Below are 72,089 nucleotides of genomic sequence, written 5' to 3'. Positions count from 1 at the left end.
AAGGTATTTATATATTAATATATTGGCAGTGCCTGAGCTGAATGTTTATTTATTCATCGTATTTTTATGATTACCTTCATTATACGTTACGTTAAGCTCTCGTATATTTTCCATTTAAGTTCCAATGTTCGCCATATTGAGTATTTATTTCAATTATGGCGTCTTTCATTGCGAATTGCGAAGTACACTTTCGTACAATTAGAATAAATTAGAATTCTCGTTTGACCGGCATTGACTTCAGATGCTCAATGGATAACGATGGGCTTAGGCGAGGATAAAGTGATGGAACGTTAACTGACTTTCACATGTTAGATAACATTCAGTTATGGCAGACAAGTTGCAATAACTTTGCGAAGAATATACATTCTAGATTAAAGTTTGTTAAAATAGATCTAATTATGCATAACAATATACACAGTTCTATTATACATGGCTTTGTCTGTAAACATCATGGTACTAAAAGCAACTTAGAACTTGTTCACAGGTTTTCTTCGTTTTGAAAAAAAACAAACATTTAATATATTTATATTTAACACTAATATGAAAGGTTTTGAAAGGTCTTAAATAATTATTATAACAAGAAAAAAATGGATACAATTTTTTTCTTTACTGGGGTTTTAACCGGGGATTTTATACTGTCCGTAGACTGAATAAACGACGATGGGACTTTTTCATATCGTCGATGTCCTGACTTCTCTTCCCCTCCAACGACGTTTAAACCTGAACATAACACCGAATTTTTTTAATCAAATGACATCTTAACAAAATCAGCGTATATAGCTTTTCATTAAATCTACATGTTTTAACACTCAACGCGGACGCTGTTTGATTGTGGTGCAGTCGCAGCCGAACCTTCTTAACGTGCAAGAAACTACAAATATTTAATGAGTATCCTATGCTGAAATTTCATATATGTTTTATTCTATATATAAATAATCAATTTTTTGATTTATCAATTACAGAATCAAAGTATTTATTCATAATTTATAAACAGTATTAGTGGTATATATAGAAACATAAAAAATGTTTTTATCAGACATGTACTGATCTATTTATTAACCAATTAACCAATTAATCAATTAATTAACGTTCAATGAGCATATACAATTAAAGATATCGTTTTATTTTATAATAGGCAATATCTTAAATAATATCAGCTTGTGTAAAGATTTATAGTTGCATTAAGCGTCGTCACGTGTTTTAATATTGACGTATTACGCCTTTGTGACCGAAAATCAACTGCAACAAATCAATCACTCGCTGTCATATAAACCTTGCCTGTTGGATACAGCTAATGTTTATTCACAAGGCGTAGTTATCTTGTTAAGATTATTCTTTATGTAATATAAGCAATTTTACTAGTTGTTCTACTGTAAAGAAACAACAAGAGCAAGCGAGTGATTACGCTTAAAATTCGACCTATATATACCTCGATTCGACCTATTTCTACCAAGATTCGATCAATTTCTTCAAAGGTTCGGGAAATACCTACAAATATTTATTGTACGTTCGAGTTCACTTTAGGTCATTAAAATGTGGTATTTCTCAATATAAATATGCTTTAAAAGATCACGGTATGTCTTGATTCACAAAGCGGTTCAACTTTTAAATATCATAATAATGTATGTGTTATATCTGTTTTGCTGTGGGCTGATTTTTCTGGCTGTGACTCTTAGTGAATATTATGGTTACAAAGTGGTATTTAAAAGTATGTCAATTTCACGCAAGTTGGCTGCAAAGATGTGTTAGTTCTGTTGGAACTGATGAATAATAAATGGTTGAGTTCATTTGAAATGTGTTAAGAGTGTGTGTTTTTTTACTTATTGGGTTATACAAGTAATAAGTCTTTCTAATATAAACTGTCCTCTTGAGTATCATCATTTGTTTAGTGATATCCATACGAATGAAACTAATGATATCGTTTCCGAACATGTGCCTTTTTGAAAAACATTAGTTAACTATTTAAGTGATTCAGTCAATAATTGGGTTATATACAAGTTTCATTCGAGAACGAAACAATGTTTATGTTCAATTGGGTAACAAACCCCCCAACAAATTGAAATATTCTGTAGAAGCAATTATCATATTTAATGAACTGACACAATTCGAAGCTAATGAATCATCAGGAAAGAATGATTCAATAAGAAATATATGTCCGTAAACGACATCTACATGTTATACTACGATCAACAAGAGAATTTATTTTAATTTCTTCTGTAACAGAAATCATCATAGTGAATGATCCTACATAACCGACGGACATAATTAACAAGGCGATCAGTTTAACGTTTGTGAAAAAATATTGAAGAAGTAAACGTTTTGAACAGGTACAATAGTGGTGGAAAATCGTTCAATGTTTGCAAAACGAGAATTCGTCACTAGGATTTTACCAAGAAAATACTATTGGACAAATTGACGTTTGAATGAAACGTTTATTATTGGAAGTGTCAAATTAACTATATGGAAAAAGAAAAGCACTGTACATTGCACATGCAATATTTCATAAAGAAATCTGTCTTGATTCTTTTTATTTAGTTGGTGAAAATACTTTACATCTACAGGCTAGTCAATGAAGTTGTCAAATTAATTAATACGAGCTATTAATATATATTTTCCAAAAAACGTGCCGACTGTTTCCAAAATGGCAAATGCACTGATTATTAAGTTGGTGGTATTGGTTACGATTTGTACAAAGGCAGTGCCTTCGATGGCGGCAAAACGAACATTCACATTTACGAAAGGAGACCTGCCTGCCCGTCTATATGAGAAAGACATCGGGTCGACCATTGACGAGCTACACACGAAAAACAACTTTGAGTGTGCCATAATGTGCGCACAAAGAGGTTGTAGTGGATTTCTTTTCAAACATTCTAGTAAGTGTGATCAAACTATGCACGTCAACGTTCATTTTAAAATTTTTTATGAAGAACAAGATTCAATTATTTTGTCTGTTTTATTAATGTTTGTTTAAGTCATATTAGTCAGGTGGTATTAAACACAACAAGTTGCGATTCTACAATGATTTTTACAAAGACAGTTTGCTTACAGTTTTTGATATGTCTCCTTCGTGGTAACATTAGTATCGTTTAAGTTAAAATTAAAAAGAATTTCGTTTTAAGTTGAGATAAAACCAGCGAGGTACTTTGAACCTCTTAATTTATTATGTCCTTACCATTAACATATCTTTAAAGTAAGTATTTCAGTTTGAGATACAATACGACATGTGGCGTCTGGTGTATTTGTCACTCCTGTGACGACTATAGAGTTTAATTCTTGCATTTATATTTTATGTTTAGAATTACCGATGCAGTACTGCTACAACACTTCGGAAATCTGGCAATACACGGGAAACGTTTCGGTGACGGAAACAGAGTATGCTATCGCTGGAATAGCCAGGATCCCCACCCACATACATGGATTCGCTACTGGATTTAGGACAGCAACTTGTCTGTGGCAAACAACTACTGCCGGGATGTGTCCAAAAAAGGATACCCTTGATGTTATACGGCCGATCCGGCTAGTCGATTTCAGAAGTATAACCTCTTCAAGTGCTTTGGCTCTAACAGTAGGTACTCATTGACATTACACTGTGTTTTATATTGTTTGAAAAGAATTGCATGCCAAAAATCTGCTTGCAGCGGTAACCTCACCACGACTACTGGCGGTAAACACTGCCATCACAATAAAATCCTTAGTTTAAACATTTTTATTTCTTTTGTCAAGTACAATGTATCAAAATACACAATACAATATATATCAAAAAAGGATTGAAACGAAAGAAATAATTCTTATATGGTTTCTTTTCTTGGGATTATGTTTACACATTATTGGCAGTGTATTAGAAACAATATATACAAAGGAAATGTGAGTGATACATATATAAAGGCCTTGGAAAACAGAAAAAAAAAGAAATAAACAAAAACGAGAGCTAAATAAGAGAAAAGATAAGGAAAACAATAAGCAAATAGGCAAATAAGAATGAAGGATTGTAGATGTGAAGACTATGATTATAAACAGCAACGACAAATCATAACCAGATTGTTAAGCGAATCGCCGAGATTCTTTTATAGATTGTTGAACATGTAGGAAAATTTCAGAGTTTTCAGTATCGAGTAGCACAGCTGTAAGGATTGTTTGTTGTTGAAGTATTATATTATTAAAGGTATTATCTTTTTCTTTTATATTTTGAAAATGGTGTCAATGGTGTGCGCAGAGGTTTGTTAAAATATCCCACAAGTTCAAATAATAAGTGTTAAAGTATGTAACATTAAAACTATTTAGTGATGTTTGAAAACATTTTGATTACAATAAAATGTTACTTCGTAAAAAAATTGTATCGCTAACCGTAAGTATTTTGTTAAAATACATGCATTCTAATTAATGTATGAACACAACGTATTACAGCATGTGTTGTTGTAACATGCAACGTGAAAAGTTCTTAAAATAAAGCATGTCAAATATCTCCTAACTGACCATTGGTAATGCAAAATATTTCAACACGTTTGTGGCGTAAACCTTGACAATTTTCAATTGCAAAAACATCCTCTCATTAACTGCTGGTTCTAACTATTTGTATTGCTATAGTCTGCAACAGTGTATAAAGTGAGGTATATAACGATGCAATAATTAAATAAGAAGAATGGGTTTTCCGTGGTTCAGCTTTGCATTGACCGTTAAGGTCTTTTATGGTTTATCATGCGTAAAACCATATAAATAAATTATTTTTAAGCACTAGAATAAGTCTTTTCGATTTATATAAAGCAATACAAATCGGGCAAAACACTCGATCATATAATATTAAAGAAAACTAAATATAACGACAATCACAATATTACGTTCTAGAATAGAAATATTTCAGTCTAGTTTGAGTAACCGGAAAAAGGTTTTTTGCGAGTAACTATCAGCGTGTGCAATAAAATGCTTCCATATCGTTGTTACATATATGTTTCATAAACAAAGTGACCCTACTGCTGTTTCAGCAGGAGATACATGTTTTTATTGATTTATGGCAAGGAACTATTTTCTAAACAATCTGATCTTAACCAATGTTACTAGATAATATTCAACAATAATTCATTGCTGTCTGTCGAATGTTTTTCAGACAACTGCAGACTATACAATACGGCTGGAAACCCGAGGCAATATGTGGAAGGATACAACTATTATAAAACTTGAAGAACTACGGACACAGTTGTAAAACTTTTATGCCGTGTAACAAACATTTCGAGCAGTTGTATTTACTTATTTGACTCAAACGAAATTATATGAGGAAACTTGGTTTAAGATTACTTCACAATCGAACATAAAAAGTACAACATGAAAAATCGTGTTTTCTAAGAGAAGTTATATCAGAAATAGCAGCAATTATGTTATATAATACCTAAATAGAAGCATAGCTTTTGTAATATTTAAAGGAATCTTTTCACGGTTTGGTAAAATGACAAAATTGAAAAAAGTTATTTCAGATTCGCAAATGTTCGATTAAGTTATGATAATTGTGAGGAAACAGTATTACTGAATATTGCCATGGTCTAATATATCCATTATATGCATCTTTTGACGATTTTAAAACCTAAAAATTATAAAGCGTTGCAATGCGAAACGATTTAATAATGTGGAGACTTCTGTTGTCGTTTAAATGTGTGAAACTACGAAGATTGCTTAAATAAGGTATAAAATACGCATCTTAGAAATGCTGGGCAGGATAGCTCAGTTGGCTAATGCGTTTTTACTTCAGGATTCCGGGGGTCACTGGTTCGAGCCCTGCTGCCGGCTACTTTTTTTTCCTTTTTTTAAATTTTATTTTTGATTTTTTACTGGAGCTTTTAAAATTTAATGTTTACATTTATCAAAATAAAGCATTTAATAACAAACTTCAAAACGTGCCAAAACCTGTGAAAAGGCCCCTTTAAAGGGGCCTTTTCATGTTTTGCTTAAGTGAAAAATAAATAAAGAATATTCTTTCAGAATCGCAAATTTTCGCTGTAGTTATGATATTTTTAGGCAACCGTTATACTAAACATGGACCACGCTCTAAAATATCCATTATATGCATCTTTTGACGATTAAAAACCTGAAACTTATAAAGCGTTGCAACGCGAAACGATTGAAAATTTTTTAGAGTTCTGTGGTTTTCGTTATATTTTGTGATACTACGGGGATTGTTTATATATAGTATAAAATACATTACTCATTGTATGAGCACGGATGGCCGAGTGGTTTACGCGAAATACATTACTCATTGTATGAGCACGGGTGGCCGAGTGGTCTACGCGATATACTTTTACTCCAGTGGTCAGTGGTTCAAGCCCTGTCTTTAATTCGATTCTTGTGTTTTTACTGGAGCTTTTTAAATCAAATGCTTACATTTATTAATATAAAACATTAAATCACAAACTTCAATACATGCCAAAATCTGAAAAGGCCCCGTTAATGTAGGATGCAAATAATTGTATGGACCAATCGTTGCAATGTTTTAAATGGAACAAGTTAAGAACAACGGCAATTGACAACTCTTTTCCTCGGACAGACGGACTCACGGACATACATATGGACCGACAGACAGACGGAAAATGTCTGTGTTAGTTATAATACAAATTTTAATTCGTGCCGGGGGTTTATATTATGCATTCCTATTTTTTAGGAATACTTCAAAATGTATGTTTATGTTTGTTTTAAAGTATGTTGCATGTGCTTATATAAGAATATTTATTGAATAGCAGTTAGAATGTATACTCATACATTGATTAATTCATGTAACACGATTATTTTTATCAGTGCGTACTCTATTATGAATATGTTTTCTTTTGAGAAGTACAAACTATCTTTTCTTTATATTTGTATATGTGTGTGAGTTTGTGTTCTTGTACATTATATGTAGTAACTAATATTTTTATATGCGTGGTAGTTATACGACTTTATATTAATTCATAATACATCATACAATACGTAAGATGATGTTTTATTGTAACTTCATAATATTGCCATTACTAAACATTATTGAATTGTTCTTGCGTTTTAGCCTCGATACAATAACCGAATTGTTTATGAATCATATAATGCATGTACGCGAATCTATTGTAACTGCTTAAACTGCATTGCTAAAGATTAATCAAAATGATTGAAAAAAACATACGTATGTGACTTAATAAAAATCAGGACGACTTTCCTTTTTAAATATCAATGTTGTGTCTTTGTGCTCAGTTAAAATATAAATTAATTGTGAATTTCAATAAATTTCCTGGAAATACCCTACATGATTGTTTATGTACTTAAATACTTTCGGTTTTAATGGATAGATAAAATTAGTTTTAATAAAAATAAATAACATCTAGACTGAATTTTAAGTTGTTTTCCTAACATCATCGGGTTGATTTTAATTTACACTTTCGAGATAGGTTTTCATATTTAAAACTATTGCTTCGTTTAGATGAAGCTTTTAAGTTGGCGAGTGAAATAGAAATGTGACAAAGAAATCTTATATAACAGTATTCCCGGAGAATTATTATTCAGATGCGACTAGATAAAACATATCAGAAATAGTAACATTCTTGTCGAATAATTGCTTTTTCAAAATGTGCTTATATTTCATATGTATTAAACAAAAATAAAACTGTTTAGCTTTTGTGCATCTTTTAAAATTATCTTTATGCAAAACTAAAACAATATTACTGAACAGTAGCTGTCATTTATGTATTTGTATAATTATAAGCTTTTTTTAAGTTCATCATTGACCCATCAGTTTTTTGCTTGATTGCAATTTGTGGTAATTATAATGTCACGACATTTTCTAAGTCCTGTGCGAGTACACAGCTGTGTAAAGAATGGACCTGGTTTATAAGCGTTTATGTAATGTTTCTGTGTATACTTTAATCTTAGAACAGAAGAAATAAATTTTCCTAAAAGAAAATTTCGCTATTTATGAATATGCATGCCGCGTAAGTTGTATTGTGCCTATATATTTTCATGTATCTTATTATTTTCGACTGTCCCTTAGGAGAATTCCAGGCTTTTCATTCGTGATTCCTCGTGCAATCATGATTAGTATTGCAGTTTTAAAAGCAAATAAACCGCCGTTTTACAAATCAAAGGATAAAATTAGACAGTTTTTATTTTTTTCTTTATTATGGTGAATAAAAAAACTTCATTGTTGAAAAGTTCGAAATTATTTTTTAATTGCGTTTATATTTTTTCTTTATAAACGAAAATGACTGCATCGGATAGAAAAGTGGAGTAGATTTTTAACAGCAAGTATGTGTTCTAGTTTAAAGCTTTATAACTATAATTATAGAATGATGGGTTTTTGTATCTTTATTTTCCTTTGAACAGCAAGACTTTTCTTTATTTACTTCTTTTGGTGTGTTCTTTTATACTTATGCTTTATTTAAATAAACATGTTCGCATAATGAGGAGATTTACATGTATACTATTCCTTGTTCGGGTTCTAAAATGATTGTATACTGTAAATATTTTACTTTGTTTTTTTTTGTAGACAGAGGCACTTAAGAAAATTATACAATTGCACAGAAGATCGGAACTTGCTGTTACATTTTAAGACATACCTCAATCATAACCTGTTCACGACAATTTAATATTCAACGTCGTTACTAAACTAAATTTTAGCATATTGTAAGGTCTTTCACATTGCAAATCGTTACAAATGATACATTATAACAAATCATCGCATGTGTTGCAATACGAAAGTGAAAAATGATAACTAGTTTAGTTGTTTATGTCCGGCCGATGCGAAGTATATATATTTGCATTAAAAGCATGGCTTATTATTGTTAATCTTGTCTTCTTTTAAAAATATTTTAACAAACATATCAACCGATTTTAGTATTCGCCTTTGTCAATACAATATAACTATATATTCTTGTATGTGCCTATATTCATTCTTTTTTTTTTAAATATTCACTATTTATTTAAGCAGATAGAACACACCTCTCCAAATTTTCGTTATATCGTTCGTTCGGTTTCGAGGGTTATGTTTACGCCTAGGATATTACACATAAACATATGAGATCAAAGTCACATCATTGATAAATAAATTAGATTTATTTTGTGCTTAAAGCGCCTCGATATGATTAATAGGGTATTTGTTGCCATATTGTTAAGACATGTCGAAGCATTGCGCTTAACATGCGCCTGTACAAAAGAACAACACAACGCTTGCTTGTTTTACCGGCGCGCTAATTCAAGAATGTATTTCATTTTATCACTTTTTTCGAACTCACTAGTATACCGTGTAAAAATATATCTCTTAAGTACATTTTATATAATATTTGTATCTCTAGCTAGTATTTGCCGATGTTGACATGGTTATTACGGTGATGATGGTCGCTAACCTGAAACAAACAAAGCTACTTTTTCAAAATAGCCTAAACAGTCTAGTTGCCATGCGCATCGTACCTGAATTGTACAAAAACTCAATTATAAAATCGCTATTATTTAAACACTCAAAGTGGTGCTCATTTGCACAACGATTTCTTAACTTCTCTATGGCCATTTGGCATTGGTTGTTATAAAAGGGTGGTATGCAGCCTAAAAATACCGGTAGATTATTTTACTTAGCCATGATTCGACGTTCCGCTTAAATGAACGGTGCGAGTACACTGTAAATACACAGTAAAAAGTCCTATGTAAACAATAGAGAATTGACGTTCTGTAGTTTTCGGTTAGTGTTATATGCAGACGCGCATAACAGTTTGAATTCAGAAAACAGATTTTTTGTGCAGATTGTGTATCACGTGATGAACAGTGGGAGGTGTATATTTTGCGGCACTATTAGAATTTGTAATGCAGATTTTTAGTGCAGATTATGATGAAACCCTATTCGTCTGCGTCAATAATTTGTCGTAGAATTGTGGTTTATAATAGCGTTAGAAAAAAAGATTGAGTTCTGAATACAGATTTATAATGCAGATTGTGTAACTTCTATTTGCATGTAAGCGTTAGATGTAGACGTGCACAACAGATTGAGTTCTGAATACAGATTTATAGTACATTGTGTAACTTCTATTTACATGCTTCTATGCGATCTTCGCAAGTTTTATACGCGTGGTATAGCGTTGGGGAACAAATGAGCACCTATAAATCTGTATCCAGATAACTTTCACATCGTGCTTATACGATTTAATTCTGGATTATACGAGATTGTTGCCTATTGATCTGTGTACATTGAAATGCGCGTATATACGGTCTTAAGGCCCACTCTCACTATGATGCCGGTGGAGCCCCGGTGCGTGATCCGGGATCTACCGGGATGAACCGGGGCTCTACCGGGATGAACCGGGGACGACAGGGATGAACCGGGGACAACTGGGGCTCCACGCTCCACCGGGTAAGTATTAAAATGTTTTAATACCTGCGGGATGAACCGGTTGTTACCGTGAAGGACCGGCATCGGCCGGCGCGGCACCGGGAACAACCGGGACGGCACCGGGAACAACCCGGACGGCACCGTTGCTCCATCGGGGCCCATACAGACCCCGGCAGAGCTACAGCAAGGCCCCGGTTGTCGCCGGTGGTGCCCAGGTGGAGCCCTGGTGAATGCCGGTATAGCCAGGTTCATTGGTAAACCGGCGCTCTGCCGGGACGCCACCGGCATTCACCAGGGCTCCACCTGGCCATTACCGGCGACGACCGCGATTAAACCGGGGCGTTGCCGTAGCTCTGCCGGGGTCTGTTGCCAGAATAGCCCCGGTGATTCTCGGCGGAGTTACGGTAGACCGGGGCTTCGCCGGAACGCTGCCGGCTTTTACCGGGTCTCCACCTGGGCATTACCGGCGACAACCTGGGCTCTGCCGGGGCTTCACCGGGATAAACCATAGCTTGTTCGGGGTTGACCGGGACTCTGCCACATTCAGGTTTAATAATGATGAGTATCTGTTGATCTGCACCCAGTTAACTTTCACATGCGCATATATACGGTCTTACTTGCATTACAGAGCTAAAGGAACCCTATCAATGTGCATCGAGTCGATATATGAAGGTGGCTTATTCGCTAGTACTTGTATTAAATAACTAATGACATTATATTTATCTGCGTCCATACACTTTTCGCATGGCTTGAGACGTATTAAAAAGCGTTGTGGAACTTATGAACGTCTATTAATCTGCGTATAGACAACTATTACATCGTGCGTATACCATCAAACTAAGGTTGTTCACGGACCGTTTTACGTCACAACTGAATACATTTTACACTTGCTCTTGCATGTTTAATTTCCATTACATGGATCGCGATTTTAATTAAAATAAAAATACTTTAGTCGCAATTAAAGCAGTATAAGAACGCACATGGATAAGGATTGCATTACTTATTAAATGCCATAAATTAAGATGTTCGTGTCGACTGAGCGCAAATGTATATGGAAAAATCCCATACAATCCCCGATTGTAACCGTATACGCGCCCTGTGAGTGCTGTCGTAACGCATGCAGATTAATAGGACTTATTAGTTTTCCGTCGAATTTAAAATCCAAATAAAAACCTGTGAAATACACTGTGAAGGTTGTTGGCATGCATAAGGATTAATAGGTTATCACAAATTCCCCGTTGAAATTAGATCCATATAAGAATCTGATAGGATGCGTTGAAACGAATGCAGATTTATAGGGTTGTCCGTCGCAAGTAAACTTTATAAGAATCTTAAAAATGCCATGTTAATGTTGTCGAAACGCCAGTAGATTTATAGGGCTTTATTATTTTTCTTTCGCAAATCAATCACATATAAAAACCTGAGATATGCCTTGTAAAGTTTATCGGACGCATGCAGATTGTTCGGGCTTCAGTAGTTATCCGTCGCATGAAACCAAATTCGGAACCTGCTCAGACTTTGGACCTGGACGCAGATGATAAGGGACTCACTACGTTTTAAATGCAATTAAAAGATTATAGCACACGGGATAAAACACTTATAAATCTTCAATGCTGTCGGAACACATGCAGATTGATAGGGCTGCAATAGTTTTCCGTCGAAATCAACCACATATATTTCAAAGAATCTTCTTAGATTGTTTAGACGTAAATAATGTGTTCATATCGCATTAAATGGAATAAAGCCCGTATAAGCATTAGTTTTATAATATCTTTTAATACAGCATAGATACCGTATAAGAATACGGGAATGTCAACTGGGTGCAGATTATAGGGCTTCATTTGTTATCAATTGCAATTTAAAAACATATTGAAACATCTGAAGATTGAACGGATGTATATAAATGTAGTTTATTAAATAAACATCATACCATAAGCAGACAAATAATGTTTATTAAATGTTAATAAAATAAAATTCATACAATTAATAGTTGTAGTCGGGATCTGTTCCGGAGAATACACTTGCATAAAAACTGACAATACTCAATTTCTATTGACGCATACACACTGGGATATACACTCAATGACAGTCTGCTCTATACGATCTGTTATGCACGTCTGCACATAACATCAACCGTAGTTTTCTGCTTGCAATAGGTAAATCTGTGTTGAAACTTTCTTTTTTTGTAATTATTTGCATCACACCCACAAAAGGATCTTTATGAAAAAAATATTTCTGTTGTATTTTTCAGACGGAATGGGCGTGGCCCTACTTTTTTGAGATCATTTCGTTTATAAATTTTGTGCTTTTTTCAAATATTTAACGTCTGTAAACATCAACATAAACGATTGTGTTGATAGTGTCGAACCGCCATCTTGAAAGTAAGGTCTTTCTTGAGGCATGGGTTGATTGGCTGTTCCAACTTCAAGATGTTCACGCTTTAAATAGCCTTTAATTAATAGCATGTCTTTCCGTAGTATCAGTCCTCTTAATGAAAACATTCGAATTTTGTAAGTGAACGAATACAAAACAGGCATGTGTTGTATGTCAATATATAACTTAATGTGTATTCTTAAACATATTAATAAAAACTACATTCAAATCGGCAATGATTTGACACAATACTGGCTAGACTTAGCTTACTTTAGTAATCTGTTTCATGTACACCTTGTCTCATAGTATCGGCCTGTCTGATTGGTTGTTAAGATTTGTTACTATGCGCACGTGCTTGTTCTAAAAATATTATCTTAATGGAAAAACAAAACTCTTGCTAATTTTGTTTTTAAACGATTTTTATATTTTAATGAAAAATAAGCGGCATATGACACATTTGATAAAGCGACTATTAATCCATTAACAAACTACGTGTGTGTTACGTAATTAAAAAATCATAGCATCACCCTTGAATAAACACGACCTACTTTCCAATGAACACCGGAAATCATGAGAATGCTCATCGTAATAGTCATGGATAACCATATCAAATAAATTTCAACTGCTAAAAATTGAAAAAAAAAACATTTATTTTCCCGCATTTCTTGAAGGTTTTTCGTTAAAAGCAAGATAATATGAGAAGGGTCGATACTATGAAAGTAAGGGATAATGCGATATTATTACAGCGATATTTGAACAGTACAAATATCGCGTGTCGCTTCCTGTATCGTGCAAAATATCGAGTATTGCTTTGTGAGTCGTGTGTCAAGGTCTGATATTAGACTACGATACACGAGATTCGGATAATATGGGCGATATTTGAATAATAAAATATTGTGTATCGATTGTGTGTCGCGCAAAATATTGTGTTCCCCTTCGTGTTTCGTGTGTCGCCCTTTGTACGCGAGACACGATATTTTGCGCAATGCTCAAATCGACACACGATATTTTGCGCGATACACGAACCGACACACAATATTTGGCGCGACTCGTGATATTTACCACGATATATCACCTTTTGGGCTACCTACGCAAGGGCGATATTTCGTGGTACATTCTCGCGCGTCGCTTCGTGTATCGCGCAAAATATCGTGTGTCGCTTCATGTGTCGCGCAAAAAAGCATGTCTCGTTTCGTGTGTCGTGTGTCGCCCTTGATGAAAGAAGGGTGAAATTATAGATGGCACAATCCGGATTCCGTAGAAGACTGATATTCTATGAGGTAAAATTTTTGCATGGTTAAATCAGTCAGAAGGATTTACATGAAATTCACCAGGACTGTTTATTTGTTGCAAAATTGTATCATCTTTCGTTAAGATTAAAACTAGGAAATTCTTTTTGAATATTGCAAAACTATTGCAAAAAACACAATTTAGTACACGTATTTCTGCAATTCAAAATTGATCCCAGCATTTTCAAATTGACTCCTCAAATTTCAATCAAGGGTTCATTGACTCCTGTTTTTTGTAAATGACCTGAACCATTTTATCGACTGTCGGATATATCGCGATCGCGATCTGCAGAGCCGGCGAACCGCGATATAACAGTAGTAGCAGTTGTATATATCCCTTCCAAGGCTAATTGCATCTCTTCGTTACATTGCTTTCTTCATGACACCATTATAATCCTGCTCTTATATTAGGCCAATTAAGTGATACTTCATTATTTTATTAAATTTAATAGACCTTATTTGATATTATTTGAATGCCTATCTTGTTTTGATTCTCTATGCTCCTGATTCAAATGGCAGTTTTTAATGACTGCTTACAGGCATTTAAGGGCTTTCAGATTATGGATCGTTTTGGATCACAAACATAAATTACACATACCATATTTGTTGAGTTCTAAAATTAAAATGCCTTCTTCGTCTTTAATTATTCCTTTATAAGTGTTATTATGAAATTTCAAGCTAACATGTTACCTCTTTGTGTCATTTTACAGTTTTCTAAGTGCTAAGTGCACTTTTTTTTTATTCTGAGATATTTTAGGAAACCAGACTCGAGATAATTGGTCAATTTGCAACAAAATGCGAATGGTACTGTGAATTGGTGTTTGTTTAATTGATGATGATGCGTACTTTCTTTCCGCAAAATATGGTTTTGGGTTGTGAAATAGCAAAATTGTTACATAAATATATATAAACTCCTAATATTGATTGGATAATTTCACATCACCTGCATGCTCTATGGTTATTTGATTTCTGATTGTCATATTTGTTATATTTATATTTGCTTTTATTGTTTTTATTTCTCAATTCAACCAAAAAGTTGTTATGTTTATGATCATAATTCAGTATTGCTGTAATTCAACAATTGAAAAAACAAAACAAAAATGCTTTAAAATATGTCCCTACGGTATGAATGGTGTATATTTTCATGTGATCTAGTAAACCTTGAACTGATCCGAAACACCGCTCTTGATGAGTCATGTTTTCCGGTATTTCTATTTCTCTGGGTTTGTCTGCAACTGAGAAATAACATTGCGGTTGCATCCAATCGCTAACGTATCCAACCTCTACAGGGTCCTCGGATGTTTCGCCCTCAAGACGTTTCCGCCCTGGTCGTTTCGCACCTGTTCGTTTCGCCCCCATATTAGCGGAACACTAGGTGTTGAGAAGTTTAATTGGTGACCATTATATAATCATCAAAGAAAGTACCCTGAATCAATAATGTTAGTATATCACGCACCTGGTCGTTTCGCCCCCATATTAGCGGAACACTAGGTGTTGAGTAGTTTAATTGGTGACCATTATATAATCATCAAAGAAAGTACCCTGAATCAATAATGTAAGTATATCACGCATGGTGAGTCAGTTGAATAATAGTTAGTTACTCATACAAAATCAAAGATATTTTTTAATTGACTTGATAATCACAATCCAATCAATTTGATACGAGTATCTTTTATAAGCGGGTCATATAGATACATATATTTGAGGCAATTGACCGTAAATTTAAATAGCATGAGTCTTAAATTAACAATGTATTTAATTCCCTCATTATGTAATTGTGATAAAACAGGTGTTAGTTATGGTAGCTATAGAACTTACCATTTGTAGAAAACGAATTGTGAAAACATTTGGAGATCCGTATTAAAAAAAATAACAGTGCTGCTATATATTGTAATGTAAATAATTACGACTCATTCAGTTTATAAATGTCCTTTGCTGTAATTTATTATTGTGTGATATGTATACACGAATTAACTATGTGTTCTGTTCATGTGGTGCAATTTCATATTTAATACAATACAATGTATGGAAATAAAGCATTTGGTTTCATGTATGCGTGATATTCTATTAGTATTAAACTATTTATTAAATTCAATTAAAAATGACTTTGTTAATGGTTATAATAATAAGAAAGTGATGACATATTATAATGCTAAAGTCGTAAGACATAATTAAACATCTTAACTGCGATAAGTTCCATTTATTAACTTGACAGCTTTCGCACAAAGTGGTGCTTGGGCAACAATCAATTACTGACACCTGCCTTCGATTGTCAATAAATAAACAAATCTGTTTTCTTTTTAAGTGCTCCCTTAATGGATATTTGATTAAAAGTCTGAACAGGTGTTATAAACATGCCATTCAATGCGGACAGCTTATCTGTTAGAACATTGCCGCTAATCCGATGTTGTTGCGTAATGTTATTTTAACTATCAGATAAAGATCGTCGTGTATTCGCCTCACAGTAAAAATGATTTTATAAAATGTTTTTTTTTAGGGTTATTATTATTATTAATTTATTAATAATGAAATGATAAATTAACTTGTTCTTCTATGTACTTGATTAACTAATACCCAGCAAACAATCTATATGGGACCCATATGGGTCCCATGTGGGCACCTATATGGGCCCCATGTGGGCTGCCAACATGGGACCCAGATGGGAAGTGCAACCGGGCTCCACATGGGTCCCATCTGGGCTGCCCCATGAAAGTATATGGGGCAGCCCAGATAGGACCCATGTGGAGCCCGGTTGCACTACCCATCTGGGTCCCATGTTAACAGCCCACATGGGGCCCATATAGGTGCCCACATGGGACCCATATAGGTCCAACATGGGCATCCCTTTTACTCAATATGGGCTACATACAGGCAGCCCTTTTACTCAATATGGGCTACATACGGGCAGTATTGTTCTAAATATGGGCTACAAACTGGTAGCATTGTATTTAATATGGGTACACAGAGCCTGTAAAATTTTGGACAACACATTAATGGAAATTCAGGTTATGTTAGAAATAATATGTAGGCTGCAAACATGAAATACTGTGTTCAAATTGAACATCAGACAAAAGATTCTTGTACATGTACTTCCAATTTCATTTTTTGAAATGTTTTATCTATTTCTTCTTGCTGGAACAGAGCGATATCAAAATGTTCAAGAGCTAAATATCATTATCCTGCAAGAAATACAAGGTTTTTGTTAAAAGACTTAAAAATTTATTAAAGTACTCTCAACTTTTATTCACATAAAGTATTACACACATATGAATGGATACATACATACATAGCAGGAGGATCCCACGTTAACTATTCTACCAGAGAATTCTAAAATAATATGGTGATTCCTAACTTTTTGAATGAAACATCAGCAAAAATATTTTACATGAAGTTGCTAACGAAAACATGTTTCTATCTAATGTTCTATCCGCATGGAGTAATGTTACTCATAATCTATAAACCCAAACCAACAGTAAAACTATTTCATGGAACAATAAAGACATAACTTCAAGCAATAAGACGTTTTTCTATAACATTATATATGTTGACCAGTTATACAACTATAGAATTAAGGACTTCTATTATTTTGATATTTAATATATAATACATATACAGAATACCTTCAAGTATTTTCCTGATGTACTACACATTACTCAAAAGCATACCCATGCATATTAAATCTTTAACCAATACAAATAACACACCATGTACTCAAAGAACATTTGTAGAAAACATCAGAGCTCCAGATAAGGGCCGTACAGACGTAAATATGGCTTTTTCATGAAGGCTTACGCATTTATTTTTATGAACTGGACGTACAATTACGACTTTAATATCCCTTTTACGCATTTACGAAAAAAATCTGGCCGTACTGATACGTCGGTGTCAGGGCGGCATATTTGTTGGTCTCTAACCTAACGGCCTCTTTCATTAATTTAAATTACCGAAAAGTTGTAGACTGGGTTCCAGTATTATTATCTATTCTGTGGCGTGATTCCGGTAACTTGTAAGCCCGTCAAAAACAATATGTCTGCGAGCATGGAAGGCCGGCTTAACCGAAAGCGGTTCAAATAAACACTTTGTTGTCATATAATGGCTACATACGGTCGTCTAACCATTCTGACATTCAATCTGTAAGCCCAGTTGAAGTGTTTGCTTGAGTGTTTAACTGTAATAGTTGGCATAGTCTATGCCAACTTTGACAGTTGACTGCTAAAGCAATGATTCTTTTGAGATGAGACAGTGACATTGGTGTTCATTTACTTAGCTTACAAGTTGGCTTGTGTTTTCTTGTCAAGCAAAATAAAGTTATAGTATTTAGTCATGAGTTTTAATGTGTAGTTGTATTTGCATCATAATTCAGAATGGAAAACCTAATAAAGTAACTGTTTAAGAAGCAAAATATATTTATTATAATTGCTGCAAATGTTTCTGTAAAGTAAGGTATACACCCATCAATATCCAAGAACACGGGTAGTACAGTACTACCTGTATTTTTGGATATGGTAGTACAGGTACTAATTGATTTTCAGCGTTACTCCTTTTCTTTCTGTCAGTGGCAATACCGTTACTAATTTCACAAATCCTTATCTAGAGCTTTGAAACATACTTGCAAGATTAAACAAAATATTTTATAAACTAGAAATTAAAAACCCTGCAAAAAAATCCAAAACTCAAATAAATGGCAAATCCTTTTTCGAGAACAAGTCCATATTATTATCTTTGATATCTTCATACATTCTAGTGTTTTTCGTAATTGCACATGATATATATATATATATATATGTCTTTTAAAACCTTTAAAAACTGGAATGCTGTTTCTTCTTTTGCAAAGGAATATATACCATTTCATTTCCAGATAAAAAAAATTGTATGCTTTCTTAGAAGATGAGCCTTAAAGGAATGGTTTAGGATCAATGAAGAAAGAACTGTCAATTACATTGACAACATTGCTTAATATATTTGATAAAAAAACTTGAACTATGCAGCAGTCCTAGAAAAGATGGATCGTAGCTTCATCACCAAGATGCTCTTCAAACTCATCCATTTGCTCAAATGTTCCAATTGGAAGACTGATGTTCTCTGGCAGTTGCATTGGCTCGTCATCAGTAGCTGACCTAGCCAAGAGCCGCTGCAGCATCCGCTTCATTTCCCTGTTCTCGTCTCTGATTGTTTCCAACACCGTTAAAATCTGTGTAACTGCATCTGAAGACAGAGTAAAAAAGAACTGTACCTAAAATTATGTTGACAATAATATAAATCACAGCTGGGTCTTATATAATTATATCGGATGTGTGCCGATATAACGGCGGTGGGCCCGATTTGTCCCAACAGCTGTTGTACGGCTAGGGCTGATTATAGCAACTTGCACCTATATGCCCGTCAACGTCAATTTGTTTCTTTTATTAGTAGAAGTATGTATTATTATAGATCACTAAATGACTGTGTATTTTATTTATTTTTTCAGTTGGATTATCTGTTTACATCATTTATTTATGTAATTAACTATCATTTAATAAGCAGTAATTCCAAAACTGAAATTATTTTAAGTTAAAGTTTCAAGCACAAAAATTAGTTACTTTGTCCTATAAACTGGGAAGGCTCTTCAGCTGGACTTAATGGGAGTGACCGGCCTCTGTCATGCACTGCTGGACATTCCTTGTAAAGACGATGTTGGCAAACCAGGTGGTGGTGAATATTTTATTTTCTGAAATAAATTTGTACAATAAACATTACGAAATTAATTATTTCCTAATACACAGACTTTTTTAATATTCTGCAAATATGTGTTTAAATAATCATTAAAATTTGTCCACAGGCAGACAACCTTGGCTTGCGTGCAAGTAATCAAAGACCTATAAAAGACATTATATTATACGTTTCAATTAATATTATCAATGTATGAGATATGTAAGATTCTCATGCATCAGCATGATTACTAATTTAGTGTTTCATTTTGTCAGACATGCGCCTGTCTGCCATAAATAGTTTGTATTGAATTTTAGGCAGAATCAAGTTGAATTAAGCAGTTTAACTAAGAGATTGATCTATGGCGATAAACGAACGTTACGACTTACGTCGCGAAAATACATGACAAAGGCAAAGCGATGAAGAAATAATATGCAATTTAAATTATTAAACACACAGGCATTCATTGAAGTAACAGATAAATAAATAATGCGTGATCAGCAATATATATCTGATTTCAAAAGAAATATATAATTACGTGTATAATATCACAATTTAACAAATTACCGTTTCGAGTGTTTTTGTCTTGAATGTTTTCGCGAGGCGGAATTAACATCTGCGCATGCGCATATTATTTAAATACTTTATTTTTCTGCGCGATTATTCAAATTGAAATTATCTCTTGAAAATAACTTCATATTAATCATAGTATATACATTATTTAAAACAAAGCCATATCAAAAACAGAATTTTCAAAAAAAATGTGCGCCCGATAGCTGATTTTGTCCTTTGTTGGGCGGCCCAAATGGGACCCGTATGGGACCCATATGGGCTGCATATTATTTGCCTATGCATTCATTTGATATTTTTGGGTAAAATATTAGCAGTTGAGATCAAGTTTGTCATACATATGTTTTAAGAAATTAGTTTTTAATAAAATAAAAGTTTATATCTTTTTCCTGATAGCGCAATAATATGGGACCTATATGGGACCCTTAAGGGCATTCCCATATGGGCTAACCCATATAGGTCCCAAATGACTCCCATTTGGGCTTACCCATATGGGTTTGCCCAGAAACAGCCCGGTAGCTGATTTTGTCCTTTGTTGGGCAGCCCAAATGGGACCCATATGGGACCTATATGGACTGCATATTATTTGCTTATCCATTGATTTTCTATTTTTGGGTAAAATATTAGCAGCTTAGATCAAGTAAGTCCAGCATACGTTTTAAGAAATGAGTTTTTAATCAAATAAATTCAAGTTTACATCTTTTTCATGATAGCGCAATAATATGGGACCTATATGGGACCCTTATCGCCATTCCCACATGGGCAGGCCCATATAGCTCCCAAATGACTCCCATATGGGACCCATATGGGCCGCATATTATTTGCTTATGCATTGATTTTCTATTTTTGGGTAGAATATTAGCAGTTTAGATCAAGTTAGTCCTACATACGTTTTAAGAAATGAGTTTTTAATCAAAGAAATACAAGTTTACATATTTTTCCCGATAGCGCAATAATATGGGACCTATATGGGACCCTTGTGGGCATTCCCATATGGGCTAGCCCATATTGGACCCAAATGACTCCCATATGGGCTTTCCCATATGGGTTTGCCCAGAAACAGCCCATATGGGACCCATATGTGCATGTTTGCTGGGTAAAACGATATACATTTACTTATTATAAAAAAGTTATTATATATTCCATCGATATATTTTATGTAATTAATTAAATAACATGGCTATAGTCTAAGTAGTTGTGTATGTAGTTGACAAAAAACAGTAATTCATCAGTACTTAATCAATATAATTATATCTTAAATTGTAATACGAGAAAATTGAAGAATTATTTACTTATACAAACATTACATAACATGGCAGTAGTTCTGTATGTATTTTTTTCGTATTGAGCAGTGCCGGATACACGTACGGTGTAAAGGTATAAGCGCATCACTATACATTATAATATGTGCATTGTATAAGCCCATTTCTAATGAGTGCGTTTTTCATTTACTTTGAGAAATCTTGCATTACATTTTAGAAAACAAATATACTCTACGGACTTTTCTTTGTGTTGCTTATACGCTGTTGTGTTTATGTACTTCATAAAATATATAAATAAAGAATGCTTTCATTGTCGTTTTATGTAACTAAACTACTGAAATATCGTTTGTGTTCATCACGTTGTTTTACACTGTTATTCTACGTTATTGTATGTCAAATGAATAAATAGGTCAGACAAAATTTTCTTTTTAGTTTTTTGTTACTACTCTAGAGTCTAGACTATAAGTTTAATCATTGACGTGATAAAGATCCTCTTATTAAAATTATATAATGGTCACCAATTAAACTACTCAACAATTAGTGTTTCGCTAGTATGGGGGCGAAACGACCAGGTGCGAAACGACCAGGGCGGAAACGTTTTGGGGGCGAAATAACTAGGGTGCGAAAAAACTTGGGCGCGAAACGTCTGTAAATCCCTCTACAGTATAATTTGGGAATTCGATTTTGTCTCTTGTTTGTGACAGAGAGAATGCAAGTAGTACTCGGTAACTTTTAATCACGTGTGCTATTCTATTTTGCTTGCGCACGTTTATTCGTTCCGTATTTTCATTTATGGTTTACCTCATAGATCGGCTTAACTTGCATAGGGAATATGCAAGTAGGTCATCATAGTTATCAATCCAAACAAACTAACTAAGATACGAAAGAACGTGTTCCTCCCGCCGCGGTAGTCTTATAAATGAGACGCTTTAGGCGCAAAATGTTCTGGTTAGAATCTAAAGGTTTAACTGTTCAAAATATTTTCAACAAGTACGTGATTTATCAACATATCTTACTTAAACAATAGACTAGTTATAACATGTCTAACATGTTATTTGTGATAGTTATGTCAATATGATCTTGCATTTATAAAATTGGTTAACAGATAAACGGTCATTATCACAGAGTCTAATAAAATAAAACGTTTTTTTCTAAGATCGTTTTGCGTCTTAACTTCAACCTACAGTAAAGGAATATTAATTAATAGTGTAATGATAAGCATATGGGAAGGAGACCACTCTTGATTTGGAGATAAAGGTAAAATTTACAGGGACACTAAAAAAACAATATATTATCAATTTCACATATTGCTGTTACAATCAATATTCAATTCCATATTTTGAATTTTTCAGATCCAATACTGTAAAATTGAATCTTTTAAACAAAATTTAAGTGAATCTGAAAAAGAAACCCAACAACTGTCACAGAACAGCCAACCCAAACACACACTCTCCGTTTTTTGTAGAGCCCTGCATATATGACATATGGCTGAAGGTGGCTCAAGCATAGACACGACACGGGAGTCATCTGTTGATTCAGAAGTGGTAAAACTTAAGGTACGGAGTAAATGTGTTTGGTATGCATTAAAATATTAACTGATTTCTTTGTTATGGGAACTCGTCAATCAAGACAAAAGGTGCTTGAAATGGTTGCTGTTCATGAAATATGTGTATAAATAACCTTACTATTTCAAAAAGCTGTTAAGTTCTACAGCCTGTTGTTGTGTTGGGGCATGGTAGGTGTGGCGTCCAGAGGTTCTGGATTTAAATCCCATAGAATAGGACAATTTGTTATTGATGTTTTGTTTCTTTTGACTTTGTCTTTCGAATATTATACTAGTTTTGTAGATAATATACATTCTATGAAAAATCAGTAAATATATTCCTATAAGAAAACAGATGTATGCATTTAAACATGTTTATTTTTATATTATTCCATTGTAACACTTGTTTAGTGATATATGCTTTATTCAATATGCTATTTACAAGTAAATACAGTTGTAGTTAGATAAGTATGCTGTTTATATTTTATTATAAAGATAACAACCAAAATGAAATACAAACACACACAACATATTAAAATTCCATGCGTATTTTTCGCCACGAAGAAGGGACGAACAATGTGGTCGTCATCATCCATTATCAGAATGCTTAGCAACCTTGTATCAAGATTTAATGAAAAAAGGAACTCATTTGCACTCATCGTCTTATTAATTTACATGTTTTGTACATTTTGTTATAGCAAACTTAGGGAATTAACAATCTTATACGTTGTGTTCAATTAATTCTGTGTTCTTTTTTCAGAGAATATTAAAGATTGTATTGTGATTCACGACTTGGGAAATTGTTGATACCGGCTGGACAGAGCAGGAAATATTCCCTACACAAATATCTCACCAATCTCTACCTGCTTAGGTTGTATAAATGTACATTTGAATTCGAGTATAAAGTTATGCACGAATGTAGACAAATTTATTGTAAAATGTTTTGATGTAGCAAAGTTTGTCTGACAGTTTATAAATAAACCTGTAAATATGGTAACACTATTAAAGTAACATTACTATTGAAAATCAACGAAAATTTCGCACAATTGTTCGTAAAATAAACTTAACGAATTAAAAATCAGTGTTCCTTATGGCAAATACCGAAATTTCAACGTCAGATGTGGTCTGGTAAAATAGATGTTTGTAGATACAAAATGCTCGTCTTTATTATTGTTTGGCATATCTTTTCATACGACACATGAACACGTCAATTGTGTTCGTGTGTCGTATGAATAGATATATTCGGGGGAATTAATTGTGGCCACAAATAAATAAAAACGAGCATTTTGTATCTACAAAAATCTTTGTAATCATACCACATCTAGCGTTGAAATTTTGTCTATTGCTATAAGGAACACTGATTGTTAAGGTGTTAACTTTATTTTACAAAATACATAACGAAATTTTCGTTGATTTTGAGCGTTATAGGGACTTTAACGAAATTTTCGTTGATTTTGAGCGTTATAGGGACTTTAAGTAAATGCCATTTAAAAGAGATTGTTGTGCTATCATCGTAGATGTAATTCATTGATGTATAGTGTAAAGAACTGGTGAATCCGATGGAAAATATTAACACGAACAGAGCTAAAAGAGTAAAAGTCACAGTGATTATTACATGATTACTTTTTTTTTTGTTTCGGAAAAGTTTAGAAAACTTTGGCCTAAGATCACCAAAGAAGTATTCTAATTATTCATGAGCGAAGAACTAAGTAAAGGTCGAAAAGTAAGAGATCAAGGTCATAAGGTTTTGTCACATAAAACCATTTTCACAAATGGAAGCCATTTCACATCAAGATCAATGAACACGTGTTTTATTGAAACAAATCGTATTTTAAAATATTTTATTTTATCCTTTAACTCTGAAGGGGTAATGACATGACTAACAAGATGGTGACAGGTATTTTTCGTCGTTGTATACCCTTTATTACTTGTATAATTTGTTTTAATGCCGCTCACGATCCAGCTATAACAGCAAGAAAGTGATTTGCGCTTATTTCGTATTAATATTCGCTCTGTATCTCGATTTTATTCGACGCGAATTTTCTTAGTGGAGCTGTATTTAGGTCATCTCGCTAAGAAATTTCGCTGCGGTTAAAGTCGAGATATAAAGTGAATATAAACACGTTATTAGCGCTAATCACTTTCTTTTCCGATATGGCTGGACATGAGCGGCATTTTTAAGACTTATAAAAGTAATAATGGGTATAAAACGGCGAAAAACTGATGTCTCGGCATGGACGTCGCCATGGTGTTTGTCTAGTGATTATCTCCTCTGTAACTAAAGAACTTAAATATTCATACTTGCATGTTGTTATGAATATACAACTAGAGGGTTATTTCTATAACTTACATTTTAAAGCATGATGTTTATTTTGTTCAAATCGTTATTTTTCGCAAGTTTATATGTCCATTTGTCGCAATCCTTGGGTTGGTTGGTTACTGGTTTTTATCTCTGTCCGAAAGTGCAGATTTCGTTTGTGATTTGTGTGAATTCTGCTACGGATGCTTATACAGTTTCAAATGGATATATCCCAACACCAGACTGCGGATGTATTAAAATGCATGCTCGTTGGTGAATGTAAAGATGCCGTTTACAGGAGGATAACCGCGTTTTACAACTAAGATCGTTGGTCAATAGTGCATGAATTAATTTATGGTCAAGATTACTAATTTTTAACACTCTACCTAATAAATTTCGATTTCGTTGTTGTTTGATGATTTGACCGTTAAAAATATGGTGCACCTGCCGAATATGAAAAGATGTGTTATCGATTCGATTTTAGACCGCTTTTTGAGAAAACACATTAACAGCTGAAATGTATTATTCCTAAATGTAGGCCAACAACGAAGAGGCGAAAATAAATGTCAAAATGTTTGGAGGAGCCTTGCTAATGTGGTGCTAACGAAACTAAAGTTCTGTCCTCGGTGTTTGAAATCGAATGTTTTTCGATTGGCATAAAAAGAACATAATCAAGACTTCGACGAGTAAGATTATCTATTATAAAATTATAAATGTTCCAGGATTATATATTATATTATTCATGATTACGTTAACGTTATTATACTGGTTCTGACAATTCTCAATAGTAATAAAATTAATCATTGCTGTGGATAAATAACTTATTCATGTCCAATGGCATTATTCACAAAAAGTATAACTTAAAAAATGACTTTTAAATCTGTGAATAACGAGACTCCATTATTTCTTCTTTAATTGATGTATTTCAAACCGTTTCTTCATCAAGTACAAATTCCATATAATCGTAATGCAAGGCATCATAAGTCAACTTAGACGTACATGTATATGCAAATATGAATTCAAAATCGTTCTTATATAGTTAAAAACTTGATTACAAATGACAACCTTTGTTAATTTTGAATGAACAAGTATTTTATGCAATTACGAATGATGTTGAAATGCAGTAACTAATGAAATCTGTACTACTTTAACATTACCAGCGCTTGTGATATGCATGTTTCTAATTGTTAAGAGAGAACATTGAACATTTGCACGTTTAATATAAAAACACGCATTGTTTGTATTACATCAATAACGAATAATCTATACAATACACGTATAAAAATCGAAGACACCAAGAACGTTGATATAGGTCGCTAATTTATAAGGTCTTTGCAGTACACAATAAGAAATTATAGGACATGTGAAGCTCCGAAAGCTATTTTACACGCTAGCTACACAGCTTACCTTACATCTTGACATAACTAACACATTTTGTGTATTACCACACGTTTTTGGATTTAATTAAAAAGTTGCGTAATATTGAGTCATTGGCACTTGAGATATTACCCTTTGAACATGAGAACAAATGTTACTTTTTCTCATACTGCTATTTCTTTTGCCATCCGATCTTGACAAAGCTTTTTACTGCTATTATATATCTGTTATATTAGATATTCTGATGGTAAAAAATGCCTATATTTGGATGGCATTTCTATTACTGCTATTTCTTTTGCCATCAGATCTTGACAAAGCTTTTTACTGCTTGTATATATTTTGTTATATTAGATATTCTGATAGTAAAAAATGCCTATATTTGGATGACATTTCTATTACTGCTATTTCTTTTGCCATCAGATTTTGACAAAGCCTTTTACTGCTTGTATATATATGTTATATTTGATATTCTGACGATAAACAAATGACTATATTTGGATGAAAACAACCAACAAGTATTTTCTACATATAAACTTGAAACGTCTGTTATAAAAATGATTTTTTTATTTACGTCTACATAAATCATGTCAAAATTTTACACCAAAAGCAACACTTCAAGTTACTTAGTACAGGGCCATATAAAACCTTTGGTCCTTTTGGTTCCATAAAATAAAAATAGCTATTTTTCTAATAATGGATTCATTATTTAGAAATGTTACTTATAGAGCACTTAATAAACAAGGGAATATAAGATCTAATTAATACATGGGTATAACTAGATTTTTGTGTTGAGGGGGGGGGGGGGATAATTGCATAAACATTGGCTTTACATGAATTAATATATCAGTATTGTGCTTATTTCCATGGCACAAAGCATTAGTTAGTAATCATCAATTTCCTGTTTTATACGTTTGTATTATGATTCGCTCATTCTTGAAAATATGGCAGTCAAGTGGATATTGTTTGCTGTCATTCTGGGCCATCTTGTTGCCTTGACGACGCAGTTGCGTAATCTCAACATTGCTGAAGATATTCTCGTACAAACTATTTAATAAAACTTCAGAGATAAAATTTTATTGTTCATATTAGTATTGTATTGTGAGCGTTTTTTAAATATTGAAGTTGAATTTAAAAAAACTATTTTTGTGCAGCAAATATTGCTTACTTAAATTACCTATAATGGTAAATACTTGTTTTGCAAACGGAAAATCAACGTGATTAAAATGAATCTGTTAAACACTCGATGGCTGTTGTTTTTCATCTGGATTAGCAGCCATCAGTCAGTGATGCAGTGCTTTGGTAAGAACATTTACATTATATAAGCATTCATGTGAGTTTACATGTGCATTATTAAACTGCACAGTAACAAACCGTTCACAGACATTTTACTAGTTCCATTCAAAGCTCATAACTTTATTGCCAACATGTGATGATGATAAAATCAAAATTGATTTTTATTTTATATGATTGTCTTTATTTATTGCATGTTTCATAGTTAACTATAAACAATATATTATCTGACAATTTATTTAAAAATGTGCACATCATTTCATGAAATCTAAAAAAAAGAACTGTAAGGATTTTAATATGTAATTGCAGTATTGCATTGTTTGGTACTGGGCTATGCAGTGGTAATCGCTTGGCCGTTCAAGGTTATCGCTTGGCCGGTCAGTGGTTATCGCTGGGCCGGTCAGTGGTTATCGCTTGGCCGGTTAGTGGTTTTTGCTTCGCCGGTCAGTGGTTATTGCTGGGCCGGTCGATGGTTATCGCTGGGTCGGTGAGCGATTATCGCTTGGATAGGTAATTGTTTTCGCTGGGCCAGTCATTGGTTACCGCTGGGCCAGTCAGTGGTTATCGCTTGGCTGTGAAGTGGGTACCGCTGGGCCAGTCAGTGATTACCGCTGGGCCAGTCAGTGGTTACTGATGGTCCATTCAGTGGTTATCGCTTGGCTGGGAAGTAGTTACCGCTGGGCGGCCAGTCAGTGGGTTATCGCTTGGCTGAGCAGTGGTTACTTCCGTGCCGGTCAGTGGTTGGCTCTGGGCAGGGCAGTCGTTACCTCTGGGCCGGTCAGTGGTTGGCGCTAGGCCGGGCCTTGGTCACCGCTGGGCAGGGCATCGGTTACCGCTGGGTCGGGCAGTGGTTACTGCTGGGACAGGAAGTGGTTTTGATAAGGGCGGGATTTTGTTTGCATGGCCAAACGTTGCTTATCTTTGACTGTAAATGTTATTTTATTGGGATAATCAAACTGTTGAAGACTGGTGTAGATCGGATAAAAATTAAAAAAACATAATGGCATTACTTCGGAAAACAAATGGCAAAAACTCCGGAATGTGTGGCAGAATATGGCCTTTTTGTTGGCGTCTGGTTAGATTATTTATAAGATCTGATGGTAATACACAAACTTTAAAAGTTTGGCAAAGGGTCCATTGAAAAAAGCCCGTATTTTCAAAATCGGACATATTATGCAATATTTTGTTGTTTTGAATAAAATATCATCCGCGAAAACAATCCAAGACACGGTTATAAACAAACTTTGCCAGTTTGTGTTAAAGTAAAGTCTCTACTGCAATTATGGTTCCTTATTTTGGACGGTTATGTACAAAGACAGTGGCCGGTAGGGTCATTTGTTACTCAGGTAAGCTATACGATTGATTTTATATTTTGGATCTTTACAGAGGTTGAAAAGTGGTTCTCGATAGCTAAGTCCCCAGGATACCAGTACATGGTATCCAGAGAAAATCAGACATATGAAGTGTGCAAGACGATTTGCTCTAGGACCTACAACGGATCTCTTGCTAAGATGCGAGCCGATTTTGTAGAAAACTTGAAACCCGCGCTGATGACAAATTTCACGTATAAAGCATGGACAGAGTGGGAATCGGACACAGCATGTCATATCATGAAAGTTACACCAACGGTTGTAAGATCATATCCAGATATCAACTGCTCCCATCCGGCGATCTGCATTTGTGAAAAATTAACACCAACAACAGGTAACACGATACACAAATAAACCTAACATAAACAAAATAATCTTTAGTCACACATTTGTGTCATCCATTTGAACAAAAAATCAAAGATAATGCTTTATTTTATTATTGTGTTCCTGTTATCATTTAAATATGCGAAGCCTTAATTTATTAAATATGTTCTTAAAATTATAATTTCAGGTCAAGTTTTAAAAGGAGCTATAACTTTTATTAAATGAAACATGGTAGTTTGTAACTATTAAACATGTTCAAAGTGCTTATAGAGAATACTAGGTTAGCGTTGAATACAGAGAAGTTTATGTTGTAAGGCTTAGAACGCCGGGAGCGCGAGCCTTGACGAGCGCTTTCGGTGTTCGAGCCGAGCAACATAAACTTCTCTGTATTCAACGCTAATCCTAGTATTGTATTTATCCCATTTGATTTTTTTTTTGTAACGTGACATTTAACATAAATAGATCTAATAACCTTAACAATAATTTTAATTCAGTCTTAAAAGCGCTTAAAATCTAACGAATGAAACCATGCGTAGTGATATAAATGTTTTTGTTCTGGTACGCAAAATAGTCTTTAAAAATTCACACACAAACTGTAAAACAACTAAAAATATTACCGTATGCCTCGATTCAATTTTACGCAGTATCCGAATTGTAACACATTACGACCGCAAAAAGATTTTACTTTACTATAATTCATTTTATTTTCGAAAGAAAATGATCAAAATCCAATATGGCGGCGGTTGCCTCCTGACAAAATGATGTTGGCGTCCATGTTAAAATCATTTCCCCGAGAACAGGGAACGACAAAAGTACAAAAAAAGCAAAACACGTTCGAACTAGTATTTTACCTTTAATTATCCTTTAAAATCCATCTAATAATCCATTTAACTCAATAATTGACGATTTTGCATCTAGGGTCTTTAATTATTATTTTAGCATTATAGTTAAACAAAGACCCTTATGCCATCCTATCACTATATTCAAATGAGTTTACGAACTCAATAAACTTTCTTCCTCGTTACACGTTACGTCATGTACTGTACATTACTGCTGTTAAAATGAACCGGAGCAGTTTATCAAATAATAGCCGTTGGTAAACTCGGTTGCATTTGCAGATTTCTGCATTCAAACATAATTATGTTTAAACTTGCACAATTTTTTATTTGTCTATGGTAAATGCGCTTATTGTACAAGAAAATAATTTAAGATATAAATACACAGAGTATGAAAACATTCCATTACACAACAAATAAATGAGTGTATAATACGCCTGTACAAAATGGGACGTTCCGAATTCCATTGTGGCGCTATTTTTACCATCTTATACTTTACACAGCTCTATGCCTAACGTGAATTAAATCGGAAAGCAAATATTGCAGATTATTTATGAATTGTGCGATATTTGTATGGCTTGTTGTACATTCTTAAACCTCAAAAGTATGTGCATGTGTTATAAACAATGCACATAACACGAAATAAGAAAAATGTGATAAATTGACAATTAAAATTTGTCGATATTCAGTACATGTACATGTGAAATAAGTTGCGTTTATAATAAATCGTCAATTTATTTTTATTTATTTTTTTTTTGGGGGGGGGGGGGAGAAATGATGCAATAAGTATTATTTTCAGCCGATTCATCATTATACGGATGGCGAAAAATTATGTCATATGACTAGATTTAAAGGTTGAAGGTCGTATAATTTTGAAGCTAAAGTTTTCTCGCATTTTAGCGCATATCGCATGACGTCATTTGAAAAGTAGTCCTTGCACGCGACAGGTATATTCCACAGTGTTGAAGACAGGCTAGTATATTCCACAACGTGTTATACCGTCAATGTCGCGTTGAAAATGGGATAAAATACATTACTATGTCAGTCTTTTCTTAGTTAGTTTGACAGTAGTCTCGTATATTATTCCACTTTGATAGTAAAGTGCATGATTTCTATTTGTAATTAAAGATAGTGACATATTTAATGTCTCAATAAACTGTTTCAGTAATCACAATATAGTTAATTGAACTTTAACATTTATAAGATTAAAATAGTACATAATTCATCTAAAATACTCGTCACAGCTTTCAACATAGTCCTGTTACCTTATATTTTGACCCATCTGACAAGTTTGAATTTTTTATTGAATATAAGAGACAGTATATGTTGCATGCTATCATTAACCTGGAGTACAAAGGGACATAATTCTGCTTAATTGCAAGTCAGAGTCATGGGCCATAACCAGGGGCATCACATAGGTTATACATTGATATACAATTAAATATATAATAAAACATGAATTGTATAAAATTTCCAAAAGGAAATGTTATCCCAGCCATTAAAAAAGATTATAAGTTACACTGGAATCGCATAAGATATAAATTATTAAAAAATTAAATTTATAATACAAAATTTAATCATATAAAAGCTCATAATAATACATTAATTATATATAAATTATATATTATAAAAAAATCCCAGCCGTTGAAAATATGTTTTTTAATAGTGTTATATACTGAAATTTAATTAGTCCGCTTGTACTGAAAACAAACCATTATATGAAACTGACTATATTATGGACTACAATAATAAGCGTTTATGAATTGGAGAAATGTAAGCCATAGTCGCAGTCTTTAATGGTTATATTTAAGCAACAATGGGTACAACAACAACACCACAACCATCCAGCATGATCAAAACAATGCTAACAACAACAACAACAACTGTTACCTCGCATCAAGCAGGGATTCCAGTAGCAACATCCAGTGGAACTACTCCCAGATCTTTGGACAGATGTGAAGAGAAGGGCTCACAGTGTCAGTAAATGTTATGTTTCACATAAGATAATACACATTTGAATATATGTTAAGTATTAAAGTGTAGGTAGGTTTTAATGTGCCCGAAAAAAAAGATAAAAAATAATTTTGACAATGTGGATAATAAAGTTAGAAATTGTAATATAGATGCCTAAATGAACAATTTGCTTACAATACAAATAAAGGGCTTTGAATAACTTTTGAGTACTAGAAGTTTTCCATTCATGGTCTTTGATCTTGATGTTTTTTCTTATAGTGTTTGGAAGTTTCGACATTATTCCATACACATATACATAACCACCTTTCTCTTACATTGGAAATAGATTACAACCAACCGTCTTGAAATGCCAGTCATGAAAATCCATGCGATTCTATACATTGTCTTGAAATGCCAGTCATGAAAAGTCATGCGATTCTATAAAACTTGTATTTGAGTCGCGCTCTAGAGGCTTTATACATTTGCGTAAAGTATTGTCCGTGATTAGCCTGTGTAGTCTACACAGGCTTATCAGATCAGGGTCGACGCTGTAAATCTTAAATATATTTAGATCTTTGAAACGAAATACAAAACATGCGGTATGTATGACCCAGATTAGTCTGTTCAGTCCGCACACTTAACGCGCATGTATTTAGTCCTGTCACTTAAGCACATGTATTAAATCCTGTCACTTAAGCACATGTATTAAATCCTGTCACTTAAGCACATGTATTAAATCCTGTCACTTAAGCACATGTATTGAATCCTGTTTTCCCAGAGCGATTATTTGTTCAGTTTAAACATTCTATACATAGATGGTGACGCCACTACGTTATTGTCACCTCTATACTAAGACGAATCACATTTTCCTGGTTTGAGGAATTATGCTTCCGCCAACGTAGTTCTGCGTAGGAATGAAAATGTTTATAATAAAGGAAAAATCTTTTTTTTTTCTTGTGTGTTTAAAACAGAATGTTGTTTAAAGAAATGTTATTTAATTTTATTATTTTATTTATTTATTATCTTTATTTTTTTTTCTACATCCAACACACCTTCACCAAACACAACAAACACAGCGCAACACACATCTACATCCAACACAACTGCACCAAACACAGCGCAACAAACATCTACATCCAACACACCTGCACCAAACACAACAAACATAGCACAACAAACATCTACATCCAACACACCTGCACCAAGTTCAACAAACACAGCGCAACAACCATCTACATCCAACACACCTACACCAAAAACATCAAACACAGCGCAACAAACATCTACATCCAACACACCTACACCAAACACAACGCACACAACGCAACAAACATCTACATCGAACATACCTACACCAAACACACCAAACACAGTGCAACAAACGTCTACATCAAACACACCTACCACTCTCACTAACAACGCAGCGCTACAAACAACCGCATCAATCCCACCTACTAGAACTTCAATCAACACTGAAAGTCGATGGATTCGGGACAATCTCATTGAGTATTTCGTCAACTACAATAACTTAACACTCTCCGAAGCACGGGCATTCTGCAAGATGTCAAACGCGACGCTGGTTGCGTTTCTGGACGCATATCAGTACTTTAAGCTTACCGGCAGACTTAAACTTGAAGCGGCTGGATATTGGATCGACGGTAAGACGATAACTTCCAGGATTTACCCACGAAATAATTTTTTTTTTCGGTTTGTTTACGAGTATTTTCAGTCTCGTTGCATTTGGAATTTATTTTGATGTCGTTATCTTAAGTTGGTTAATTGTCAATTATCAAAATGCCAAAAAATGGAAATACAAATAAAATTACCATATAATTGTTTAAACTGTAAATTTGAAAGAGTTTAGTATTAATAGCATTTTCCAAACAGATACTGATCTGTAAACATGATTACAATATAATATCGTTGCAATAAATGTCCATTATGAAATCGGAATTTAAAAAATAAAATAATTTCTCAATATATGTACTGTAAAAGCATAGTAAAACATGTATTAGACAAAAGTGTATACATCTACTGAAAACACTTATAACAATACTTAATATTTATATATTTCTTGAGTGGCAGGTAAATACAAATATATTTTGAAAACATCAAAATATGAAATATTAATTCAATAGATTAGTTGAAAATATTATGTTTTTACCCCAATGTTCCGGCATGTATTTCAGGCGCCATGCCTGTTGACAACTCTACGTGTCTGAAGTTGAACACATCTGAAGGCAGTCTTCAGTCAAGTGACTGCAGTGAACTGGCCTACAGTATCTGTAACAGATTTGCATTCCAAAACAACATTTCACAGGTACACAAATGCACTAACACTTGAGTGTGTAATAGTTGGGACAAGTATCCGTCAATGTTGCAGTAGGAAGGTGTAAACAGAAATTTTATTTAAAAGAGCGTGCATTACTCACTTATTTTGAATGCCATACATGGGTCGTAAAAGTGCAGCTCAAACTGACCTTAATAGTGTAATGTAATTAGTGAAACACGTGCTCAAACAAAAAAAGAAGGTTTGATAAATTACAAGCGTGAAATTTATGCTAATTATGTTAATTAAGTTCATGCAAAACAGATTAATTTTGTCGGACTATAATAAACACATCATATTGTCAAATCGTACAGAAAATAACAATGTATGCAAGTTCATGTAACCGACCAATCGAAATGTATATAATTTTATAAGAAAGATAGAATTCATATCTTATTGGCTCAGAACAAGATTGTTATGCTGTGTTTTCTTATTCCCTCATAAAGGAAAAATATTAAACTTATAAATTATGTTTTAATATAAATAAGAACTGAAAACAATAAAAAAATATTAATATTAATTAGTTATTTTCACTAAATATTATAAAAAAAATATATGAATTAACCATCTTGTCCTACAAAAAAATGGGACATATCTAAAAATTTCTTTAAACATTTATTTAACAGAATCCTATATCAAACTAGCCTGAAGACTGAATATCAACTCTTATATCGATCTCATATCAAGAATGAATATACTTCACAGGTTCTGGAGCGACCAGAGTTTGTTGAGATGATTCGAGAGATGACAATTGTGAAAAACATGACGTCAATGGCAACGAGAAAACTGACGTCTGCTGAAGACAAGAGGACCGTTGCTAAGGTCGGCGGAACTGTCGCCATTTGCATAATGGCGGGATTATTCTTGATTATCTTCTTGAGCGATTGTTCGCGGATACTGAAAACACTTTTTAAGTAGAATGACTTAATGCCTGTGCATAAATAAACAGGCATAAATTATTTACGAAGAAAGTGCTTATTTCTCTGATTGCATGACTGGTAGATATGCAGTTATATAAATAAAAGATAAGTGATTGAATGAATGTTGTTTTAACAATGTTATATCCATGCTTATAGTATTTTGTGTATTTATATGTGTATAGTGCATGCATTTGTAGTCTGGCGGTTTCTAAAACACTGAATCAAATTGTAACTAGAAATGGCGCGGCAGAGGCTGACGCGTATCCCCACGCCGCATGTTTGACCCACGGGGCGCCCCAGGGTTGATAATAGGGCATGCATAGTTGAGATTGACCGTATTGTCATAAGATGTGTTCAGTATCAATTGGAAGTAAGTCGGTGTAGAAATGAAGAATTTATAGTAAAAGGCAATTTTGGGTGGGCGTGGTCTATGTGGGCGAGGGCGCCCCATGGTTGGTAATGGGGCCATGCATAATTGAGATTGGCCGTATTGTCATAAGAGATGTTCTGTATCAATTTGAAGTAAATCGGTGTAGAAATGAAGAAGTTATAGTAAAAGGCAATTTTGGGTGGGCGTGGTCTATGTGGGCGGGGGTGCCCCAGGGTTGGTAATGGGGCCATACATAGTTGAGATTGACCGTATTGTCATAAGAGATGTTTGGTATCAATTTGAAGTAAATCGGTGAAGAAATGAAGAAGTTATAGTAAAAGGCAATTTTGGGTGGGTGTGGTCTATGTGGGCGGGGCGCCCCAGGGTTGGGAATGGGGCCATGCATAGTTGAGATTGACCGCATAGTCATAAGAGATGTTCAGTATCAATTTGAAGTAAATGGGTGTAGAAATGAAAAAGTAAATGCAAAATAACAGCAATGGCGCGGCAGAGGCCGACGCGTATCCCCACGCCGCAGGTTTGACCCAGGGGCGCACCAGGGTTGGTAATGGGGACATGCATTGATGAGATTGACCGTAGTGTCATAAGAGAAGTACAGTATCAATAAGAAGTCAATCGGTGTAGAAATGAAGAAATCATAGTAAATGGCAATTTGGGGTGGGTGTGGCCTATGTGGGCGGGGCGCCCCAGGGTTGGTAATGTGTCCATGCATAGTTGTGATTGACCGTATTGTCATAAGAAATGTTCAGTATCATTTTGAAGTGAATCGGTGCAGAACTGAAGAAGTTAATGCAAAATAACCTAAAAACCTGGCCCAACTCCAACCCCCACAACTTTTGACCCAGGGGTCAGATCAAAATTCCAAATAGTGCAGGGTCGCACATATGCTCATAGCTACCATGTGTGTAAGTTTCAAGGTTCTAGTGCTTATAGTGTAGGAGGAGATGGTGGCCAGGACGGACGGACAGACAGACGGACGGCGGAGATAACCACAATATCCCCACGCTTTTCAAAAAGCGTGGGGATAATAACATAGAATTAATGAACTGTTCGCAATGGGTTGATTACTGAGTTAAAATATGACTGAGCCACGTTGTGTCCTCAAACCCTTTTTAAATTTTCTTTTTGCGATACTGATACACAGCTACAATGTGTTAATTGAGAATGATTGAGAATGTCTTTAATTGCCATTAAAATGAATATTGTGTCTTAAAGGTATATGTGTATGTTGATGTTTAGTGTAATATTGCAGTGCCTTTGGCCTTCACTTTTCCTTGGACAAAATACAGCTTCGCTTTCTTACAATGCAGATCTCATTCAATTTTCATCAGCAAGAAAATAAATGACCCGCACTCTAGGGAAATGAAGCTTAATGCACTAGCAGAAAGTTTCGTCCCAGATTAGCTGGTTAAGTATGCACACGCTAAATCAGGGACGACACTTTTCGCCCAAACTGTTTTTAACATTAGAAAGGTGTTCCTTAATACGAACAATTCCATACACACGGAAAATGACGCCTCTGATTAGGATGTGTGTAGCGCCGTTAAATGTCGCATCGCCGTTATATGTCGTAGGCTACGAGATTTGTCGCAACGTTGACGATAAATGTCGCAAGGAACGATAAATGTCGCAAATCCTACTGACGATATATGTCGCAACTTTAACGATAAATGTCGCAAAAATTTCAACTGCCGATATATGTCGCAACATTAACGATAAATGTCGCACATCTTTGTAAGTCTTATTAAAAACGAAAACTTGAAGTAAAATGACTGAAACTTTACGGTTAGATTTAGATTACCCGACGAGGTTCTTTGAGCCGACTTCCACGAGAATGGTCAGTTTTTAGTTAGTATTGTCCGAAATGGTCAATTGTGGTCAGTTTTTTCCATAATTGTCAGTTGCGGTCAGTATTGTCCGAAATGGTCAGTTGTGAACAATATTGACCCAATCAATTCTTATAATTCTTGGCTCGAGTAGCCAGTTGTTTATTTCCCTGTGCTAAATGGACTGCTGTTATCACTTTCCGCCTGAATTGCATTTTTGCTTAGAAGAGACTTCCTTGAAATTAAAAATACCATCAAAGCGGAAAGTGTCGTCCCTGATTAGCCTGTGCGAACTGCACAGGCTAATCTGAGATGACACTTTACCCACATGCATTAAGCCCAGTTGTCTCAGAACACGACTCAATTATACCCTGTTTTGTTAGTCAGTTACGGTTAACGGTCCAGATACATCTTCAAGAGCTATGTTGTGAGAGAACAATCTCCACACTTCCTGCCACGCATGTCAAATTTAAACCTCAATGTCGAGCGAAATGATAAAACAAATCTTTTTGAAAACACGGTGCAATTTTATGCCACAATACATTATTTCCTTGATTGCAGCTAACCTATCAATCATTATTGCACATCTTAATAAGGAATAATATTGCATGGTGAAAACAAATTAAAAATATGGATTTATAATGTTTCCGGAGTATTTCAGGTTTCCGTCAATAATTAAGAAGTGAGTGTTTTGATTATGATTTGCAGAAATAACTTAATGAAATTGTTGTTATCCGACAATGACTTGCGAGAATGATTTGCGAAGTTGATTAAAGTTTTGGCAGCGTGTTTGCGTTTTTTTCTCACTTTTGTTAAATCATAAATACTGTTTCCATCAACACTATAAATATATACTGGAAAAAACGTTTGGCTTAGTTAAGATTCTGCAAAAATCCTTCTTAAATCTTGTTGATGCTTTATTCATATTTTTTTTTTGTTTCTTGCAATGGGTGGTTTAATTATTCTTAAACAGAAGGGTAATATAAAAGCAAATCAAGATATTAAAAAAAATAAAAAACGTAGGATTAGCTCATTGTTAAACTATAATAACTTAACTTTAAAATTAATTCGCTAATTATTAGCTAAATATCGAACCTTATGAAAAAAAATAAACTGGCATACCAATACGTTTCAACAATACATAAGAAAAGTTAGTGACGCTGTGAGTATGCAAGTTTAGTCTCTGAAAATATCGAACAATTGCTGTCATCTTCAAAAGGTGTATAACAGGCTAAGGCAAGTAACGTGTTCCTTAAGTCCACCTTAGACATTATTATTGCTTTAGACACTTCATGGGCTGGTACATTAACCATGTCGTGAATGGTTTCGACCAGGAAATAGCGTGTCACGGCAATGGAAAGGCTTTAAGTGATTTGGATTTAATAGCGATATCGTTATGCACGAGAGAAGGATGGCCACACTTGTAAGCCTAACCTGAAAATAGAGTTTGTCGATTAGTATTTTTTTTTCACTTTAATTGTATATTTATTACTCTATTCATACAGTAAAATGTTATATTTATTTGCAACCAATAAAAATGCAAATGGTTTATTATCCCTACGCATTTCGAATAAAAAGTGGGGATTATGTGGTTATCTCCGCCGTCTGTCCGTCCGTCCGTCCGTCCTGACCACTATTTCCTCCTACACTATTATCACTAGAACCTTGAAACTTGCACATATTGTAGCTATGAGCATATGTGCAACGGTGCACTATTTGGAATTTTGATATGACCCCTTTGTCAAAAGTTATGGGGGTCAGGGTGGGGCCGGGTCAGAGATTTTCCTGCGACCGCGATTCGAAAAAGGCTCATTACTACTGTGTCCCTTCATATATTGCTTTCATATTGGTATACATGTGTATCTAAACAACACCATTCGCATACAATTGTACCCCTGTGACCTTGGCCTTTAACTTGAGGTAAGCATTCAGGTTTCGAAATCTGCGACCGCGATTCGAAAAAGGCTCATTACTACTGTGTCCCTTCAGATATTGCTTTCATATTTGGTATGCATGTGAACCTGGACAACACCTTTCCATGCGCATGAAATGTTTGACCCCTGTGACCTTGACCTTGAACTTGAGGTCAGCGTTCAGGTTTCGAAATATGCGACCGCGATTCGAAAAAGACTCATACCTTCTTTGTCCCTGCAGATATTGCTTTCATATTTGGTACGAATGTGTATCTGGGCAACACCTTTTCATGCGCATGAAATGTTTGAACTTGGGGTCCGCGTTCAGGTTTCGAAATCTGCGACCGCGATTCAAAAAAAGCTCATAACGTCTGTGTCCCTTCGGATATTGCTTTCATATTTGGTACGCATGTGTATCTGGACAAGACCTTACCATTCGCATAAAACTTTTGACCCCGAAGACATTGACCTTGAACTTAGGGTCCGCGTTTAGATTTTGAAATATATTATGTGGTTATCTCGGCCGTCTGTCCGTCCGTCCTGGCCACTATCGCCTCCTACACTATTAGCACTTGATCTTTACTTACACACATGGTAGCTATGAGCATATGTGCGACAATGCACTATTTGGAATTTTGATCTGACCCCTGGGTCAAATGTTATGGGAGTTGGGGTGGGGCTAGGTCACAGATTTTCACTCATTTTTTATGTCATATTTTACATTAACTTATTAATTTACTTCAAATTGATACTGAACATTTCTTATGACAATACGGTTAATCTCAACTATGCATGGCCCCATTACCAACCCTAGGGCGCCCCTGGGTCAAACATGCGGCGTAGGGATACGCGTCGGTCTGTGCCGCGCCATTTCTATATTTGATATATATTCATGTGTCAAGATTATACGGTCCAACAAGCGAATGCTTTTTATGTTAATTCCCATATGTACCTATAGCTCTGTCATTGCCTGTCATAACTGCGGTTCAACAAAGAATTAAACGGAATAAAAAAATATTCGACGAAATGCTGTCGAGAAATGTAGGCAGTATACTTTTTACTGATTGGTTGGGGTATACAATAGAGTATATGAGAAGTTAAGGGATGTCAAATGCCGTTCGTTCTTATAATATATTTTAGTTTATAAAAACGTGTATCGCGTGCAGCGTATATCCATCTGAAGCATTATTATTGCAGCTGACTCTTTGTTAGATGGTTCATTAACCCCGTCGTAAATGGATTCATCCAGGATATTGTGTATCACGACAACATATTCAAACTTATTTTTCCCTTAACCGTACTATAGTGAATATATCCATCGGATTAATGAAGGAAGTGATGGTCAAAATTTAGTTGTGCTACTTAGTTCTTTGATTAATACTTCTTGTAACTATTAATAAAAGGCTGTACGAACCAAATACACTTTTGGTTAATGTTTATATATAAAATGGCCCTTTTATCCGGCTAATTATTTTTAACGATAACTTTGAAAGTGTGTTATAATGCATGTAAACGTATTTAATCAGTCAAAAAAACTCTATCTTCATCACAAATTCTAGTTAAATATACAGAACGATAATAATCAGAATATGTCTTTTTAAAAACGGACCTTCATCACTTCTTAAAAGCAGAATGTTGTATATTTTTCGATACAAAACCTTTACTTACACAACTGAAGATTAATATGATACTGAATTATCGATTAAGAAGCGCGAAACAATGAATGTAAGTAACATAAATCTTAATAGGCAATACTCGGTTATTATATATTTAAGGGCTTACTGGTTCTTTTTCGGTTACACCTCAATAATATTTTCCAATGCAAAAATTGTCGCTGCTGGTAACTGCTTTTGTTTTAATATCAAAATAAAAATGAAAATCCTTTGATTTAGTGGATAAGTCAAATGCTGTCTTTAATACACTCTGCATACAATTGTATTCGTTTTACATAGATTTCTACATGTTTAAACAATTCTATTAAATAAATGGATACATATCGATAGACACGGACTCATACAATGAAGCAAAACTGCTGGGAACTGCAATTGCATTCCTTTTCTGGTTCCATACCTTTTATTTGTTAATAATGAAATATTACACCTTAACGTACTTTCATCATATCTGTCCACGAAAGATGAGATAATCAATTTGTCGACTATTATATGTTAAAAGACCAAACGCATTTGCACCAGTTTTGAATTCATATAACGCGTACATTCGATTAGTTTTTATATTAATTCTAGACCAAAACACTAACAACGCTGTCGGTAAAACATTCAATTAATACTTCGCTCGGTAATTTTTGTTCCACACAATATTTAATCAATAATCATACTACCATTTAATATGCATTTGCTCCAAACTGACAGCAAAAAATGAGATATTTATCAAGGGACATTAATGTATTCTTTTCATACTCGCTCAACGCCAGTCTGTAGGTGTTATCGACATTAATAATTGCATAATAACATTACATAAAAACTAACATAAAATATTCAATACAATTTTATCGTTATTTGTGTTGCTGTAATAATGTTACAGTTTTATCACATCTTACAACATTTGGCCAATCTTGATAATTGTTTTGGGTTAACCAACCCTTGGCATTCGATTTTAAGGCCCCAAATATGCACATTTTAATATAAAAAAATCTTGGCTGATTTAAGGGGGGGGGGACGCACGCCGCTTCCGCCCTTCTAAATCCGCCCTTGCCAAGGTCCCAAAATGTTTAGGGGAACACCAAAACGACACATTTGTTTCACAACTGTGAATATTGGAAAATAATCTGGTGAAAATAACATAAATGGAATAAAGAAAAATGACATAAATATATTTCGATTTCTATGAAGAATTGTCGTTTGTATCTTTTTGTCAATGACAACAGTAATGCATGTGTCGCTTTAGAGACTTTTTTCAGCTACTGAACTAATCTTATCGCCGTACAAGAATATTGAGTGGACACAGACCCTAGTGCAAGCCTTTCTTCAAATTTAGGTAGGAAAATCGGATAGCATGTTCAGTTAACTGGTAATTACGAACGACACGGAGTCCTTGTCATTTGAGCCTGATTACTGACGTTGGGTGTAAAGCCGTTCACAGAGTAAAGTGAGCTGTATTCGGCGATAATTTGACTATGGGTTTAGTATCTGATGCATTGTGCAGCTGAACGACCACCCGTTTAAGAAGAGAACCCGTAATTCCTGGCAGTTTTCATAGAAAGGCATTTTCCTTTGCCGGCCCCATAATTACCCAAAGAGCTGAGCACAGAGGTTGGGACCAGAGGTCCCGGTGTGATCCTGGATCGATGATTCTATCCAAGAACATTCGCCTTCTATCGCTGATTCAAATATGGCAAAGCTGTCAGTCTCCAGCAGAAATACCGAGGTATTCACATGTTGTTCTACCCAGTACCCAGACGGTTCCTGTCAGACTGACCTTATATAACCAAACTTGTCGAAACGGCCTTAAACCCAAAGCAAAGACTTACGGGCCCCTCGCTTTTCCGATTTCCGACCAATTTAAAACAAGGATTTTGTCATTTTTGACTACAGCTTAACGTTTTTGGTCGAAAATGAATAAATATGACCGCTTCGGTCGATCTTCACCGCAGCTGACAATTATGGACAATACTGACCACAACAGACCATTTCGGACAATACTAACTAAAAAGTGACCATTCTGGTGGAAGTCGGCCCAAATAAACCTCGTCGGTTAATCAAGATCTAACCTTAAAGTTTTAGTAATTTTTACTTCAACTTTTCATTTTAACATGACTAACAAAGGTGTGCGACATTTATCGTTAATGTTGCGACATATATCGGCAGTTGAAATTTTTGCGACATTTATCGTTAAAGTTGCGACATATATCGTCAGAAGGATTTGCGACATTTATCGTTCCTTGCGACATTTATCGTCAACATTGCGACAAATCTCGTAGCCTGCGACATATACCGGCGATGCGACATTTAACGGCGCTACAATGTGCGGTCTGTACAGGCTACTATTGGACGATACTTTTCTAAAATTATGCAATTTTATCTTGATAATCTTTATGACAGCACCGCTTTCTTTCGATGAATAGCTCATTCAACATCAATCAACAAGAACCGTGTATTCCCCGGACATTGTTTGAAGTGTTCACGTCAAATAACTAAGAACCGTATATTTCCCGGACATTGTTTGAAGAGTTCACGTCAAGTAACAAAGAACCATATATTCCCCGGACATTGTTTGAAGAGTTCTCGTCAAATAACTAAGAACCGTATATTCCCCGGAAATTGTTTGACTTTACGTCAAATAACTAAGAAACGTATTTTCCCCGGACATTGTTTGAAGAGTTCACGTCAAATAAATAAGAACCGTATATTCCCCGGACATTGTTTGAAGACTTCACGTCAAATAACTAAGAACCGTATATTCCCCGGACATTGTTTGAAGAGTTCACGTCAAATAACTAAGAACCGTGTATTCCCAGGACATTGTTTGAAGAGTTCACGTCAAACAATTAATCTTTTATTCATTCTCAATAATCTGTCAAGGAATTATAAAATATTGATCGAATCAGCAATATCTAGCTATTCTATTTAAAGCCTGGGAGCAATAACAAATTCCTTTGCGAACCAGCAATTTTTTTTAAATATAATACCCGTCATATGTCGGCTGTTTGTATATGGATTTCCTGTTCCAATTTTGTAAAACATCACTAAGCTTTCGTTATTGATTACTTAAAAATCATAAGCAAACACTGCTGTGTGAGAACTGTAGCATTTCAGATAAATTTACATGACTGAAATTTTCATATTAAAAATCAGGCATTGATAACAAGTTCAGTTGGTATACTGGGGATATCCGGTATTATTTTAACATGAATTTTTACATCCATATTTTAATAATTATTACAAAATCTTTCCAGACGACTTATTATTGTTTTCCTTATTAAAAAATAGAAGTAAACATGATACAACATTAAAACATTAAACATAATATCATATTTTTATAAGTTATCTTTTTTTAAATAAACTTCCTTCTTCAATTGCAAAGATAAGTGAAACCAACGTACGCCTGTGTCGAACTGGTTCCGTTATCTCAAACTCATTCATATCTACACAATACATAACGGCCAATGTCCCAACTACCTTCTTCCACAAACAGTTCATAAACAGTCCTCTCAAAATCTTAGAACGCGGACGACTAAACTATTTCATCAAGAAGAACTTGACTTTATTCACGCTCGTTTCTACCATCTGCTATTTATCTATTGAATTCCTTACAAATTGATATCCGAAACATTGACACCATTTTACAATTTTAATCTTCACTGAAGCAATTATTTAATATTAGCGATGAGAATCCACAGTACTTTTATACCGGATATAGAAACTCATCAATTTACATGCCCGTTTAAGAAATAATTGCAGCAACTTTAGGTCTAACCCTTTTTCCATTATGTATGTATGGACCAAATGCATACATTTGTATGAATGTCATGCTTTTTGGAAATAAACTATGTTTAAAGTAACTAGTTCCTACATTATATTGACAACCCGGTCAATGGATCCTACATTGGTTACTTCAATAAGATGTCAAACGTAAAACATAGTACATGCCTATCAAGATATCTACTGTAATTAGCCGACCATTCAACATACCAAACTTAGTAACATTTAGCCGATTATCAATATTTTTTGGATAGCAGCAACTGCTTAAATGCTGTTAGCGCTTCACACTCATATATTACTGAGTCATAATCTATCTTTTCGCGTGTGAGGGATGATTTGTAGAGGAGAAATAGGCTAGTTTAATCGGACCCGTAACCTTAGCCTCTTAGCATTCTCATGATCTGTATATTTCTCAAGTCCCGCTTTGCAAAATATTTGAAGCACTGAGCGAATGTATGTTTCTTATAAAATCACAATCCTAAAACTTGCATCACTATTTAGAAATAATTTTGGCGCCGTCTAAATGTACGTCCATATCGTGATCATTTTCGTTGCCAGACAACACACTTGTGTTTTTAACCGGTTATTATTTGAATTCCGTTTCGGCATCCCATTTAAGAAAGCGCATTGCGTTTGCAGGCTTGACCGATTTGACTCTATTACATATGTGATAGAGTGTTCCTCATTTTGGGATATGGCCATGCCGGTGTTCCATTGCCATTTAAGAACATCATGGATCCTCTTTGAGTAATTGCCTGATGGACCCCCTTTGAGTCATTGCCTGATGGATCCTTTTTGAGTAATTGCCTGCTGGATCCTATTTGAGTCATTGCCTGATGGATCCTCTTTGAGTTATTGCCTGATGGATCATCTTTGAATCATTGCTGTATCAGAGAGTTCCCTATCTATCATGACTAGTTTATGTCGACCACTGGAACAGTGTCCACTGATACCGCATTCAGCTAGCATTGTAAGTATATCAACACCCCATATTAAATCACAGGCGGTGTTCAGCTAGCATTGTAAGTATATCAACATCCCATATTAAATCACAGGCGGTGGTTAAATCGAAAATGAGCTTATACGGATTTCCTTCGATGTTCTCCAAACATGATATACTGGCAGTGATGAAAGAGGCTAGCTGGGTCCAAACATGATATACTAGCAGTGATAAAAGCGTGCTAGCTGTATCCAAACATGATATACTGGCAGTGATGAAAGCGTGCTAGCTGGGTCCAAACATGATATACTGGCAGTGTTGAAAGCGTGCTAGCTGGGTCCAAACACGATATACTGGCAGTGATGAAAGCGTGTTAGCTGGGTCCAAACATGATTTACTGGCAGTGATGAAAGCGTGCTAGCTGTATCCAAACATGATATACTGGCAGTGATGAAAGCGTGCTAGCTGGGTCCAAACATGATATACTGGCAGTGATGAAAGCGTGCTAGCTGGGTCCAAACACGATATACTGGCAGTGATGAAAGCGTGTAAGCTGGGTCCAAACATGATTTACTGGCAGTGATGAAAGCGTGCTAGCTGGGTCCAAACATGATATACTGGCAGTGATGAAAGCGTGCTAGCTGGGTTCAAACATGATATACTGGCAGTGATGAAAGCGTGCTAGCTGGGTCCAAATATGATATACTGGCAGTGATGAAAGCGTGCTAGCTGGGTCCAAACATGATATACTGGCAGTGGTGAAAGCGTGCTAGCTGGGTCCAAACATGATATACTGGCAGTGATGGAAGCGTGCTAGCTGGGTCCAAACATGATATACTGGCAGTGATGAAAGCGTGCTAGCTGGGTCCAATCATGATATAATGGCAGTGATGAAAGCGTGCTAGCTGGGGTTTCCTTCGATGTTTTCCAAACATGATATACTGGCAGTGATGAAAGCGTGCTAGCTGGGTTTTTTGTTCCGAAAGTCAGACAATACGTCAGACAATACGTTTCAGAATATGGCTGCATATTAGGTAGAATTTATTGGGCGACAGGATATTTTTTTGTACTTACTAGGTTATCACAGTGACCGGCGCCCATTCCTGTAGTATTTTTATGTCTCGTGGCGGGGTCCTTCCTGGTGCCAATTGTATGTTTTAGTTCCGAAAGTGTAAAACAAATATTTAACGCAGAATTGTTATCCACAGGCTCGTCCATGTTTTTCTGTTACTCAAAATGGTTTTGATATTCCAAAGTTTCCGATGGTAAATTCGAGTAACAAGAAGCAGGTGTTTAAGGCTTAATACAAAATGAGCACTGTCTGTGTGGCTTATAACAATTTTGCCTTGATATTAAAGAAACGGTAAAAGTGTTTTTGGATTTTCTTTAATTCTGTGAATAGTTTGCATAGTATAGTGTGTTTTTTTTACATCTGCTTTATAACAGAGCTGTGCTGGTAAAGCTATCAAAATAACATGCTTTGATTTGCTTTAAAGAAACCTATATTTGTGTAGTTTCGGGATTGTTTTCTTGGTACATTCATTAATTAATAATGTGCTAATCTGTCCACATATGGTCATACGGTTTTCGAGTGCTTAACATTTGTCCCAAGACTGGGTTATCATTTATTCTGTTTCTTAATTGTCGACCAAATTATGTCAAACATACTTTGCTAAAATATGATATTTCTAAATATTACTTAAACATTCATTTGAAACATTTATTGTGGATCACAAGAAGTTGTTTGTGCGTGTTCTCGGTTGCTTTTTAATATAACTGTCAAAGGAAAATCAAACTGATAAAAATGCATCTATTGTATGCTCTATGGTTGCCATTCTTCATCTGGATAAGCGGTCCAAAATCAGCGCTGCAGTGCCTAGGTAAGAAAATTTACATTACGTGCCTATTAAAGTTCAAAGTATATTTATATAGAATCAATCTCCCCGAAAACATCTGACTACTTGAAAGCTAAGCACACTAAATCCCAGCCGTAATTAAAACTGCATGATTGGTTCAAGTGTTATTTTTAACATATATGGTTTAATTAAGTTTTTTTAATAGTTATTATTCATTTATAATTTTCTTAAATGTGTGGTGTTTTTTATTAAATTGAAAAAAGACAAAATAAATATAAAAAAACCTTCCATTTGTCGGAGAATGTTACTTATGATTGTGGTTGGGAGCTGAACGCTGCTAGGGATTTTATATAGGACTAGACCATACAAATTCAGGAGCCGTATTCATCAATAATAAACTCAAACTTGGACTCAAACTCAGACTTTGACTCAGACTTAGACTTACTAAAGACAGACTCAGGATTCGTATTCACGAACGCATTTGGAAATAGACTTCAATAAGATTGTGTTTTTTTAATGACGTCACGACTAAGCGAACTCTCAAGTAGGGAAAACGCGCCAAATAGTGTCAAAAATAGTAGCGGACATGTTTGATATAACTTATTGAATGGAGTGTTTGGCAGTTGAAGACAGCGAAACGAAGCGCCAGCAGGTCCAGATTGGTCCGAGCCAGAGTATGTTTTTAATGCGCTGGTTCGGGACCGCTGGAGCCTTCTATCGGCGAGTATAAGTGGCTCGGAGCCGAACAGATTTTGGTTATTCGAAGAAAAAAATGGGACGAGGTGTCGAGCAGAATATCAGTGTAAGTTATATGTTATTATCGTATCTGTCTTGTAGTTGTAATATTTTATTTAATAGCTTACTTTTGGATTTGCTACCGATGTCGTTTTTACTAGCGCCGAATATTGCACTATGTATACAAGGGGCATAACCACTCAGCAAATTGTACTTACGGATTTCGGATGTGATTGTGGAATGTGTTTTAGTTTCAAACATTTGTTATGATTTATGGTACAGTTGCACGTTCTTTGTTTCCAAAATTTGCACAAGTGAATTGTTATTTAAGTATTAAAAATGAATATTTGTGGTTTCACGGATAAGTTTACCATTTAAGGAGGTCTATTGTTTTAGTTTTCATCTCGTACCCTGTTAGATTCGTACCCATGTGTGTTTTATTCGTATCTGATTACAATCTGCACATTTCCAAACGAACTTTTCATTTACTACACGTTTACATTGATAACTATAACCCTGTATGTCGTTTATATTAAACTAATCGACAGTCATGATGTCAAACATGAAATGTTATGTGTTTCATAAATATTGCTATACATCATACAATTGTTTTAATTAAACTTTCAGAGAATTTGGTGTCGCAAAAACTGGTGAACAGTGCCAGAAGAAGTACCAAAATTCCAAGGCTCGGTGTAAGTTAATTACTTTTTTTTGTTATGCTTTCATTTAATTAATTTTGTTGAAAAACTTATCAATTGCAATTAGTTTGTTTCAATATTACTACATGTCAAACCTAATAAATTTAACTTAATAATAATTGTCTAAATGCGTAATTGAATTAGTGTTATAAAAAAGATCTGACACTTGTCAATTCATATGATTATGATTAAACTCATCAAGGAAATATGTAGGTAAGCTCACCAAAGGTGCACTAAATAACAATATTCATGAACTCGTTCACAGATATATGGTATGAATTGGCAACTTGTATCAGAATCTTTGTTTGTTGTAAATATAGCAGGGTTCGGTATTAGACAATTAAAATAAAACATTAAGATCATTAATTTTAGATCGGCAAATGAAGTTTGTGCATTTAAGGAAGTATTTCTATTCCTTTTTGTTAGATACTTTAAATCTCTTGACTATTTCAATTTTGTTGTTGAGTTCATTTATTCAAGGAATGAGTGCAAATACAAACATTGTATTTCTTGGTAATCAACTAATTATTATTATTAATGAGCATAAGTGTATGTGTGTAAGTGTTTTACGAAGTTATATGTTTGAATTAATTTTTGCGGTTAATTTTTGCAGCTTCTTCATATGCTTAACAAAGCAGTGAGCGTGCCACAACAGCCAGCAGTGAAGAACATATGGTAAATAAATAGATTATCATATATATGCAAACCATTAACCATATGTATAGAACATTGAAAATGCAAACCATATGACTTATATTGTATGCATCACATTCAACACAGTATACAATTTAATAGAGATTCACCCTTATATAAAACAAAATAAAAGAAAAAAAACATGCATTTAATTAACATTAAACATTGTGTTTGAAAGTTAACACTGGGATTATTATACATTAACTTAAGTATAGTATATTAACATTAGTTGTCCATTTTATTGCATTGAAAACATCACTGGATTAAATTAATTTAGATTTTTTAAGTGACACTATATTTTTTTCATGTGATTTCAGAGTGTACCAGTCATGAAAGTAGAGGCATGAAGTGGAAAGAATGTAAGTTTTGGATATCTTTTAATTTAGATTTCAAATTGTCTAGAACAAATCTTGAAAATTAAATATTGGTAAACTTAACACTTAGATAGCTCTAATTGAAGGTATTGCAGTGCATACAATTTATTTAGAGTTAATAATTAACTTGCATGGATGGAATTCCAGTTCTTAAAACTATACTGACAATACTATCTGACAAAGCAAGTACTGTATAATATGTTATTATGTAATATGCAACAAAAGTCATGCATTTGTTGAAACATAATTAGCATCAAATATGTTAAAACTAAGTACCAATGCATAGTACCAATGCATACATAGATTATGTGATATATATATGTATTAATTTTTTAACCTTTGAAGATCATAATATGAGAACAAGTCCATTTATACAAATCACACTTTTTATCCATTTTTGCAGCGCTCACAAAGAAGACCGACAAGAGATCACAAGCCGATACCTTAACAAAACTTACAGAGAAACCGATGGGAAATAACTAAGAAAAATTAGAATAAGAAATACAAAAGTTGACTGTAGAAATTGAAATAATACATTTGGAGAAAAAGATGTGTTTAGTGTCAATACGTGACCAAGTGCTATAACTCTGACATGTAATATACTAGTAGTAGATTTATTCCCCTTTTTGTAATTAAAAGGATCTTATTATTTTTTGTGCAACTACTTCATAACTCTATTATTTCTAAAATAGATAGTCTATATTAGAAATAATAGAGTTATGGAGCAGTTGCACACAAAATAATATAAAAAAAAAATAATTCAAAAAGGGGCATACTAATATTTCTATGATAAAAATATGATTCTATCCCTTTTTGTACTTATAAAATTCCAGTCAATATTTGTGTGCTTTAAGAAATGTAGGTTAAATATTACATTGGTCATTGTTTTATGTTACTGACAGATAAAATACATTCTACATTCAAAGAGGAATATTAGTTGAATGCGGTGTCTTGGGACACTTCTTGATATTATTTGCTTACAAGATATACATCATTGATAATAATAAAATTCTTCATTCAATGAACTGAATGAAATTCCAGAATAATGGTAGATACAGTAATGTGAATTTGAAATTAGACATCAACAAATCCTGGCATCATGCTTTCGCCCTGGCCAACTGGCAGTGAACTTGAGTGAAGCTCGTTATTCTGTAGCTGGCATCATACACAGCCTGTTAACATAAAACATGTTATATTACACTAACAAAATAAGACATATTTTTGTACATTTTTTCTTAAGTATTTGATAAAATGCTGATAAAATGCTGATAAAATGTTTCCTATTTTGCTAATGACAAACTGTTAAAATAAACATACAGTTGTTTCATTAAATATTTGTGTTTAAAATGAAGTTGTATCAAAGAAAAAGGATTGCATTTAGACTTGCACATAACTGACTGTTAAGCCATACATGAACGTTGATGGTGGGAACGCCCTTTCGCCCTATGTAGACTTCTACATGGTTCACTGGCTTCTTGATATGCACATGCGTCCAATCGATGCACCCCAAAGTACTTGTAAAACCGGAAAGTTGATCATTTAAAATTGACCAATTTTTTGGAAAACTTACGATATTAATAAGTAAATAGATATTGATATAAATGGATTGTGATCGGTGCATTTATGTGCATTATATTGAATGAAAGTTCTGCCTTATGTCAGAAGTGATGCAATATGCTGATGTGTCTCAACTTGATAATCAAAAATAATGTCATCGTTTTACTATTGATTGAAAATGCAATAATATATGCATTTGAGAATAAAATATTATTTCTGTTGTTGAGTGTTTTATTAATTTACAAATAAAGTGCATTACAACAATGCACTTGCCATCAACAAATGCATATTCTACAGCATTTGTCGCTAAAAAACATTTTGTATTGGAACTCAATTACAACATAGACAGACACAAGGACAGATGCACATATGGATTCAGGTGTACCCTATATCTTCTTAGCAGGGTGTATAATATACACATTAATCATAGCACCTTTTTTAAAATTAATAAACATTAATTCACATTACATTAAAGATCAAGAATAAAAAAATAATTAAATAATCATCATAATTTATATTGAAAATGTTTGGAGAAAAAAAGGTCCCCGATGTAATTTCGAACCACCGAATAGTCGGTGAAATATAATCACGAGCACCGATGCGCTACCAACTGCGTCATGGCACAGTGTAACTTTTGTCGGCATATACATATCTATAGGTAAACTCCTACATCTATAAATAGATTTGTAATAGTACTGAAATCAAAATTTATGCATAGTAAATGTCTTGTAAACGTTTTCCAATAGGTTTCCCTTTTTAGAGAATATCCATTATTATACTTTATGATACATGCAAATTAAATGTTATTACTTTTTCATTCAAACAACAAGTATTATCCATAAAATTAGTGCATGTTCTCGTTCATTAAGTTTGGAGATTATTTTCACGAAAGACAACAAACAAACGCGGAGAATTATGAATTTGACAGTTGTTTACAATAAATAAGAACAATTGCAAAATGCACACATCGCAAATGACTCACGTATCAGCGATCGCACAAAGTTCTTGTTTTGCACGAACGGCGTCGTACCAGCTGGAAATTTGACAACTTCAACTCCTTAGCTGTCAAAATATTATTGACCTGTGCACAGGTCTACATAGTTCTGGCTACCATAACTTTAAATGCCGCTTTTTTATGATTTTTGCCACGTTGCTCGGGAAAGTACACACTGCCAGGGCGACCGGAACTGGCAGAATCCGCATCGTATTGCGGCTCAACTATTCCTTGCAAATATTGCAAATAAATACGATTCCCGGTCGGGTTAAACGATACCGTTTGTAAAGCTCAATATCCCTATAAATCTCCAAAGCGTTGGTACGATCTAGATACACTCTTTCAATAATATTATTATTATTACGCAAGTAGCTCGTGCGGCGGCCATTTTGTAAAGTAAACGCTCAAACGACGTTACGTCATGATTGTATAGCGTAAGTCTAAACATTGTAGACTTAGCATTTGAGACTTATCTTACTGAGTCTGAGTCTAAAACTAACCATTTTATGTTTCGTGAATTAAGTTTTTTAAGGCTGAGTCTGAGTCTGAGTCAGAAACTGGAGCTGAGTCTAAGATTTGAGACTTACGTAGATTGGTGAATACGGCTCCAGGAGTCAGACTCTGTGGCTAATGGGTAATGATTAAGTTTAACGGGAGCAAGTGTGCCAGAAACGTACGTAATACTTCCTTACAGTTTTAAAGAATTAGACACGTGTTTTGTATGGTATTGACAGCGTATTGCTTTATTGTTTTCTTTTTTTGGGCTGTAAATAATAGCGTTTAACTGTAGAATCATATTAATGTAAAATGAATTCGTGGACAAACAACATAAGACAAACAAAAAACCCAGATAACACTATGTTATTAAACTGGTTCATTTTTCACAGTGGCACAGTAATAAAAGACTTATAATTATGAATATAACAAGATTTCGCTATGATTTATTCTAAGATGATTTTTTTTTCAGAGTTTGACAAGTGGATCACGATTCCTCAGATCTCTCAATACATATACCTGGTGACTTCCTCAAATCACTCATATGACCAGTGCAGAGGGACATGTGGTAATGAATTCAATGGAACAATTGCTATCCAACGAACAAATTTTACACATAACTTCAAATCCGTCCTCGTGGACAATGCTACATATTACTATTGGGCAGAAGCTAAGAAAACATGTGCAAAGCTAATGGATCATCTTAAAACGTTTGGAAATTGGAACTGCTTGAAGATTGCGCACTGCCTTTGCGAACAACCTGTAACGCAAATAGGTAACATGATTGACACATATACCTGGTTTTAAAGCAAACCGTATTTTGGGAAACAGAGCAAAGACACCAAGCTGGTTATTATTCTAGTATGCAACACATATAAGGCTGTTTATATGAACTCATGCATTGGCATATCCCCCCCCCCCCCCCCAAAAAAAAAAACACACAAAACAATAAGCATAACAAAATGTTAAATAACCGTATGGTAACATAGATTTTTCTGCAACAATATCTATTCAAACGGCAAACGACCCATAAAAAGAGCATTTTGTATCTTATTAAATCTGTAACCACACCACATTAAGCGTTCACATTTTGGCTATTGCTATAAGGTACATTGATGCGTTATGTTTTAACTTAATTTTTCGAAATATTGTACGAAAATTTCGTTGATTTTGAGTGTTTATGGGCTTTTAAAGAGAGAATCAAGATCTACCAGTTAGTTTCACTGATAAGTTTAAAGTGATATTATGGACATCTAACAGTTTATAGGTGTCTATCGCAACCGTTGTTTATTTTTTGTGTTTTTACTTCATATACACTGTATTTGTTAATGCAGCATCAACATACTAAGACAATATTCCGGAAAGAGAAAAATAATGCATTTGAATATCAACCGTACTTTCGTTTTGACAACTGACGACAGAATCTAAATGTAGTTTTAGTGCAGATTCGTTCATACGACACAAAGACACTATTTTGTTTTTCGGCTTACAGGACTCACCAGTCATGTAAAATATCGAATATAATATATATTTTTTATAAACAACTGGTAGCATGATGAGTTGCAGATAATTGGTCGGTAACCACATTTTAACTTACTCTTTTGACCTGTTAATTCTATTCAGCTCAATTCAACAGTGAAAAATGCCCATAATATTACTCAAACTTATATATAAGTATACTGTTTGAACATTCCGCCCTGTATAACGTCGCCGTGCGTAGGCTCATGGTCTAGCACGAAAATGATATGACGGCGACTAAACTGGGGGTCCTTGATCACGAAAAAAAACGAAATTGAGTTTAACCCATTTATGCCTAGTGGACTCTCATTTTCTTGAAGCGTAAGCTTGGCGGTGTATCTGCACACGCCGAAATATTACTGGAAAGAATTTGGGAGCATTCTGCTTGGATAAACATATCACATGACTTAGAACAATGAATGTAATACAAACACAATTGTGAATAAAATATTTACATTCATATAAAAACAAAACATATTGGTAAATGTAAACATACAAGTAATGTACCGAATGCCATAATGGGCGATAGAGAACCGCCACAAGGGTAAACAATGATTACCCACCGAAGGGTAACAATGGTTTCCCACCGCCGATTGAAATCGGACAATGACAAGCATATAAACTATGAGTAAAATAACATTAACTGGCAAAAAGAATGTAAAAATAAACATTGCATACTAATGTAACATGAACACAAATTGCTATTTTTACATATATACACAGAAGAGAGCTGCTGGCTGCAGCATAAAATGTCAAATCTGCTTAAGTACAAAGACAACATGGCGACCCTTAGAGCTGCTGCCTTACACCGTCAGCTCATATGATTGTACGTTAAAGGGAAGAAATATGGTGAAATATATCGCCAAAAGCTGCTGCTTTAAACCATAAGCTTTGAGCGTGTACTGTAATAAGTAAAATAATTACTAGGAGTTGCTGCCTTAAACCGTCAACTCGCATATGAGCTTGTGAAATGAGGAAAAGAAAAACGAGAGCTGCTGCCTTTAACCGTCAGCTCCCAGGTTTTGGTATGGTTGCCTAATGTCCAGAGAGTTGCTGTATAAGCACAATATAAGACCTATATGGGGAGAGACTGGGTCGTATATATTTTAGGTATGCTTGTGATTTCCATCGACCCAGTTGCTGAATTTGTGATGGAGACATGTGGTTGCTATGTGCGTGAGTTGCGCCCCCAATACGAAAAGAGTGAGCTGTAAAATGTTTGGGATCCAGGTTTGATGCAACTACACATCTGTATAACAGTGCTCGGAAGAATGTAGTTGAAATGGCCTCGCCGTTTGCGAAACGGAAAAGTGGACCAGGGTATTGTGGGGCTATACGTAGATAACGTAATACCGCCCGGATAGGGCACAACTGTTTGCATGCCTGACGGGATAGTGGGATTGTGGCACAGCGGCCTTGTGAATGCTTGTAGGTATTGACCGAGACTGATATTCCAGAAACTATTGAACCGTTGTATGTAAAGGATACGTTCTGTCTTTGAATAACATTCATGAAACCCATAGAGGAAGTTGCTAATTCGCCTAATCTAAACAACCCATAGAAGGCGAACAAAAACATAGTTTGTATGACTCTCTCATCCTTCTAAATTGGATCAATTTATTCCCAAACTTAGGAATATTTATTTCTATATTTAAAATATTTCTTACAGAAATTCACTTAAGCAAACAGCGCAGATCCCGATGAGACGGGCATCATGCGGCGTCTTATCTGGGTCTACTCTGTTTGCCAAGGCCTTTTTTTCTAGACGCTATGCATAAATGGGTTAATCTCTTCAGCATTTTCCTTTTGTATACGTTTATTGTTTCTTGTATTTATGACATGCATGGAATAAACGTTAATTATGACACAGAATTTACAATATTAAATTATTCAGCCTTCTGAATTCTTATTAAAACCACTTGGTACAGTTGATTTCTATGTCAGACAATGGCATGACTCCGCTCCTTAATATACAATCATACTGTTTAATATATTACAACAACTGTTGTCGATTTGTCAGCATGTGAATGGGATGCCGTTTTATCAACAGATCTTATCTTAGCGGATCTTATCTTAAATCCTTGACTTACGATTCACTAATACCCGTTTTATGAACGCCGTCGTAAGTATCGAGTCGCAGCTAAGATTTTAGTTAAGCGTAGTTAATCTGGAAAATCGCGAACCAGTCGAAAAACCTCACACGATTTCCCGCGTTTATGTGAAAAAAGCAAAACAAGATGGCCGACAACGTAAACAGGGGCAAGTAGTTAATGATAGTTATGATTTACTAATAGTAGTACTAAATGTAGGGATATCATGACTCATGTTTTTAAATATTTTGGCGTTTATGTCTGTCAATTTGTCTCGTAATTGATAATGAGTTTTTATTAAATTCATATCGTTATTTTGCACCAAAGAATCGAAATGTTTTATGCATTTATTTTATGTATTTATTTTCTAAATTCTAGTTGCAAGTACTGTTATAACGAAATCATATTTTCCCGCGTTTGGAACTGTCAGCCTTTAAAATGACAAATCGTTATTGTGTGTTTGTATCTAATGTTTTTGGCAGAAGAGTATTCGAGTATCAATTAATACATTATTTCTATGCCCCACATTCGAAGAAAACAATTTATTTTTATGCTTGTTTTTAGAGTATGTATCTCTCTTTTCAAGGAACATTCTGATCTTACACATTTCCGCTTCTTTCGCTATGTATTTGTTTTCGTACTTCTTCTTATACTTCGTACTTCCTACAGGCAATTGCTGACTATAACATGAAGGCCGATATAGGCAGACATGGACACTGTCGAGTCCGTTTCCTGTGAAGAACCAGTACTTGGTGTCTATGGAGGAAATAATGAGAATGCTCCCCGCGTATGGGGGCGAACCCACGAACTCCCGATCGCTAGGCAGACACCTCATCCACTACACCACCGCGATAGTATATACGGATGCCTACTGTATATTTATTTTCGGCATATAATTTACTTTATTACCCAGTGTACATAGCTTTAGAATTAATTTTCAATTGTAAACACAAACCTGAAAACTATCACTCAATTTCAGAGTGAACAGCATTTGATTGTGTAGCCCCCAGATAGACAAAGTTATCAAGAAATGGATGGACGTTAAGGTATATTAACTAATGAAATCTCGTGACCCTTAATTACTGACTTACTCATACCACAAAATGATTGTAAAAAATTCACAATGTCAGTCACATGTAAGATTTTAAAAATGAAAGTTAGACTGGGAGCAAAAGGTTAATTTTGTACTTTGAATTATACATAAAAACATGTATAATGAATTTGCACGGAATAATCATTAGGAATAATCATTGTTGTGTATTGTGTGTTTGCTGTTTTCTATTGACACATTCCAGTCCAGTTCATGCATGTAAAATTGTAAATATTTTTTAACATATTATGACATATATTTACCATTATTAATTCTTATATTTAGGTATTTGGTATCCATTCATCACTTTTTTCGTTCAACTGTGGAATGTTTGAATTTGAACACTATGTACTTTCTTTTCAGACGCACAACAACAACCATGTGTCCTCTTGGTCGTGAAGCTTCCCATAAAGTTTCATTGAATTCCGGTCATTAGTTGCTGAGAAATAGCCCGGACAAGAATTGCATTATATGTACAGTTAATGGAAAATTTCAAAGGACCATAACTCTGTGAAAAATCATCCGACCAGAACCCGCTGATAATATGCACATCTCCTCTTGGTAGTGAAGCTTCCTATAAAGTTTCATTGAATTCCAGTCATTAGTTTGTGAGAAATAGCCCGGACAAAAATTTTGCACGGACGGACAGACAGACGCACGGACGGACGAAGCGGCGACTATATGCTCCCCCCAAAATAAATTTTGGGGGAGCATAAAAAATGTTAATCACATTTCACAATACCAATAGTAAAAATCAATTGAATATTATTATTTTTTTAGTAAATACAAAAAAGTTATTTTTTTTACATGGACTTGTAGAAAATAAATTAACGAGTGTACATAAGCTAAAATAACATATTGGATTACTTATGTTATTTTATGAGTCATATTCATTCATATATAATCATTATAGGAAATCCGCGAAACAGCGCATGTGAGGCGCAGTCAGATGAGCCAGTAAGAAAAAAAGATGTGAGTTCCATGAAAATTAAAGATTAACTTATGAAGTGTAGATCATGAATGTGTAATGAATGAATCAACAATCCATCTTAACATAAATGATACAATTCATTCTCAATAATTTTTTATATGAATCTATTAGTTCCAACAGAACCTTGTCTGATGTGCAGTATACACAGTACATGCTCTTTAAAGAACAAACAGAAACCACATCTCTTTATGTTACAATGTTAACCTTTTATTTCATCACTTGTCTTACAAATACAAATTTTATTAACATAAAATGTATTTTATTTTCAGATAGTGTTCCACTTCATTGTTCCCTAGCTGTAGAGTTGTTGAAGAAAACCCTGTATTGTTATGTTACAAAGATAATTAAATAAAGGAGTAGAATTTATTTTCCCTTTGTTATAATATAAAGGAAACATGTAATCATCGTACGCATTGCATAAATGAATATTGTAAAAAGTGTGTCTTTAATGAAAAAAATCCACAAAAGAACGGCAGAAATTGTCAATATCCACACTTTTACAAAGATGTTGACCACACTTGACCGAAATGCAGCAGCTCATAGACAAGAAATCATTAACTTATTAAGTTATTATGTATCATTAGCAGAAACATAATGACCATCTTTCATCAACAAAGAGTCAAATATTGAATATAAACACATGTCGCCGAACATAGACAGACCACAATGACTCACATATAGCACTTCGTGCACATGTGAGCATAAAACAGCAACTACATAAAAAAGTTAATGATGTGTTGTCCATATAAGCTGCATTTTGGTCCTGTTGTGGACTGTGCACAACGTCATCCACTTCCTGTGCCTCAGTAAGTTGTTCAGGCAGTGGCACCTGCTAATCTAAGCATAAGTTGTGCAGGCGCATTCATGCAGCCACTGCTTGACAGCACTTATCGAGTCTCATGAATAAACAACCGCCAGTTTTATGTAGACACCTGTCGATAGAGAATAACAATCAATATTAACTGGTGATTTAATTACAATATCCATTTTATTATCAATACTAATGATTATTATGCATTTTATTTAATTGATTAACATCTTCAGATATTAATTAAATTTAAGATTAAAATGGGTAAAGAAATAAATTCATTAAACAAAATTTGCAATTATCTACGGCATCCATTTTTATCAACACATGCACGTGCATATGAAAGCAACTTTTAAATCTGTATCAAATGTTTTTTTAACTACATGTGTCTCCTTCACTGATGCCCCCATGTCACGTTGAGATACACAAACAAGTCCATCAGTCATTAAAAGACAAATTTATTCAGTACAAACAACTTGTGTATATGTGCTCAAAACTTGAAAACAATTAACAAAACAAATTTAATTACACATTTGTGTACAGCTACAATTCATAAACACATTAAGGTCATTCAGCAGTTGCTGTTATGCAAAATCCATCCACATATGAACAGACAGACACAGAGGACGAACAGGTGCAATGCTTAACTCTTTCAGTGTGGGAACCGAATTTTGAAGGCCTTTGCAAACAGTTTGGATCCAGATGAGACGCCACAGAACGTGGCGTCTCATCTGGATCCAAACTGTTTGCTATTCTGAAAGTATTTTTGGAAAAAAATCGAAGAAAATGCTAATTTTAGAAATTCAGCAGACGACATTTTAGCAGACGACAAATTTCCCAGCATGCAAAGGGTTAAGGCTTCCCACGGTGTACGTTTACTAAATTGTTATGATGTAGATGTGACGATTACAATTATGCTCTAAAAAGTATTAAAGGCATAAAGCATCACACTTTTTATCCAATATTTTGTGGGGAGATTTATTTTGTGCTTATTAAATGGTGTCTTATGTTGATTAACTGAATGTGTTTAACTGTTTTGAACTAAATAAACATACATGTAGTAAGTTTACATACCTAAATCTACTCTTTGGCAGTCCAAAAGCCCTCTCAACCACAATACACTTGACTGGGCATTGTTGTACCTATTGTTCATAGCCGAAGTCCCCCAGTAGAGGTCCCTTGTGGGTTTCTTTCAGAAAAGTCTAAAAACAAATTTATAATAAGCTAAGTTTAAGTTGGAACAATCATTGATTAAACGGTTTATGAAGGTAGCTATAGGATGCTCGCAAGCTTAACGCAATCTTAAATTCATTTTAATTATAAATTTTACATTGATATGCATATTTTATGTCTTGTACCAGTGTGTACAAACATACAGAAATATAATTGAACCTTTTATGTTGTTGAAAGAAATTAAAAGTTAAATTATGTATGCACATTAAACACATTATATTTTAGTAATGTGCAATGCATTGATGTAAACAAGAGCACCGCATAACGGGTGCCACGCTCGGCTGCGAAAACTTGTCAGATTTTTTTTAGAGGTCACAGTGACCTTGACCTTTGACCTAGTGACCCAACAAGAGATGTGTTTGTCAGAAACACAATGCCTCCCTACTGCGCTGCATTGAAATAAAATTTCTATTTATCATTTGGCAGGTATAGAAATCATCTCCCTTTAAAGGTTATTACTTCCCTTGAATTTTGTCCAAAACAACATCATTGACAACGAAGGCCTGTAGTTTAAAAGAGATCATAGCCAGAGTTGATTTTTTTCTTTTTCATAAAATAAGAGTTGATCATGTATCTATGGACATAAGTCGACAGGTATGTAATGAACATCAAAGAAATTATAATTATATCATTTAAAAAAACTTTGACTAATCAATCATTTGGGTTATAAATAATCAAAATAATAAATCTGTACAGCAACTGTGAAAAGAACTTCAATTCTTGGTAAGGAAATATTATAATATGAGATTTACAATTATATAAATTACTTCCCTTGAAAATAATTGTCTGTAACAAATCTCTATTTTTAGTAGCTAATAATAAAAAGCCACTACCGTGACTGTAGATTCACCACTCAAAATGTGCAGATCTATGAGATACACATGCATGCCAAATATATAAAGTGGCTATGTTCAATATTGAATATTTTTCTCCCTTTTTAAAGCTTATTACTTCCCTTAAATCTGTATTTTTTACCGTAGACCGTAAAGGATGACCTTGACCTTTTACCACAATGTGTTTGTCAGAAACACAATGCCGCCTACTGCGCCGCTTTGATTTATTTAACAAAAAATATACGTGGGCAGGTCACATAACTGTGTCCATTTAAAGCTTATTACTTCCCTTTCCTTTGTTTTTTGCACCCTAGACCTTGTAGGATGATGTTCACCTTAGAATCTTACCACTCAAAATGTGCAGCTCCATTGATACACATGCATGCCAAATATCAAATATCATGCTTTAGATACGGGTGACGGATTACGAGTTATTGCGTTGAATGTATAAGTATGGAGTGGGAAACAACTTCGAACAATTCACTGCGATAACAGTGAGCAGTCGCTCCTCTTTGAATGACGAGGTAAGTTTTAGACATTGATGACATGCACTGTACACTATACACTGGTATGCATATGCTGTTATGCAAAATTAATAAAATTATTTACTTTATGCTATGTATTCAGCGCGTTAAGAAACAAGTGTGTCGCTCAACAACAACGTCAAGTTCTCTGCGCGATTCCAGTTGTGCCAGTATCAGTAAATGAACGAGTATATATTAACGTACTTATCTTGATTAAAAATGATGAGTTAGAAAAGGATGTAAATGATAAATCGGCATCTATTTTGGCACCACAAAAAAGTTTTAATATGTTGTTGTTGTTTTTTCAACATATTTCGCATTATTTTAAAAAATCGGCCAATGTAGTGCGATTCAGATCCTTACATATCAGTAAAAAAGTGATTACCGTTTATTTCGTTATAAAATTCGCTTTTTATCTCGACTATAATCGCTGCTTATGGTCTTAGTGGATCCTTAATTCGGTCATCCCGCTTATAAACTTCGTGGCAAGTAAAGTCGAGATATAGAGCGAATATTAATACGTAAAAAAACGTTAGTAACTTCCACGCGGATAAGGCTGGAAAGTGAGCGACATTTAAAAAAAATTAATACAAGTTATACAATTGTCTAACATCACTTAAATATAAGTGTAATAAATACGAATATAAGGCACACGAGAAAGTTGAAGCACAGTTCTCTGATGACTGTAATCGGGTCGATGGTGTGGTGAAAGAAGTTGTACATCTTGGAAAAGGCACGTAAATGGTTGGACTGTAAGACACGCAACCAAGATATTAACCTATTTAAACCTAGTGAACCTTCATATCCTTCTAAATTGGATCAATTTATTCCAAAATTAGGTATGTCTAGTATATTTATTTATATAGTTTATATATTATTGATATAATATTTCATACAGAAATTCCTTAAAGCAAACAACGCAGACCCTGATGAGACGCCGCATCATGCGGCGTCTCATCTTGGTCTTCGCTGTTTGCAGAGGCCTTTTTTCTAGACGCTAGGCATAAATGGGTTAAGACAGAATGATCGTGTTGACAACGATATACATTTCCAGGAAGAAATGATTCACTTTAAATATTTCGCTTTTACGGTATCGCGATTTGAAGATTCTGATGATAAAATACCATCCATTCCCAAACGTTTTGACTGCACTTCGAATTTTCAGATGCTTAATGACTGCAAACGCAGTCGCCGAATGAACCTTTTCCAAATTGAAAATTCTGGAAAAAAAACAGTCAACGAGCTTCAAGCACGATTGAATACGTATTGCTAAACTCAATACATTAAAATGATATGATGGGCATTTTTCACTGTTGAATTGAGCTGAAAAGAATTAACAGGTCAAAAGAGTTAGTTAAAACGTGGTTACTGACCAATTATCTGCAACTCATTTTGCTACCAGTTGTTTATAAACATATATTTTATATTCGATATCTTACGTGACTCATCCAGTCCTGTAAGCAAAATGATCTGTAAAACAAAATTGTGCCTTTGTGTCGAATGAACGAATCTGCACTAAAACTAAATTTAGGTTCACATCGTACATGCATGACTGTTGTCAAACGAAAGTACGGTTGATATTCACATGCATTATTTTTTTCTTTCCGGGATATTGTTTTAGTATGTTGATGCTGCATTAAAAAATATAAGTGTATATGAAGTGAAAACATAAAAAAACAATTGCGATAGACACCTATACACTGTTAGATGCCCATAATATCACTTTAAAATGATATGATCCATGTGTAAAATAATTGTTAAATAATAACATCTAGCTGTTCAAATGATGTTGTAGCCAAAGCAACTAAATAATAAGTTTAATCAGAGACGTAGACCTACGTCTCTGGTTTAATATATCTCTGAATGTTATAGAATCCTAGAATATAATAATTATTGTATATGGTGTTTTATTATTTTATTAATAGTGAGAACGTGTGTGACATTGTGCTAAAATTGAATATAAACACGTTCTTATCAGGAATCAAAGAATATATTGGACTACTATGCAAATATATTTATTTGCACATGACAGCAAATGAGAGAAATAAGTTAATGTTTTGTTACGCTGTGCAAACAAGACCTTAAGTGCTTTGACGTATAAATAAAAGACCATGGTTTGAATAACAAAATGTTTCTTGACAAACATTGAAACATGATCGTTAACGCTTGAGCGGCTTTTTCGAAATTCATGTTGCAACAACAAACTCGTTCAACAAATGAGTAGAACCGTCACATCTGCAAGCTTCTCCTTGAACATCGTTAATTTTAAATCTGGCATCATAGCATTTGTATTGGTGTTATCAACCGAAACATTGGGAAAACAATGTTAACAACCACTATACATGTTAAGGGCAAGTGATCATAGCTTATACAATATAGGACAGAACCCACAAAACGAAAATTAAGTCATAACATTATTAAAGCATTGGCCACGGTATTGGAATATTGAAAGTATTAAGGAATAAAACCGGTTGAAGTCATTCCAAACCATACGCTCAGCAAGGACTAAATCACAAACATTCAAGTAACGCTCTTTTTCACATAACAACAGAAGTCAAGGGGAAATTAAATTAAATTGTATTGCAATCAAATCAACCAATCTTTAAATATAAACATGATCAACTAAATCACAATTTTACTAGAGTCCTGTGCCCGACCTTACGTGACATAACAGTACGTCAGAGTCCTGTACCCGACCTAACGTGTCATAACAGTACGTCAGAGTTCTGTACCCGACCTGACGTGTCATAACAGAATGTCAGAGTCCCGTACCTGACCTTACGTGTCATAACAGTACGTCAGAGTCCTGTACCCGACCTTACGTGTCATAACAGTACGTCAGAGTCCTGTACCCAACCTTACGTGTCATAACAGTAGGTCAGAGTCCTGTACCCGACCTTACGTGTCACAACAGTAGGTCAGAGTCCTGTACCCGGCCTTACGTGTCATAACAGTAGGTCAGAGTCTTGTATCCGACCTTACGTGTCATAACAGTAGGTCAGAGTCTTGTACCCGACCTTACGTGTCATAACAGTACGTCTGTGTCCTGTACCCGACCTTACGTGTCATAACCGTACGTCAGAGTCCTGTACCCAACCTTACGTGTCATAACAGTACGTCTGTGTCCTGTACCCGACCTTACGTGTCATAACAGTACGTCAGAGTCTTGTACCCGACCTAACGTGTCATAACAGTACGTCTGTGTCCTGTACTCGACCCTTAGTGTAACAACAGTCCGTCAGCGTCTTGAACCCGACCTTACGTTTCATAACAGTACGTTAGTGACCTGCACCTGACTTTACGTGTTATAAAAGTACGTCAGCGTCCTGTACCCGACCTTTCGTGTCAAAACAGTACTTCTCTGTCCTGTACCCGGCCTTAAAGGGATCTTTTTACGGTTTGGTAAATTGACAAAATTGAAAAAAGTTGTTTCAGATTCGCAAATTGTCGGTTTAATTATGATATTTGTGAGGAAACAGTATTACTGAACATTTGCCATGGTCTAATATAGCCATTATATGCATCTTTTGACGATTTAAAAACCTAAAATTATAAAGCGTTGCAACGCGAAACGATTGAATAATTTGGAGAGTTCTGTTGTTGTCGTTTAAATTTGTGAAACTACGAAGATTGCTTATATAAGGTATACAATACACAACTTATGTATGCTTGGCAGGATAGCGCAGTTGGCTAATGCGATTTTACCTCAGGATTACGGGGGTCACTGGTTCGAGCCCTGCTGCGGGCTACTTTTTTCCTTTTTAAATTTTATTTTTGATTTTTTACTTGAGCTTTAAAAAATTAATGGTTACATATATCAATATAAAGCATTTAATGACAAACTTCAAAACATGCCAAAATCTGTGAAAAGGCCCCATTAAGTGAGATAACTACCGGTATACTTCAGCGGCCTGTACTCGACCTTAAGGAGCCCATACACCATGCACGTTCGACCACGTTCTGAAGAATATGCAAAACGGGATGTGAACTTGCTTGAACGTGTACTTTTGGTAGAAAAAAAACTACAATATGATTGAATGATGTTCATACACAGTTCGCGCTACGTGCAGCTCGTTCCTATCCCGTCCTATCCCGTTGCCAGTCCGTCTTTATCCAGTTCAAATTTGGTCAATTTTCCCATTTCCCCCGTTGGTATACGGTTTCCAGTGAGACCGAGCCCGTCCTCAGCCAGTTCGAGCACGTTCGTACGCAGTTCTTCTTTATTGGCTGTGCAGCGGTAACTCGTTCAAAGGCAGTTCTATTTATTTACACGAAACAAGATCGTACTTGAGACGTAGTTCGGACGGGGTCGGTCTGTCTGAGAACGGATTGGACGGACTAGCAACGGACTCGATCGGTGTGGCATGGTACAGGTAATTTCGGTCCGATTGCACTACGTTCTGGCTCGTTCCTTACCCGACCTTAGTACGACCTATCCGTTCTCAGTACGTCCATACCGTTTTCAGTACGTTGTTAATACGTTTAATTGTAGAACGGGATGAGCGGAAGAAAATTTTGAGTAGGCTCAACGTTCTAAAACACGTCTCCTTTCAACCCCGTTCCAGGCCGTCCACAAAGTTCGAAGACAGTTCGTAACACATTGCTACCACGATCACTCCGTTCTCACACAGTTCGAGCCCGTTTAGTCACATTTTTCAGAACGTGCTTCGAACGGAGTCGGTGTATCGGGGGTATTACGTGTCATAACAGTATGTGAGCGTCCTGTAACCGACCTTACGTGCCATACCAGTACGCCAGAGTCCTGTACCTGACCTAACGTGTCATAACAGTTCGTCAGTGTCCTGTGTTGTACCCTTCCTTTCGTGTCATAACAGTACGTCAGAGTCCTGTACCCGACCTTATGTGTCATAACATTACGTCAGTGTCCAGTTCCCGACCTTACGTATCATAACAGTACGTCAGAGTCCTGTACCCGACCTTTCGTGTCATAACAGTGAGTGAGCGTCCTGTACCCGGCCTTACGTGCCATAACAGTACGTCGGAGTCATGCACCCGACCTAACGTGACATAACAGTGACTGAGCGTCCTGTACCCGACCTAACGTGTCAAACAGTACGTCAGCGTCCTGTACCCCACCTTACGTGTCATAACAGTATGTGAGCGTCCTGTACACTACCTACCGTGTCATAACAGTACGTCGGAGTCATGTACCCGACCTTTCGTGCCATAACAGTGAGTAAGCGGCCTGTACCCGACCTTACGTGCCATAACAGTACGCCGGAGTCCTGTACCCGACCTAACGTGTCAAACGGTACGTCAGCGTCCTGTACCCGACCTTACGTGTCATAACAGTGTGTGATCGTCTTGTACCCGACCTAACGTGTCATAACAGTACGTCGGAGTCCTGCGACCGACCTTACGTGCTATAACAGTACGTCGGAGTCCTGCACCCGACCTAACGTGTCATAACAGTATGTGAGCGTCCTGTACGCGACCTAACGTGCCATAACAGTACGTCGGAGTCCTGCATCCGACCTAACGTGTCAAACATTACGTCAGCGTCCTATACCCGACCTTACGGGTCAAACAGTACGTCAGCGTCCTGTACCCGACCTTACGTGTCAAACAGTACGTCAGCGTCCTGTACCCGACATAACGTGTCATAACAGTATGTGAGCGTCCTGTACCAGACCGTACGTATCATAACAGTACGTCGGAGTCCTGCACCCGACCTAACGTGTCATAACAGTATATGAGCGTCCTGTACCCGACCTAACGTGCCATAACAGTACGTCGGAGTCCTGCACCCGACCTAACGTGTCAAAAAGTACGTCAGCGTCCTGTACCCGACCTTACGTGTCTTAACAGTACGCCATCGTCCTGTACCCGACCTTTCGTGTCATAACAGTGAGTGAGCGTCCTGTACCCGACCTAACGTATCATAACAGTACGTCAGCTTCCTGTAGTCGACCTTACGTGTCATAACAGTATGTGGGCGTCCTGTACCCGACCTTACGTGCCATAACAGTCCGCCGGAGTCCTGTACCCAACCGAACGTGCCATAACAGTGTGTCAGAGTCCTGTTCCCGACCTAACGTGTCATAACAGTACGTCAGCGTCCTGTACCCGACCTTTCGAGTCATAACAGTGCGTCAGCGTCCTTTACCCGACCTAAAGGTCAAAACAGTAGATCAGAGCCCTGTTACAGACCTTACGTGTCACAGCAGTGTGTCAGATTGCTGTACCCGACCTTACTTGTCATTACAGTATGTAAGCGTCCTTTTCTCGACCTTACGTGTCATAACAGTGTTTCGAACTTACGTGTCATTACAGTATGTCAGCGTCCTGTTCCCGACCTTACGTGTCATAACTGTACGCCAAAGACTTGTACCCGACATAACGTGTCACAACAGTGGGTCAAAGTACAGAACCCGACCTAACGTGTCATAACAGTATGTGAGCGTCCTGTACGCGACCTAACGTGCCATAACAGTACGTCGGAGTCCTGCATCCGACCTAACGTGTCAAACATTACGTCAGCGTCCTATACCCGACCTTACGGGTCAAACAGTACGTCAGCGTCCTGTACCCGACCTTACGTGTCAAACAGTACGTCAGCGTCCTGTACCCGACATAACGTGTCATAACAGTATGTGAGCGTCCTGTACCAGACCGTACGTATCATAACAGTACGTCGGAGTCCTGCACCCGACCTAACGTGTCATAACAGTATATGAGCGTCCTGTACCCGACCTAACGTGCCATAACAGTACGTCGGAGTCCTGCACCCGACCTAACGTGTCAAAAAGTACGTCAGCGTCCTGTACCCGACCTTACGTGTCTTAACAGTACGCCATCGTCCTGTACCCGACCTTTCGTGTCATAACAGTGAGTGAGCGTCCTGTACCCGACCTAACGTATCATAACAGTACGTCAGCTTCCTGTAGTCGACCTTACGTGTCATAACAGTATGTGGGCGTCCTGTACCCGACCTTACGTGCCATAACAGTCCGCCGGAGTCCTGTACCCAACCGAACGTGCCATAACAGTGTGTCAGAGTCCTGTTCCCGACCTAACGTGTCATAACAGTACGTCAGCGTCCTGTACCCGACCTTTCGAGTCATAACAGTGCGTCAGCGTCCTTTACCCGACCTAAAGGTCAAAACAGTAGATCAGAGCCCTGTTACAGACCTTACGTGTCACAGCAGTGTGTCAGATTGCTGTACCCGACCTTACTTGTCATTACAGTATGTAAGCGTCCTTTTCTCGACCTTACGTGTCATAACAGTGTTTCGAACTTACGTGTCATTACAGTATGTCAGCGTCCTGTTCCCGACCTTACGTGTCATAACTGTACGCCAAAGACTTGTACCCGACATAACGTGTCACAACAGTGGGTCAAAGTACAGAACCCGACCTTACGTGTTATACCTATCCGTAAGAGTTTCGTATACGACGTAACGTGTCAAACTGTACGTCAGAGTCATGTACCCGCCCTAACGTGTCAATCACAGTGTGTCAGAGTACAAAATCCGACCTTACGTGTAATAACTGTACGTCAGAGTCAAGTACCCGACCTTACGTGTCATAACAGTAGGTCAGAGTCTTGTACCCGACCTTACGTGTACTTATAGTGTGTCAGAGTCCTGTACCCGACCTTACGTGTCATAACAGCATGTTAGAGTCCTGTACCCGACCTAACGTGTCATAACAGTATGTGAGCGGCCTCTACCCGACCTAACGTGTCTTAACAATGTGTAAGCGTCCTGTACCCGATCTAACGTGTCATATCAGAACGTCAGAGTCCTGTACCGGATCTTACGTGTATTAACAGTACATCAGTGTCATGTACCCGACCTAACGTGTCATAACAGTATGTCAGAGACCTGTACACGATCGTACGTGTCATAACAGTATGTCAGAGACCTGTACCCGATCGTACGTGTCATAACATTTCGTCATAAACCTGTACCCGATCGTACGTGTCATAACAGTACGTCAAAGACCTGTACCCGACCTTACGTGGCATAACAGTACGTCAGAGACCTGTACCCGACCTTACGTGTCATAACAGTACGTCAGAAACCTGTACCCGATCGTACGTGTCATAACAGTTCGTCAGGAATCAGGGACTTTACACCTTCCGTCGATGCAAACTTGATTCTGGCAACCACGTTTTTTGTGTGTCTGACTCTTGACAAAACGTCATTAAATAATTCTTAGATGATATTTAACATTTTCATTTTAAATTTGCATTTCTCTTCTTCCTGTTTTTATAGAATGCGTTTAGTTTTTATTGGTGCGGGTGCACCGGCGAAATGTTAAATCATAATGTTTGTTTACTTGGCTGAGATATTGTCTTTACTATTGCATTTCATGCACGCTGTATAATTTTATATTTCTTTTGATCCTCTCACATATTGGGGATTTGTTTGCTCAGATGTAATCTAACAAAGAATCTTATTTAAGTATTATGTGCAGCTTCATTGTTTGAACACTCTCTATCGTGATATAAGAAAAAGGTGTTTACACAGTCGGTTTTTTTCTTATTACAATATTAAAATGGTTTAGTGTGGTGTTGTTATTATTAACATAGCGGATGATAGCAATACCTTCTCTCCTTATTTTGTTTATTGTGTGATCTTTATTTGTTTTCTTCTTAAGCAGACCGCTTGCATAGAAATTCCATTTGTAGAGAAAACACTTTCATCCGGAAACATATGTGATTGTCCCGTATACGCACCTATGTTGATTATGATGAAATCCAATTATAAATGTATACCTAAACATCCATACCAGAGACAGAAGGCGATTAGTATATAACGATGTGATGTGCGTGTAGTACTTATTCACGCTTGTCCTTTATGAGCACATTCATATAAGGTCAAACAAATACGTCCTTCAAGCATGGCATCTAACGTTTATTGTCTTATTACACTAATTAGCTCTACAATGGACGTGTAGTTTATCGTTTAAACCATAATATCTGTAAACATTACCGATATTCGTCTGGTTCTATTGTTCACCTTGCTAATTATAGTAACACAATCCAAATATAGATTGTACTCAGTGTGCAGCTCACTGTAATAATACACGCATAACACCCGCGTTCTAAAAAAACTCATTCTTTTTTATTCGGAGTCCGTGTTTATACCCCCACTTTTAGAGGGGAATTAATATACATTTTCGCGCGTAATTTAGATAGTATTGCTGATAAATGATGAAACTTAGCTCAGTGCTTTTGAAACGACCGTCCCAAATCGGTTACATCAACTTGGTTCATGTTTGTGCTTTTGTTATATGCATGCGTAACCACATTTTCATTATTACCCATTTTGACTTACCCATTTTGTTTTGTTTCTAACTGTTTTGTAATTGGTCCTTTGC

The 72,089-nt window shown here is 35.4% G+C and overlaps 1 protein-coding gene and 2 long non-coding RNA genes across 3 annotated transcripts; 2 read left to right on the top strand and 1 right to left on the bottom strand.

Moving 5' to 3' along the window:
- Positions 1–17,498: 17,498 nt before the first annotated feature.
- On the bottom strand, positions 17,499–20,308 carry LOC127862631 (uncharacterized). Its single transcript, XR_008040710.1, has 3 exons — positions 20,239–20,308; positions 19,563–19,690; positions 17,499–19,188 (listed from the first exon to the last, which is right to left on the bottom strand). It is a non-coding gene; the product is annotated as an uncharacterized LOC127862631 (long non-coding RNA).
- A 12,050-nt stretch (positions 20,309–32,358) lies between these two features.
- On the top strand, positions 32,359–35,820 carry LOC127862748 (uncharacterized protein DDB_G0280205-like). Its single transcript, XM_052402003.1, has 4 exons — positions 32,359–32,518; positions 33,572–34,153; positions 34,685–34,815; positions 35,530–35,820. Exons 1-4 carry the CDS (start codon positions 32,359–32,361, stop codon positions 35,740–35,742), a joined length of 1,086 nt encoding a protein of 361 aa, XP_052257963.1. The 3' UTR covers positions 35,743–35,820.
- Positions 35,821–49,015: 13,195 nt separating this feature from the next.
- On the top strand, positions 49,016–52,386 carry LOC127862473 (uncharacterized). Its single transcript, XR_008040644.1, has 5 exons — positions 49,016–49,119; positions 49,471–49,535; positions 50,155–50,216; positions 50,552–50,593; positions 51,012–52,386. It is a non-coding gene; the product is annotated as an uncharacterized LOC127862473 (long non-coding RNA).
- The last annotated feature ends 19,703 nt before the right edge of the window (positions 52,387–72,089 follow it).

The sequence above is a fragment of the Dreissena polymorpha genome, chromosome 16 (assembly GCF_020536995.1).
Source record: "Dreissena polymorpha isolate Duluth1 chromosome 16, UMN_Dpol_1.0, whole genome shotgun sequence".
NCBI classification, from domain to species: domain Eukaryota; kingdom Metazoa; phylum Mollusca; class Bivalvia; order Myida; family Dreissenidae; genus Dreissena; species Dreissena polymorpha.
The sequence above is the reverse complement of the archived record's forward strand: the minus strand, read 5'-3'. Positions and strand labels throughout refer to the sequence as shown.

What these genes read in the sequence shown, in the direction of transcription:
- LOC127862748 (XM_052402003.1), top strand. Translation starts at nt 32,359, where the DNA reads ATGGGTACAACAACAACACCACAACCATCCAGCATGATCAAAACAATG. An exon ending in GGCTGGATATTGGATCGACG is followed by an intron (nt 34,154 to 34,684) that starts GTAAGACGATAA and finishes CATGTATTTCAG; the next exon opens with GCGCCATGCCTGTTGACAAC. An exon ending in TCCAAAACAACATTTCACAG is followed by an intron (nt 34,816 to 35,529) that starts GTACACAAATGC and finishes TATACTTCACAG; the next exon opens with GTTCTGGAGCGACCAGAGTT.